This window comes from Hevea brasiliensis, chromosome 6 (assembly GCF_030052815.1).
Source record: "Hevea brasiliensis isolate MT/VB/25A 57/8 chromosome 6, ASM3005281v1, whole genome shotgun sequence".
NCBI lineage: Eukaryota > Viridiplantae > Streptophyta > Magnoliopsida > Malpighiales > Euphorbiaceae > Hevea > Hevea brasiliensis.
Genome location: NC_079498.1, coordinates 72,568,068 through 72,640,156, shown reverse-complemented (window position 1 = coordinate 72,640,156; position 72,089 = coordinate 72,568,068).

Here is a 72,089-nt window from a genome sequence, read left to right as displayed (position 1 = left end):
ATTTATGTACTGCCTTCAATATACAACCTGCGCAAAGCACATACACTTCCAATTTGATATTTCTTCTCCCCCTCATTACTTCAATATTCAATCAATAACACTTCCATATATATATTGTACACAATTCCAGCAACAATTTTGGGCAGAATATTCAAGTGCTCGATACACACAATTCACCATTAAGTTCAACATTCACATCCACCAAAATTCAACATATCTCAATGTCAATATTACACATACACTTCAACATAATCATACTTCAATATCACTTACACATACTGCCCACAATTTAATACTAGCATATTTCATTAATAAACTACATATTCACACACAAATTCATGATTTAATAGGCTGCCAAACATGGCAGTTTGCCAAAGCATCAAGATCCATATTCAAACCCTTAATTCAAGCACTAACATGCACATCATTGGATATTAACTTACTACCACTTCCATTTAAGTTAATCAACCTTAATTTCCATCCATTAGAGGCAAGAAAAACTCAACTACAATAAACTTTCATGGCTGTCCCAAATTAAATATATCAATAACTCATCGAATCGTTCAAATTTCTTCACCATCCAACTCATCTCAACCTTAATTCAAACTTTAATGAAGCAAGGGATGAAAAACTAGCACTAATCTTTTTTGAGCTTCACCAAAACTTCATCAAATCCTCTTCTTTTTGCTTCCAACATACTACCCAAGGTGTGTGTGAAAGCTTTGATGAAGAAACTATGGTGAAATGAGGGCTTGAATATGGTTGCATGGTGGTGGAGGGAGTTTGGCCATGGTGGACTTCCATGGAGGTTTTGGGAGGATCAATTCAGCTGGTCATTTGGGAGGAAGAAGATGGACTGAATTTCTATCCAAAATGACTTAATTGAGTGTCCCAAGACTTGAGTTAGTGGAGCACTCACTTTAACTTAATGTTTAATTATTCTAATTTTCCTAATTTGCACATTTATCTCATTTCCTTCACTATTTACATAATGTACCACCATTTAATTTTTCATGACATTTATAAAGTGTAATATCATTTAGTTTTAATGGACATTGAGGTCAAAAGACAACTTTAGGTGTCAAATGACCAAAATACCCCACTTCGGACTATATTCCCGATTTTTCGGTAACATCGATTTTTGTCTGTTTCACGATTTTTCATTTTTCTTTGTACTAATTTATTAATTTTTCTTTAATAATTATAGTGTCAATTATATTTCAATAGACCTTTACTTACGTCCTAGAATTCAATTTTGAGGGTTCCCCGTGGTCCTGGGGTCTGCAACGGCCTTCCCAGTGCGGTCACCCATCGCTGCGTTGTCGGCTCGTTTAACTTAGCTTCATTTTCTCTCTTTCATTTATCTTTTATTTTTCTTGCATTTTCTTCTTGTTTATTTCATCATTATATGTCTGTTCATTATCACCGAAGTATAGTTCCAGACATTCCGACTTTTCAGGGCAGACATTAGCCACCAGAACAGTAGAATGTACGGACTACGAAAATGAGGATGTTACAACTCTTCCCCTTTAAAAAGGAATTTTATCCTCGAAATTCATCTGATTCAAACAACCGAGCTTATCGTTGTCTCATAATTTTATTCACTTTTCCATCATTGTTTTCCTCTGCCTTTAGTATTCCTACTCATGAAATTCTATTATTCATTAGTTTCTTAATCTCTCATACAAGGATTCTTTACCAGTCCTTCTGTCTCTTTTACCAATTCCAACTCTGTTAAATTACCCTTTGTCTAGGTATTCTGCAGTTATCTCATACAAGACCTTATACCTTGGTATCTTTATGCTTATTTAATAAATATCACTAGACACAAACTCCATCAATGGAAGGTATCTATTCTGCTTCTGGAGAGAGCATCAATACAATTTCTAAATGTATTCTCAAATACCTACATCATTCCTTTCTGTCAAAAATATTAAAATATTGATAAGACTCCATATCTATGTCCAAATATCTTCATCCTCAAGGTGTTCTTTCTAATTTATAGCCATACTGAATTCTCATAGCTTATAGCAATTTTTGTGGTAATGGTAGTCCACATTAGTGTAACCAAGTCACTGACTCTAGCTACCTTAGAAGTGTAGTCTTTCGATAGGCTAGTTCTGAAGTTTTAAATTTCTGACTAGAATTTTCACATTTATTTCCCGTAATAATACTCTATTCGGGTGTAACTGTATCAAATTATAGATTACTTACAAATATTCTCAGTTTATTGTACCACGAGGAAGCATGTAGCTCTACACAATAATCTCATATTGGTACTATAATCTGCAGCTTACAATACAAACATCGAGAACATTACATAGTTATTACATTATAACCTCATGAACTAGGTTTTCTACTTCTTTTTCTAATGCCCTCTGTGGCTCTAAGTCCATATCTTAACCTTGAATAATCAAAAGCAAACAGATCTGCATAGTATCACCTCGACTCTTATGAATGCAATGCATGTATGCACACTAGTTCTTTCTACTTATCTGTGCCTAGGAATGCCTAAACCATGCTCTGATACCACTAACCGTAACACCCCTCACCCGTCTACAGTGTAGCTAAGCAAAGTGTGTTACACGGAGTGCCAGAGCACCTGATCTTATCTGATTTCATTACAGTTCTTGATTTATTTATTTAAAAACTTTATTTAAGGTTTAGGTTATTTTTACTTTTATCAAAATCTAACTAATTTGGAATTTCAAAAATTTTAACGATAATCCGACAAAGTGTTAGCTGTAATTTGGACTAACAGTTTTTCTAAACCTGCCAAAGACAATTCACAACATATTCAAATTCATAGCTCAATTTATCTCAATAATATCTCATCAGTTTCTTAAAATTTCTTAAACTCAATCTCATTCAGAATCATTATGATTAGACAATCAATTTAGACATAAGAATTCTTACATTTCATTAACTTATATAATTTTCCGATTAAGTACATAAATTTGTCAAGTACAGGATATACAAATGAAATTACAATATACTTAGAATGAACAAAATACATAACATGTATAATTATGAGCCCTATCTACATGCATTGCTGAGGAGGTGACAATCTTGAACTCTTCTGACACTTTTGCAGATCTGGACTCCAAAAATCTCAGTCGACAGTCTACTGGTTTTACCTTCAGTACCTGCGCGAGGAAGCAATTCCATCGTGCTAAGCATTTCTGCTTAGTGGTGCAATAGTATAACAAGAAATAATATATATAAATAAGGAAAGAAATAACGCAAAATTCGGATATCCACGAATCAATTATTCTAACTGTATTGTATTTTAAATCTCTAAGGTTCTGCAAACTGTATCTTTGTTATGTTTCTGTTGCTAATCTCTTTTACTCATTTCATTCAATGCATAATTGAATTGTACTGAAATTTTTGTATACTTAACTTAACTTAATTGCCTAAATTGAATAATGTTTTAATCGACTACCCATGTAGCCTATACACTGACCAGACTGGATAAATGAATATACTAGCACTAGGTAGCTAGTACCTCGGGCCGTCACACCATCGGTCACAAAGTATCTCTCAGTGTGCAAACAGTGTGGCCAAAAAGCCATATAATCAATCAGGCATTAAGCGGAGTATAATAATACAATCTGTATAGCCATAGGCTATTAAAATCATAGTATGGCATAATAAGCCATAAAACACAGTATGATGTAAAGTCATTTCTGAGCAATTTGTCGAGAATCCTATTGGCATGCCAACCTATCCAAACTAGTCAACTAGGCAAATTAGGGCATATTACAATGTTACATATTTAATACTTTATTCATAGGGTTTATACATCTTTATGCCTTTCACTGGTTAATAAAATTATTGACCTTTTTGTAAATCATGGATAGGTTGATTCTAGCATCAACATGTCACAATTTACAATTCAATATGTTGTCAATATAATGCAATTTACCCCTTTCACAAGTTGGCATTCATTGCCAAATCACTTCAAGCATCATTTTATGTAATTACCAATTTTCAATTTTAGTGTGCTAGATTGGTCTAGCTTAAAGTCCTATTTCCCTTGGTTTTTAGCTTCTGGTCAAAGAAGCAAAATTGTAGCTCTATGTCTTATTGCACGCAGGGCAAAATTTCAGGTCATTATGAGTTGTATAGACCAAGATATGGTCAATTTACTAAAGCTGGACAGATTGCACCCTTGGTGCAAAATTTAGTCAATTTCTCAATTTTTGTGTGCTAGATTTGTCTAGCTTAAAGTCCTATTTGTCTTGGTACTATTCCCTTTAATTCATTTCATTAGTCAACCTATAATATTGACCCTTGATGCACTCTATGTGAGTCAATTCTAATGTTACCAATATATCACATTTTATAGCCCTTTAGTGTTGGTATATGTTACCAATTTCATTTTCAAGTGCATTGCATTTTATTGCAATTTACTGGATTTCGGTGTACTATTTTAACCTAGCCGGACGACCTAGTTCCCTCGGATTTTGGGTTTTGGTCCAAACTACAAACTTGTAGGTCTATGTCTTTTTGCACGCGGGGCAAAATTTCAGGTCCTTCTGAGTTGTGTAGACCAAGATAAGGTCAATTTACCAATGTTGGACAGATTGTACCTTTAGTGCAAAATTTGGTCAATTTTAGGTCACTTTTGGTTCGGCAGTTTTTGTACCCGAATTTGTGCAAGCCATTTGACTTGGTTCTGGCCATTTTTGGGCTTTGGTGTCCGCATAAGAATTGTAGATCTACGTCTAAGCTAACCATGGTAAAAATTTCAGGTCAATTGGACCTGTTTTGAGTGAGTTATGGTCATCCCAAGGACTACTGTTCATATGGTGAAAAATCTGGGTTGCAAGGTTGCTATTCCGGATTTGGTCTTTTTTAAGGTCAGTTTCTAGGCAGAATTTTGGCAACATTTCTGCATGAAAGTTGGCCTATTTGGTGTCTAGTTTCACCCCCCATTGGCCTCATACCAATTGGGTTTACAGTTTGGCACTTATGGCCTAATTTAGGTACTGCCTACAATACACAACCTGCACAAAGCACATACACTTCCAATTTGATATTCCTTCTCCTCCTCAATACTTCAATATTCAATCAATAACACTTCCATATATATATATATTGTACACAATTCCAGCAACAATTTTGGGCAGAATATTCAAGTGCTCAATGCACACAATTCACCATTAAGTTCAACATTCACATCCACCAAAATTCAACATATCTCAAAGTCAGTATTACACATACACTTCAACATAATCATACTTCAATATCACTTACACATACTGCCCACAATTTAATACTAGCATATTTCATTAATAAACTACATATTCACACACAAATTCATGATTTAATAGGCTGCCAAACATGGCAGTTTGCCAAAGCATCAAGATCCATATTCAAACCCTTAATTCAAGAACTAACATGCACATCATTGGATATTAACTTACTACCACTTCCATTTAAGTTAATCAACCTTAATTTCCATCCATTAGAGGTAAGAAAAACTCAACTACAATAAACTTTCATGGCTATCCAAAATTAAATATATCAATAACTCATCGAATCGTTCAAATTTCTTCACCATCCAACTCATCTCAACCATAATACAAACTTTAATGAAGCAAGGGATGAAAAACTAGCACTAATCTTTTTTGAGCTTCACCAAAACTTCATCAAATCCTCTTCTTTTTTCTTCCAACATACTTCCCAAGGTGTGTGTGCAAGCTTTGATGAAGAAACTATGGTGAAATGAGGGCTTGAACATGGTTGCTTTGTGGTGGAGGGAGTTTGGCCATGGTGGACTTCCATGGAGGTTTTGGGAGGATCAATTCAGCTGGTCATTTGGGTGGAAGAAGATGGACTAAATTTCTGTCCAAAATGACTTAATTAAGTGTCCCAAGACTTGAGTTAGTGGAGCACTCACTTTAACTTAATGTTTAATTATTCCAATTTTCCTAATTTGCACATTTATCTCATTTCCTTCACTGTTTACATAATGTACCACCATTTAATTTTTCATGACATTTATAAAGTGTAATATAATTTATTTTTAATGGACATTGAGGTCAAAAGACAACTCTAGGTGTCAAATGACCAAAATACCCCACTTCGGGTTATATTCCCGATTTTTCGGTAACACCGATTTTTGTCTGTTTCACGATTTTTCATTTTTCTTTATACTAATTTATTAATTTTTTTATAATAATTATAGTGTCAATTATATTTCAATAGACCTTTACTTACGTCCCAAAATTAAATTCTGAGGGTTCCCCGCGGTCCTGGGGTCGGCAACGGCCTTCCAAGTGACCAGGGTTTATTGGTCCCGGTTAGTTATATTGCCATAACTCACCATACATAACTTTAAAATTGGGATACAACTTTGATTTAGAAACCTTACCCAAATTCTGAGAATAAGGACCTCAATAACTCACCATACATAACAATGACCTAAACTTGAAATCCTAATGCACAGGGTTTATTAGTCCAGGTTAGTTATATTGCCATAACTCACCATACATAACTTTAAAATTTATGATTTTGAACCTATGTGACCAGGACACATAGGGGAATAACTCATATGAAGAACATTAGGCCAAAATGTGATTGTAGCTGGTCCAATTGGCTGGATAAAGTGAGGTTCTAGAATCGGCCAAGTTCAAGATTAGTATTGGTCACTATACTAGTACTTGATTAATTGACTATAACTAGAGTTAGAAAACTCTAAATGGAGTGATTGAAATTGGAAAATAAAATTAAGATATAGAGGTATAATTTTCATGGAGAATACCTCATTAAATTATGACTAGAACTAAGTTGAAATTAGGTTCAAAAGTCAGGGCATAAATCTGTCTAGAACCTCAACTCTTCAAAATTGCTTAAGTAACTTAGGTATTCATTAGGCATTTAATTAATTGATTATTAGTGGTAGTTAAATTGAGTATTGAGACATCTATATTATATATTTTTAGTGGAAAACGAGCCTCCTAAGGAGAGGACAAATTGAACTAGGAAAGAGGAGTACAAAGAGGTTTTTGCACAACTACCCTTTTTTTTTTGTTTTCCAAATTACAATTGATTTAAAGAAGTTTGTATGAATGAGTTGTGACTATATTTCCTTGAGAACTATGACTTGTGGATATGGTGTGTTGTTAACCCTTTTTGGGTAGTTGTTTTGAATGAAACATAATTGAGAGTTGACAAATACCTTTGATAAATGGAAAATTGTTGAAATGGTTTGAAACCACAGTTAACATGACTATGTATTTTTTATTCCTCACTAGCTTGCCTAGTGGGATGAATTGGACTTATTTTTCCTCTATGACTGAAGTATTGAGGTGTGTGCTAGTTGAGGACGAATTGAATGAGTACTCATATATATATATGCTAGCTAGCCCTTGTATTCCCCATTAGCCTTTGGTTATTGGGATGATTTGGATAATTGTATCATATTCTAAATTGTGTGGCTTTTAGAAACTTTTGTTTTATGATGGTTGGAATAAAACTTACTTTTATTAAATGATTCACTTATTTTAGAAATATTGTAAGATTTTACATATGTTATACATTGTAATTGATTTAGTTTTGGTAAATTATGATTTATGTTGATGCTTTAAAATTTTTAAGTTGTGCACTACTGAGTGAAATACTTAGCGATAGCTTGTTTATGCTATCGTAGGTAATGAGATAGATAAAGCAGCAGAGTGAGCTGCTGGTGGCAGTAGTGAGAGCATTATTTTGGATCCATTTTCGGTTATATTGATTCTACCCTTTGTAAAACCTTCTTTTGATGTAAAGTGGTTTGTATGTATTATTATTATGTGAATGTTGAGCAGTTGTATAAAAAGCTTATAATGTTATTTTTGGTTAATGTAAATTTTTATAAAATAAACTTTGTTATTACAATAAATGTAAATATTTAAGTTTCTTTTTGAATTCTACAATTGATGAATTACTTTCCTTATGATGGAGAATATTGAGACTGAAATGTGATGATTTGGGTTGAATTGTGAATAATGTATTTCTATGAAGTGTTTTTAACAGATTTTGAAGAACTATTTTCTTAAATTCAAGCCGGCACTCTACTGAAATTTTTACAAAAAAAAAAGCTAAATTTTTCCTAAATAATTTTTCTAACATATAAACAACTGAAGGACATTTAATTAATTATTTTATCATCTTTTATACTCAAAAATAAAAGTGAAATTGTTTCAAAATCCCTTGTAGCATACTTAATGGGTTATCGGTAGGTGAAATTTGGTAATTCATTAAATATATTATGGGATCATGTTATGCCTTGCAGAGGGGTAAGGTGTGACATATCAGGTTTTTGTTCATCTTTTCTATAATACCCGATAAGCCCTTAGCATTTCTTTTTCACCTTAGGTTTTGATTTACTTATTTGTGCTTATTTCCTTTTCATTTCTTTGATTTATTAATTCCCAATAATTCCTCAATTAATCCTTAATTAAGGATTTTATAGGGGTTCCACATGAATTTGGAGTGGTAACTAAACTCACAGTTGCTTCCCGGATAGGTCACCCATTGCCGGGAACTTAAGCTCATTTAACTGATTTATGCTCTATTACTTTTATTTTTTCCTCACTCTTACTTGATATTTATTAAATTAAAACATGACTCCTCACTTTAGTTTAAGTGTAGTTTCAGACATTCTAGCTAACCAAACAGATATTAATCACTAGAACAATAGAATGTATGGAACAACCTAATGTGAGGATGTTACACACATGGTGAGTTTTACGATCAAGTTTATAAAAAGACAAAGAGAAGACATGAGAAGAAAATAGAGTGAAAGAACCCAAAAGGAGAGTTGTAGCCTTAGACTTTTGGAACTTCAGTTGAAAATTCCTTCTAGCAATCTTATAGGTATTATTTCTCCCTTACCTCCCTTAAAGTTGATGTGCCTCCTTAGATGTAAATTGGCTCTCCCTCTCAATTCTTGACTTGTTATATTTATATCTAGTGTAAAAACCCTAATTTCAGAGTCTTAAAAGTTTTAGGAGTTGATCCGGGTCAGGTTAGAAGCAAGAAAAGTCACATCAGAATTGCTATCAGGGTATTTTACATTGAGTGTGTAGTGTTACACGCCCCACCCCGTGTAACTTTTTGCCACTTCAGTTTTTTAGCGTTCTTTCATCCAGAAGGTTACACAGGGTGTAAGAAATTACACGAGCGTGTTTACATGGGCCGTGTAATGTTTTTGGCCTTATATTTTTTTACGTTTTGACCTCCAAATCTCTTTCAAACTTGTCTTTGATTCTAGAACCACATTAAAACACCTGATAAAATATAAAAATCAATGAATTGAGTTGGATTAACATGTTTTCTAAAATAATACCAAAAACACATAAAAATAAACAAGAAATGAGACTAAATGCCAACTAAATACAATGAATGTTAACCTTAAATGTCTATATAATTTGACTTTATCACTTAGTAAGGTAGAAGCTACCCTTAATTGGAAACCGTCGAAGAATGTTATAGAAGTTCATAGTTTCCTTGGTTTAGCTGGATATTATCACAGATTTGTGAAGGTATTTTCTACGGTGGCTTCTCCATTGACTAAGTTACTATGGAAAGATATAAAATTTCAATGGACTAACCAATGTCAGGAGAGCTTTTATAAGCTAAAAAGGTGTTTTACTGAAGCACCAATCTTGACTTTACCTATACCGAGTAAAGAGTATACTATCTACAGTGATGCTTCTCATAATGGATTAGGTTGTGGATTGATGCAAGATAGGAATGTCATTGCCTATGCTTTACGCCAGCTTAAGCCACATTAGAGGAATTATCCCACCCATGATTTGGAGCTTGCAGCAGTTGTCTTTGCTCTTAAGATTTGGAGACATTACTTGATGGGGAAAGATGTTACATTTATACATATCATAAAAGTTTGAAATATTTGGGCACACAGAAGGAACTAAATTTGAGGCAAAGGAGATGGCTGGAGTTAATAAAAGATTATGACTATTTGATTGATTATCAACCAAGGAAAGCTAATGTAGTGGCAGATGCCTAAAGTCGTAAGACCATAGCCAGCTTGAAAGTTTCACCCCTATCTGTGGTGCATGACTTAAGAGCATCACATGCAGAATTAGTGATAGATACTGATGGGCGGATTTTGGCTACTTTGCAAGTAAAGCCAATGTTAACTGAACAGATTAAAGCAACAGCTCAGAATGATGACAGTTACTTGAAGTTAATGGAAGAGGGTCAGAATGGTAATAAAACAAAATTTTCATTAAATGGTGAAAGCATGTTACTATATCAAGGTAGAATGCACATTCCTAATGATGTTGGATTGAAATAGATCATCTTACAGGAATCACACGATTCACTATTTGCCATGCATCCTAGTAGGACTAAAATATACAAAACTATAAAAGAGAATTACTGGTGGAGAGGGATGAAGAAAGACGTTACAGAATTTATAGCTAAATGGCTAACTTGTCAGCAAGTGAAGGTAGAACACCAGATGGCAGCAAGATTGTTATGGTCATTGCCTATTCCTAAATGGAAATGGAAAAGGATTATCATGGATTTCGTGATGGGCCTTCCTCGTACTCAAAAGAGTCATGATGTAATTTAGGTGATCGTAAATAGGTTGACTAAGTCTGCACACTTCTTACTAGTGAAGATGGATTGTAGCCTGGATAAGTTGGCTAAGCTATGTATTGATGAAGTGGTGAGATTGCATGGACTGTCAATATCTATTGTATTTGATAGAGATTTGAGATTTACTTCTAGATTCTGGGTAATCTTCCAAAAGCCCTAGGAACTAGATTGAATTTTAGCACAGCATTCCACCCATCGATAGATGGCCAATCTAAGCGAATCATCCAAATCATAGAGGATATGCTTCAAGCTTGTGTTATTGAATTTGAAGGAATTTGGGATATACACTTGCCTTTGATTGAATTTGCTTATAATAATAGCTACCAATCAACCATTGGAATGCCTCCTTATGAAGCATTGTATGGCAGAAAATGTAGAACTCTCTTATGTTAGGATGAAGTGGGTGAAAGAAAATTGATTGGCCTAGAGATTGTACAGTAGACTGAGGAGAAAATAAAAATAATTCGGGATAGACTAAAGGCAGCATATGATCAGCAGAAGTCCTATGTGAATTTAAAGAGACGAGACATTTAGTATAATATGGGTGATAAGGTGTTTTTGAAGATTTCCTTATGGAAAAAAATCATGAGATTTGGGAGAAAGGGAAAATTGAGTCCTCACTTCATAGGACCATATGAGATTCTAGAAAGAGTGGGTCCATTGGCATATAGACTCGCCTTACCTTTGGAGTTGGATAAGATCTATAATGTGTTCCAGGTATCCATGCTTCGAAGGTATAGGTCCGATCCTTCACACATATTACAAGTGGAGTCTGATTCGCCATTTGCAATGCATCCTGGTGGGATTAAAATGTATAGAACTATAATAGAGCATTATTGGTGAAGAAGGATGAAGAAAAACATTGCAGAATTTATAGCTAAACACCTAACTTATCAGCAAGTGAAGGCAGAACACCAGGTGCCAGCAGGATTGTTACAGTCATTGCCTATTTCCAAGTGGAAATGGGAAAGGATTACCATGGATTTTGTGACGGAACTTCCTCGTACTCAAAAGAATCATGATGTAGTTTGGGTGATTGTAGCCAGGTTGACTAAGTCTGCACACTTCCTACCAGTGAAGATGGATTATAGCTTGAATAGGTTAGCTAAGCTATATATTGATGAAGTGGTGAGATTACATGGATTGCCAATATCTATTGTATCTGATAGAGATCTGATATTTACTTCTAGATTCTAGGGTAATCTTCAAAAAGCCCTAGGACTTAGATGGAATTTCAGCACAGCATTCCACCCACAGAGAGAGGGCTAATCTGAGCTAATCATCGAAATCTTGGAGGATATACTTCGGGCTTGTGTTATTGAATTTGAAGGAAGTTGGGATATACACTTACCTTTGCTTATAATAATAGCTACCAATCAAGCATTGGCTCCTTATGAAGCACTGTATGACAGAAAATGTAGAACTCCCTTAGGTTAGGATGAAGTAGGCGAAAGAAAGTTGATTGGCCCAAAGAATGTATAGCAGACTGAGGAGAAAATTAAAATCATTTGGGATAGACTAAAGGCTGCATTTGACCGACAGAAGTCCTATGTGGATTTGAAGAAATAAGACATTGAGTATAATGTGAGTGATAAGGTGTTTTTGAAGGTTTTCCCATGAAAAAAAGATCATGAGATTTGGGAGAAAGGTAAAATTGAGTCCTCGCTTCATAGGACCATATGAGATTCTGGAAAGAGTGGGTTCATTGGCATATAGACTCGCCTTACCACCAGAGTTGGGTAAAATCCATAATGTGTTCCATGTATCCATGCTTCAAAGGTATAGGTCAGATCCTTCACACATATTACCAGTGAAGTCCATTGAAGTTAGCTCGAATCTTACTTTTGATGAGAAGCATGTGGCTATTTTAGCAAAGCAGACAAAGCAGTTGAGAAATAAGCAAATTAGTTTGGTGAAGGTATTATGGAGGAACCACTCCAAAGAAGAAGCCACATGAGAACACGAAGAGGATATGAGAAGACACCATCCACAGCTGTTCAGATTTTAATACTAGATAAATTTTGAGGATAAAATTTCTTTTTGGAGGGGAAGAGTTGTAATGTCCCGAGAATATTGAGCTCTGAATAGTATTATTTCTGGTCTGTGAATAGTATTAGTTAAAGCCAAGTCGATGACTAAAATTGAGATAAAAATTAATTAAGATAAGCAGAATAAAAATTGAAGTAACTATCGGGTTATGAACTTAATCGGTATTATTGAAAAAGATAGACTATAACCTGGTGAAGGACACTTTGGTCAATTCACTTGAAGAGCTGACTTTTAACCGAAATGTCAACTAAAATGAGTGAGATTATTGTATTAGAATGGGACTAAATTAACCAAAAAGAAGTATAAAAAGTTAAAAGGGATATAGGAGGAATTATTGGAATTGTAATAAATATAAATAAAATTATAATTATAATTAATTTGGGATATTTCATAAATAAGACAAAATTCATTAATAACGTCACAATCACTACCATCATCTTCAACTTCTTCTTTTCTTCCTTCATCTGCCGTCCAACACTCCCTCGCCATCCTCGATTGATGCTTCAATCAACGCTTTAAAACTCCTAATTTCTTCCATAATTTCCATAGCAAATCAAGAAAAATCTTTGAATTAAATCCTAAATTGAAGAAAGCAAGCAAGGAATCAAAGGAATTTGGAAGAATTGTGAAGAAGGAAAGTTAGCCAATTGAGGTAAGTTGTGATTTGAGTTTACCTAGTTATGAATTTATGGATTTCTAAGTTTATTTGTGGAAATTACTATAGAAATTATTTGAAATCATATATGTTATGAAGAATGGAAATTCGGTCAAGATGAAGCAGTAGGGAGTTTTGATGCAATTAACTTGAATTCTAGGCTTGAATGAAGTTGTAAAATAGTTTATGAACTTGGAATTGATTGAATTTGGAATATAGGGATTAGAATTTTTATGCAATTAGGGTTTTTATGGTATGAAGCTTACTTAATGCTATTATGGTTATAATATGATTATTGGATGTGCATTTATTGAGAAACAATAATGATTTGGTGAAGAAATTAAAGGAATTGATGTTGTGCATTAAGAGTTGAATTTGGACAGCTTGAGTCCAGTGAGGTTAAATGCTTATAACTTGAGCTACATAACTCCAAATGATGTGAAACTAATGAGAAATGAAAGTTAAGACAATATGCTAAAACTTTCATGAAGGACACTTGCCATGAAAATGACCGAAAGATACTAAATTAGGGCAAGAATCTGGCAATGCAAAATTGGAACCTGGAAAACTGACCAAATGAATGGTACGTACTAAATTAAGTATAACTCACTCCACAAAACTCCAAATTTAAATCTGTGTAATCCTGAGACACAGGAAAATAATTCATATGAAGATCATGATGCTAAATTATGATTGTAACCTACGCAAATTTGCTTGATAAAGTGAGTCCAGAATTCTGCCTGGATTCTGGAATTGACCTGAGAACTGAAAATTAGTCACCTGAATAGTTTTGGTAAAATGACAATAACTCAAGTTACACAAATGTAAATTAAATGATTGTAAAGCCAAAATAAACATAAGACATAGACCTACAATTTCTAAGTTTCGACCCAGACCTAATTCTTAGGGAAAAGTGATTGGAATTTTAGAGCAAATCAGAATTTCAAAACTGAAATTTCCTGCAACTCAGCAATTTTGCCCTGTGACCTCTGTGTAGTAATCAAGGCATATCTTCCTTTGTACATCTCCATTTGAGGTGCTACAAGATGATTTGGAAACTTAAGATAAAGGCCTAAAACTTTGGTTTAGAGGCCTGGTATAAATTCTGGGAATAAAGTACTTGAATAGTGAGTGCTAATTCAGGTAAAAATCTAGAAAACTTGAAAATTGCAGGATAAGGCACCTCGGAACAGTACTTGGTATTTTGGCCATCACTAATGACCTAGACTTCAAATTGAGTGATTCAAAATGATAATTAAAGATAAGACATAAAGGAACAACTTTCATGGAGACCAATTTTATAAATTATGACTAGAATTAGACTGAAATTGAGTTCTAAAGATATGTTCAAATTCTGCCCTGTATCTAGAATAGTTAGAATGTGTAGTATCTTAGGAATTTCACTAGGAATTTAATTGGTTAGCTATTTGTGGAAGTTAGAATAAGTATTGAAACTTTTTGAAATTGTGTATTTTATTAGATAAGAGGACTTGAAAGTAAAGGGAGAATTAAGTCAAAGAAAGGAGACTAAAATAAGGTTTGTGCACAACTCAAATTTTTTTGCATTTTAAATTTACAAATGACAAAGAAAGATTTTCTACTAGCCAAATGTGAATTTCCTTTGTATTTGAAAATTGTTTATATTGTTTTGAGAATATTTTTAATATTGAAAAGAATTTGTAATTGTGTTGAAAAGGCAAATGTTTAGCCATTGATTTTATTATAGCAAGGGGGTGGCCGGATGTATGTGATTTATAAGTGTTTGTGAAATTGATGTGTTGCTGACCACATATGATGATTTGTAATGATTTAAAATGTCTATTGTTTGAATTGAAATTGTTTTAGAATTATTTTAAAACCACAGTTGACATGATAGACTTTAATTGCTTCCCTTATTAGTAACGGCTAGTAGGGTTGAGATTGATTATGTTATCTTCCCTCTCTGGTTTGCCAGTTGAGGTTGAGATCGAATGGGTGCACTCATATTTGCTAGCTAGCTTTACTTCCCTTATTAGTAATGGCTAGTGGAGTTAAGATAGCTTTGTCATAGTATACAACATGATGAAGGTGCTCAGATTTGGAAAGAAGGGTAAGTTGAGCCCTAGGTTTATCGTTCCAGGCGAGATCATCGAATGTGTGAGTCTGGTAGTCTATAGGCTAGCATTACCACCAAAGCTGGATAATATTCACAATGTATTTCATGTCTCGATACTAAGGAGATACAGATCAGATCCCACACATGTCTTATCAACGAAGACCAGTGATGTACAATCTGATTTAACATATGAAGAGGAATCAGTAAAGATCTTAGCAAGAGAAATCAAGGAACTGAGGAATAAAAGAATTCCATTGGTGAAAGTGCTTTAAAGATACCACAAAGTGGAGGAAGCTAAGTGGGAGAGCGAAGAGATTATGAGACAATAACATCCATAGTTATTTGAACCAGGTAAATTTTGAGGATGAATTTATATTAAGAGGGGAAGAATTATAACGCCCTCATTTTTTGTAGTTCCGTACATTCTACTGTTCCGGCGACTAACATCTGTTCAGATGGTTGAATGTCTGGAACCACCCTTAAATTAAAATAAGGAGTCATAATTTAATTTAATAAAGATCAAGTATGGTTGAAGGAAAATAAAAGAAATGGATTAGAAATCAGTTAAATGTACACAAGTCCCAGCGATGAGTAACTCCCCTAGGAAATGGCTAAAAATTAGTATTTTGGGTCTGTTTATTACTTCAATTCATATAGGACCTTGTAAAACTCTTAATTAAGACTTAATTAAGGTATAATTAAAAATTAATAAGTCAAGGAAATGAAAAAAAAAATAAAAGTATTCACATAAATAGCAAACTAAGTAGGTGTGCACTTGCTTCCTTTTGTACCTAGGAAGTTGGCCACTAAGAGTTAGAGGATTAAAGTGAATTAATCAATACGTTAAGAGGTAAATAAAAGGTTGGAGGACTACTTTGAGTAGATTATAAAGGTTTTCAAAAAAATTTAGAAATAATAGAAAACACCTTATGGAGCAATGGGTAAAGGGATGAAGGACCAATGGGTAAAAGCAAATAAAAATCAACCTTATCCCTTCCCCAATCAGCCGGTAATGTAACACCCCTATATTCGGTAGTGCGTTCTACTGTTCTGGTGACCAGTGTCTATCCGGACAGCTAGGATGCTTAGAATTATACTTAAATGTTTGTGAGGAGACATAAAATAATGAAATACAATAGAGAAAAATACAAGAAAAATAAAAGAAAAAAAAAAGAGCAATGAAATGTGATTAAGTTAAACAAGCCAAAAACCGTGGCGATGGGTGACCGCACCAGGAAGTTGCGGTGAGGACCGTTGACTAGCCCTGGACTGCGGAGAACCCAAGAAAATATTTTTGGGACCTAATTAAACATCTATTGAGGTATGAATGACATTAGAAATGTGAAAGAAAAATTAATAAATTAGTACAAAGAAAAACGAAAAATCAAGAAACAAATAAAAATCGGGAATACAAATCGAATAGGGGCATTTTGGTCAATTAACACCTTGAGTTGCCTTTTGACCTCAATATCCATTAAAAATGAGTGATAGCACACTTTAAAAATGTCATGAAAATTAAAAATGTGGTACATAAAATAAATGATAGAAGTTTGGGGCATAATTACAATTAAGGAAAAATTTGGATTATTAAACATTTAAATTGCCTTAGTGGAGCACTATGGATTTGTATATTGATTAAGTGGACAACATATCCCACTTCAGCCACTTCTTCTTCTTTATTTCATCTTCAAGCAAAATCCAATCCTCCCAAAACTCCAGGATGGCTAAAGCTTCAAGCTCTCATCCACCAAGATCAAGCCATGAAATCTTCAAGGTTCTTTCATTAAACTTTATCCTCATACCTTGGGCAGCATATTGGGAGCAAAAAGAAGGAGTTTTGTTAAGGTTTGACCAAGCTCCAAAAAGAGGTAAGGGTCCAATTCACTTCCTTTCTTAAGTAAAGTTTATGTTTAGCTTGAGATGAGTTGATTAGTGATGAAAATTGAAGGAATTATTGAGTTATTGGACTGCCCAATTTTAGGCAGCCATGGGAGCCTATATTACTTGAGTATTTTGCCCAATTTACTTTGCTGGAATTGTGTTGAATAAATATAGAAGTGCCAAGAATGAATATTGAAGTATTGGGAGGAGGAGGATTGCCAAATTGGGAGTGTAAATTCTCTTATGCAGGTTGTGATTGTTGGCAGTTTATAAATTAGGTTATAAGTGTAAAGTTGTGACTCCAATTGGTATGAGGCTAATTGGAGGTGAAACTAGACATAAAATAGGCTAACTTTTATGTAGAAGTGTTGTCCATATTCTGCCTAGAAGTGACCTAAAAGAATGACCAAATCTGGAATTGCATGACATGAAAATCCAGAATTTTGACTATATGAACAGTAATCAGTATTTTGGCCATAACTCACTCAAAACAGGTCCAAATGACCTGAAATTTATACCATGGAAAGCTTAGACATAGAGCTACAACTCCTATGAGGACAAAAAAGCCCAGAAATGAACAGAACCAAGTCAAAATGCTTGCACAATTTGGGTTACAAAAACTGGCCGAATTGACTTTGACCTAAAAAGGACCTAAACTTTGCAATATAAATGCAACTTGACCAGCAATAGTAAAATGACCATAACTTGGTCCATATAACTCCAAATGCCCTGAAACTAGTGCCAAATTTTTACTAAGAGATAGGCCTACAATAATGTTATTTTGACCAAAACCCAAAAAACTAGGTCAATTAACTTGATTAAGTTGGCATACCAAATCTAGAAATGGTTCAAATGACCATCAACTCTAGCAAAGTGTTTTAAGTATAACACCCACTAGAAGTCTTCAAACAAAATGAGCCATACCATTCTGGAAAGCTAAGAAATAGACCTTGAACTTTGTTTTAGACCTCTCCCTCACTTTATGAATGTAAGAAGCTCAAATATTGGGTCAAATCTACTACCCTAGTTGAACATCCTGTCACTACAAGACCATTGAGTCTAGTCCAATAACTTGACCATAAGTAACTCTACAAGACTTGAAAAATTACAATAAAAAATTCTTAGGGACCATAAGACATGGGGTAACATATCCAATGGAGAGTAATAGACCTAAATATGGCAGCAACCTACTCAAATAAAATTGGAAAAGTGTAATAATAAAACTGCCTAGTAATGGAACCAAAATTCAGAATTGACCTAGCTATGGTCAATTGACCATAACTTGAGTTATACAAATCCAAATGACATGATTCAAGAAGGAAATTAAAGAAGACACAATAAGAAAAATTTTAATGAAGAGAAATATGTTAAATTTACACTGTAGCTTGGTCCAATAGACAGTAAACATTGGCCATAAAATCTGAATAATTACAATAAAATGCAATAAGCTTTAAAATGAAATTAGTAACATATACTAACTCTTAGAGACTATAAAATGTGACAAATTGGGAACATTAAAATTGACTCACTTAGAGTGCATCAAAGGTCAACATTATAGGTTGACTAATAAAATGAATTGAAGGGAATATTACCAAGAAAATTTAGATATTGAATTTTATTATTAAAAACGATTTAATTGAGTACTGAAACACTTTAAATTGTGTATTTCAGTTAAAAGGATATTGAAAAGCATAAGGAACATTGAGTCAAGGCTAAGAGGTGACTCATCAGAGGTTTGTGCACAACTAGTTTTTAATTGATTTTGTTCTGAATATTTCATATGATTAAATGATGTTATTTTCCTTATGTATTATGTTTATCAAGTATTGGATTTAATTCAATGATTAATGAACTTGTTATAGTATGTATGAATTTAGCTTTGTGAAATAGTATTTCAACAAGTATTAAGCATTGCTGTGGATTGAATAAATTATGTTTTAAAAAATTGTGATAGAATATGTTTTGAATTGTGATGGGCACTTTGCATGGAAAAATACAAATTTATGTTTTGAATTGTGATGAGCATAAAAAATTATTGGATATTGGATTTGACTTTGAATCGAATTGTGTTGTGATTTATGCTCCGAAAAAGGACAAAGAGATTGATGATATTGTTTTGTATCTCACTATAGATGCTTGACTAGGTTTTACCCGTCTCTCTCATTTGTTGAGGAGACAATGGAGTTATCTTTGTTTTGATTACCATGGTACGTGCACAGGCTTAGATTCTCCTCTTATTAGAGGTTAGATCTAAGTTTTTATGTTATGGCCCTTTCAAAAGTTTCGTTTTTGAGATGTGTACTGTGCACGATGATTCGACCTCCCCGACCATAGGGAGTTAGAATCACCCTGAAGATGGCCCTTGCAAATTAGTCTCGCATAGTTAGTGAGATAAATAATGGTTTTTGAATAGAAAAGAATTTCGATTTCAAATGGGATTTATGCATAATTGATTTTGTTGGAATTAATCTTTATTTCCATGATTGCTGGAATTACTTTAAATGTCAAGTTGTGATTTGATAAATTGAATTTCTTACTCAAAGTCATTTTGACTAATGATTTATATTATTGGCAACAAAGATTTTGAATTTTGGAATTTTATTGAATTTCGAGACTTTCAAATTAATTGTTATAATTTTGTCAATGTATATTGTACTATATTTTAAATTATAGTTGTGCACCACTGAGTTCACCACTCAGTGATAGCTTTGTATGTTGTTGCAGGTGAAAAGAGCATAAAGCAGTTGAGTAAGCTTCTTTGAAGACACATTCAGATCAGCTCCAAGTATATCATAGTTATACCCATGTACATAGGTTTTGATGTATGCATGTGAAAATATATATGTAAATTATTTGAGCAGTTGTATAAAAACTCTTATAAAATATTTTGGTATGTAATTAAATATAAATTATTATAAATGTAAATTTGAGATTTCATTTACCTGAATAGTTTTGTAATATTAATTTTTAAGTCTTGTAATCAATGAAATGTTTCTTTTTATGATGAGGTTGGTTTGAAAATGAAATGATTTGATTATTGAGATTGAATTGTGAGATGAAATGAAGTTTATTGAAGTTGTATTTGAGAAAACATATTGGGAGTGTTTTTTTTTTTCAGGTTTGAAGAACCGTTTTCTCAAAATACAGCAGACACTCTGCCAAAATTTTGAAAAATTTTTGTAACACCAAATTTTAATCGATGATTTAAATTTTACGAAAGTTGATTTAAAATCCCTTGTAGTATATTTAATGGGTTACCAGTAGGTGAAGAACTTTAATTCATTAGGTGTACTACAGGATCATGTTACATCTTACAGAGGAGTAGGGTGTGACATGTTTAGTGGTATCAGAGCAATGGTTTTAAAGTAAATTTTGAACTATGAATTTTAAATATTTTGGTCGGTAAATACAACTGCTCAAATGTTTGATACATATAGTACATTTACATCATAAATATGAACTAATGGAGAGAAATCTCCTTGTGTTAGTTGTATAGGAAATAAAAAATCCTGTGAAAAGATATGGAAGAGAAGGATGAGACAATAGAACAGTCTGTAATAGCAGAAGTACAAGGTGAGGCCCCAGGCCCTTAGAGAGTCGGAAGCTTAACTTCCCACCTGTACAAATTACTGCATAAATGGCCCAGCAAATGGCCACTTTCTTTTAACAAATGGCTGATAATCTGTCAACCCAAGCCCAAGTACAAACCCAACACCCTCAAGGGCAATATGAAATAGAGAAGAATGAAAGACCTGGTGATCAAAGTTCAAATAGTAAATTGGGAAAAAGGAAGAGCGCTGGAGAGCCTAGTGGTTATGGATCTGAAGGCAGATCTTCGGGGCAGAAGCCACTAAGGTCCAGTCGTCGAATAACTAGAAGTTCCTATTATGCCCGTATCTGCCATGTTTATGGCAAACTACATGGGGGTATTTATCGTAAGGCCACTGGAGCCTGCTACAATTATGGAAAGCTTGAACACTTTGTTAGAGATTGTACTAGAGCACCTCGATCTACTCTCCGGAGTTCATAGACAGTCGGTCATAGTCGAGATAAAAATAGAGTTGGTACTTCTTACAACCATAACACAGTGAATCAACCCGAATATAGTAGTGCACCAGTCAGAGCATCCACTATGTGCCAAAGAGAAAGAATAGAAACTTTGGATGTAGCTGCTGGTAAGTTCTTAATTTTTGAAAGAAACAATTAGTTATTATTTGATCCCAGCACTACTTAGTTGTGTGTTAGTGTTAGAACTATATGTTCTGTTGTTATTCCTTTACATGGGAATAAATTTTGATATATTAGTGACTAGTCCTTTAGGATAAAAACTATAATAACAAGTATGATTGACATTAATTTTGGAAGAATTATTAGCTAAAAGTATTTTCTAACACACCATAAATTATAAAGCTAATTGGCAAGCCTACTTAATGTAAGGCAAGAGGACCTAAAAGTAAGTTGCAGTAATAGACTTGCTCTAGACGAGGGTAAAGATGTTACAGTTAGTAATTATTAATGGATATTGTAATCAGAATAAGTTTAGGATATAAGTGAACTCAAGAAGGATAAGATATAAGAAAATTTGATCTATTGGAATGTATCGTAGTAACTATGCAATGTTCTTGATGTTTGTATTGTAAGCTGCAGATTACAGTATTGACTTGAGATTATTGTGTAGAGCTACGAACTACTCGATAGTACACCAAGATGAGAATAGTTACCAACGACATCTGTTTTGGTATAGTTATGCCAGGACAGATTTTTATTATTGGAAATTAGTTTGGAAATCCTACTTAGGGATTTAAAACTCAAAAGTTAAGATATCGAAAGGTTATAGTTCAATACAAAAGGAAGTAATTTATAGAATATTGGTAGATAAACGAGTTGTGGAAGTGAAAATTTGAATAGTTGATTTAAATGAAACAAGGAATGTTACGAATATGAGTAAGATTGTTGACTAGAATGGTCAGAAGACCAATGATTAGATAAATAATTCTAACATGACCACAATGGTCATTCGATAAGGAAACATGAATTGAAATATTAGACAGAACGATAGTAAGAGAACATTAGTGTTATACGAACAAATTAAATGTTGTATTAGATTGTTAAAAGTCTTACACAAACTTAAAGAAAAGAAGATTATATGATTGTATAGAATAGAGAAAAACTAAGTTCTCACTCCATAGAACCACACAAGGTCCTAGAAAGAGTGGATTTGTTAGCACACAAAATTGCTTACCTCTAAAATGGTGAAATGAATTTAAATTCAACATATGATGGGAAAACTCATAAAGATCTTAGTACACGAGGTGAAGTAGCTGAGAAATAAATGTATACATTTGGTTAAGGTGTTATGGACCATCATTTAGGCCAGGAAGTTACTTACAAATGAGAGGAGGATATGAGTGAAGGAGCGAAAGCATGAAAAACACAAGTTTATACCATTGAATTCAAAAATTTTCACATAGGGTCACATGCATCATGCAAGATTTATTTTTATCTATTTGATTTCAATGATAAACAACATATTAAAACTCTTTTAATATGTTTTTGGATCTGTATTTGCCATTTAAGATTTTAAAATTAATCACATTAATTTTAGAACCCTAGATTAGATCAAGAACAAATATACTAACCTTTTGATACATTGCAGTGTATTTGTGCCTTTCGGATGCGTCTTCAGGACACCAGATGTTGTCCCTCCAGCTTGTCCACATTAAGAACACCTATGGCAGCCCTTGAACATCTTCTAAAGCTTTTTCTATTAATTAGAAAATCAAGTTTTGCCTTTTAAGAAATTAAAGATGTAAACAGGATACTAGAAACGATTTCTAGTATTTTTAATTCAAGAGATTGTTTGCTAATCTCTTAGAATAGATGAGAGAAGAAGAAGAAGATGAAGAGAAGGGGAACCTCTTGGATGGTGGCACCAAAGAGAATAGCTGCTGGTTATGTTGTTTTCTTTTCATAATAACACTTATATAGGTAGGTCAACACATAAAACCCTTGCCACATGTCACCCTCTGATTGGTTCTAGGTTTAATTGACCCAATCACATTGTGCCAAGTGTCAAACCTATATTTAATCTTAATTTTAATCATCTTACATGATTAAAAAAATATACTTGGCAAGCTTATATATAATGCCATGTGTCACCATCTCATGGTGCCACATGTCATCCTGTGAAATGACCAAAATGCCCCTGCGTCTTAATTTTGAGTTCTCAACCCAAAATAATTATTTCTCTTCTTCTAATCAATTTATATCAAATATAAAACAATTAATTAATCGTTATTAATTAATTTCTCATTAATTAAATTCATATTTCAACATTTAAAATATAAATTTAACTTATATTATACATCTAATAATCTAGATTTGGTTTCAAGTCATGCTAGGGACTTTGCAATCTAATTGCAAACCAAACCTATTTAATTAATCAATTAAACTCTTTAATTAATTAATTAAATCATATTTAATTAGGTGATAACTTGTGTATGTGTGTGACTTACTAGGCTCATCACTAACTGACAATGAGATATGATATCTACTCTTAATATCATTAGAACTCTTTCTTACCATAAATGATTTCTCTAAACCATTTTATGCACCTCATAGAACATGGTTAACACCTAGCATAGCATGCCATGGCCACCCAATTAGTAATAAGGTTTACCTTAAATGAACCTATAATCATATGTTACCATGCACTAGAATCTCTCTGTTACAAAATCCCAACTCAAGCTGGAGTCATGGTTTATGTCAAATTTCATTTGCTATGAATATTATGTTCTCTTTAATTTCCAGTTCTTGATTAAAAGATTTTCTCATCAGAAACTCTTTTCTGATTAAATTTATCTGTTTTGGCTAGGAACTTAAAACATCAAGAATAATTAAATGAACATAGGATTTTATCTCTATTTACTTAGAGGAATAGATTCCGTCTTGATCAACACCTACCTCCATATATAAGTGGTAAGAGCCAACACATGCCCCTATACCCATACACAGTACAAGTATGAAAGCAGTATCAAACTCAAACCACCTATATACAAGATAACTATGCTATCTTAAGTCTACAATTATATGCACTGATATGATTTTTGACAATGCATTGATAAGAGTAAACTCCACGTGCTTGTCATAAGTGTCACTGGTTCGGTCTACTTATCAAGTATAAGTGCCTATCATGTTTGTTATATGGCATGAGACTCACCATTCCATCTTATTTATATCTCATATAAATAACTTGGGAACAAACATAAATACAATCTTTCTGGATAAGTCATGTCCTTATTATATAGGATACTTTGTACTAGAAATACTGTCACTCATATTCTTAACAACTTAAGAATAGAATTTCTAACAAAATATCAATGGACATTTTCTATTACACGTAAATATATTATGTAAACGAAAAAGTGGAAATGCCTTTTATTAATAAAAACATGTACAAGAAACATACTAAATGATATGCTCTAAGGCATACTACTAATAATCTCCCACTAGCACTAGAGTCATTCATTACAATATCTTAGACCCATTTTCTCATGATGTCGGTCTAGCTGAGTATGTGACATAGGCTTAGTGAATGGATCAGCTGGATTTTCAGCTGATGCTATTTTCTGAATGGCTACATCGCCTCGCCCAACTATTTCTCTTATAATGTGGTAGCGCTTTTCTATGTGTTTGGATTTCTGGTGAGACCATGGTTCCCTAGCCTGTAAGACTGCTCCATTGTTGTCACAGTGTAGTGGGACTGCTGACTCGATGGAAGGAACTACTGCGAGTTCTGTCATGAACTTCTTTATCCAAACAGCTTCTTTTGCAGCATCTGATGCAGCAATATACTCAGCCTCTATAGTGGAATTTACAGTCGTGCTCTGTTTGGAACTCTTCCAGTTGACTGCACCTCCATTACAAATGAACACATGCCCAGATGTAGACTCTCTATCATCAATATCTAATTGGAAATCAGAATCAGTATAACCATCCAATTGCAAGTCTCCACCTTTATAGATCAAGAACAAATCCTTAGTTCTTCTTAAGTACTTAAGGATATTCTTGACAGCTATCTAATGTTCCAAACTTGGATTGGATTGATACCTGCTAGTTAAACTAACAGCATATGCGATATTCGGCCTAGTACACAACATTGCATACATTAAACTTCCAATAGCTGAAGCATATGGAATCCTGGCCATCTTATCTCTTTCTTTAGGTGTCTTTGGAGACATCTCTTTAGAAAGGTGGATACCATGTCTCACTGGTAACAATCCTCTCTTGGAATTAAGCATGTTAAACCTCTTTAACACCTTTTCCAAGTATAGACTTTGGGATAAATCAATTATTCTTTTCGCTCTATCTCTATAAATGCAAATCTCAAGAATATAGGTTGCCTCCCCTAAGTCTTTCATAGAGAATGTATTTGACAACTATACCTTTATAATTGTCAACATACCTGTGTCATTACCCATCAACAGTATATCATCCACATATAAGACAAGGAAAGTGATAGCACTGTCACTAACCTTCTTATATACACATGGCTCATCCTCATTTTTGATAAAACCAAATGATTTAATAGCTTCATCAAAACGGATGTTCTAACTCCTCGAAGCTTGCTTTAACCCATAAATGGATCGCTTTAGCTTGTATACCTTGGAAACATCTTGGGATTCAAAACCTCTAGGTTTTTCCATGAAAATGTTTTCTTTAATTTATCCATTGAGAAAAGCTGTTTTGACATCCATCTGCCAAATCTCATAATCATAGTATGCAGCTATTGCTAATAGAATCCTATTGATTTAAGCATGGCAACAGGTAAGAAATTCTCCTCATAGTCGATTCCTTGCCTTTGGTAAAACCCTTTCGCTACTAGCCTTGCCTTATAGATTTTCACCTTTCTACCAGAACCAATTTTCTTCTTGAAAAGCCATTTGTTCCCTATAGGTACAATACCTTCAGGTGGGTCAACAAGATCCCAAACTTGATTCTTATACATGGAATCAATTTCGGATTTCATAGCATCAATCCATTTTAAAGAGTTATAACTAATATAGCTTCTTCATAGGTAAGTGGATCATCTCCATGATCTACTTCTTCATGAGTAGACAACTCTTATTCTTCTTCATGAAGGAAACCATATCTCACTGGTGGGTGAGATACCCTAGTTGTTCTGCGAGGAATAGTTATAGATGTTTCATTAATGGGGATAGGTTGACTAGATGGATCTATATCTATCTTATCTATTGGTTGGTCAAAATTCTCCAATTCTAACTCTATTTGCCTTCCTTTGCCTCCTTCGTGAACAAACTGTTGTTCAAGAAATGTGGCATCTCTACTTATTACAATCTTTTATGAAGTAGGCAAATAAAAATAATATCCAAAACTATCTTTTGGATATCCAACAAATCGACCCTTTTCTGATCTGGTTTCCAATTTATCAGTGTTCAGCTTTTTGATATAAGATGGACAACCCCAAATCTTAACATGCTTAAGACTTGGTTTTCTTCCATGCCATATCTCATAAGGTGTGGAAGAAACTGATTTTGATGTAATCCTATTCAGAATATACAAAGCTGATTCCAATACAAATCCCTAAAAGGAGATTGGCATATCAGTATAGCTCATCATACTACGTACCATATCCAATAGGGTACGATTTCTCCTTTCAGATACACCATTCAGCTGTGGCGCTCCTGGAGGAGTCAGCTGGGAAACAATGCCGTGCTCTCTCAAGTATTTATCAAATTCAGTACTCAAATATTCACCTCCATGATCTAATCGAAGAGCTTTAATACTCTTTCTTATTTGATTTTCTACTTCATATTTAAATTCTTTAAACTTTTCAAAGGATTCATGTTTGTATTTCATCAAATACAAATACCCAAATCTTGATTTATCATCAGTAAAGGTAATAAAGTAATGAAAACTGCCTCTAGCCATTTCCTTAAATGGACCACATACATCACTATGTATTAGCTCCAAAATATTTTCAGCCCTTAGCCCTTGTCCAACAAAGGGTGATCTAGTCATTTTGCCCTGAAGGCAAGATTCACAAGTTGGAGTAGGCTCAGAGCCCAATGAGGATAGAATCCCCATTTTCTCCAATTTTGCAATCCTATCTTCTGCAACATGACATAACCTTATGTGCCAAATATATTTTGAACTTGAGTTGGTTTTCACTATGGCATTGCATTCATTTAGATCACTTGCATTCATTTTGTGTTTGTCATTATTATCCAAATAATAAAGACCATCATTCATATAACCCAAACCAACATATTTATTTCCAAAATAAATATTGCAAACATCATCTGTGAACTGAAATTCATAGCCATTTCTAGTCAAACTAGATATAGAAATGATGTTCTTAAAAGCATCAGGTACATATAAAATATTATCCAAATACAAAACATGTCCAGACATGTAAAAAGATTTAGATCCTATGGCTAAAGCTTCAACAGTTAAGCCATTGCCAATCCGGACTCTAACATCTTGAGAACGCAAACTGCTACTATTTGCTAGTTCCTGCATATCAATAGAAATGTGAAAACTGGCACCAGTATCTAAAACCCAAGCTATAGATAAACTATGAGTATCATCAGAATCTAAATAACAAGATATGGACATACCTTCCGAAGGTTTATCCTTCTTGTCCTTCAGAGAAGCAAGACACTCTGGGCAGTTCCTTTTCCAGTGCCCATCCTTCTAGCAGTGGAAACACTTTTCTTTGCCTCCATCAACTTTAGTCTTCCCTTTCTGTTTAGCTATTTTCTTAGAATGACTAGGAATCTAAAATTTCTTTTTCTTATTGCCCTTCTTCTTGTTGGACTTTCCAGCAGAAGAAGATGCAATCAAAGCTACCTCTTTTCCTTTATTGCCCGACATATTTTTTTGGGCAATAACTAGCATGTTGAGTAAACCAGCTAAGGTGCATTCCTGTTTAGTCATATGGAAATTTGTCATAAAATTCCCAAAAGACTCAGGAAGGGACTGAAGGATCAAATCCGTCTGTAGTTGGAAATCCATATTGAAGTCAAGATGTTCCAACTGCTCAATCAGCCGAATCATCTTGTGGACATGATCCCCAACATTTTATCCCTCATACATCCTCATGCGAAATAGCTGCCTAGATATCTCATACCTAGCATTCTTGCTGTGCTCACCATACTACTCTTGTAGGTGAAGGAGGATCTTACTCGCACTCTGCATGTTCTTATGCTACTTTTGTAACTCATTACTCATGGAAGCAAGCATGTAACACTTAGCTCTCATATCATGCTCCTTCCACTTGTCCAAAGTTTCATGTTCCTCTTGAGTGGCCTCTGGAGGTAAGGGACCAAGAACATTTGAATCTAGAACATATCCTATATGTTTAAGATTCAGGACAAGTTTCAAATTTCTTAGCCAATCAGACAGATTAGGTCCTGTCAACGTATTGCAATCAAGTATGCTTGTAAGGATATTGGATAGTGGTGGTTGTTCTGTGCTCATTATTATCAGAAAATTAACTGTAGAAAATAAAAAGATTAACTAGTAAATGTATCATGTAATTATCTAAAATGATTATGGTCTTTTAATCAAATTGGTCTTCCCACTAACTTAGCGAATCCTACACTTCCAAAGTAGAAAACGGAAATCCTAGATAGATGGATTTCTAGTGGGTGATTGAATTCTTATAATTCTATTGATCATCCTCAGGTACATCCATTATTGGAATTACAGTAAACTATAAGTGAGCAACTCCTTGCTCATCATATCTCATGTGGGGTTCAATCCTTTACCTAGCCCCTAATGCTCAAAATCTCAAGTACATCCATTATTGACTTATCTTGCATTAGTTAAGTTGATCCCATTGAGCCAGTAATTATGCAAATAATTTTAATGTCCTCAGGTACATCCAATATTGGGCACCAAACAATTTACATATTTACAACATCTCATGCTTAACAATTATTCTTAAGAAAATCTCTTAAATTAATTGCATCTTATGCAACTATTTAAAATTTCTTAAAATAATTGCCCCAATGGAGGGCCCATATTATAATTACTTTAATTATAGCATTTCCAACTTAATCATTTGTTTGGAAGATTTTATAGTCATCCTAATTACTATTAAGGTCTCACTTTGCACATTATCCATTTAGCATGCATATATCATATAATTGTATACATTCCCATACATCTCATGCATTCATAGATAAGTAGTAAATATGGTATGATCATGGACTTTCTAAGGGATTCAATTCTGAGCCACCAAGAATTGAATCAGGGCATTCCTAGGTGCTTTTCATTCATTCATTTTATAAGAGTTGCTGAAGGAGTACATAATCAACACTTGATCTTGAATTCCTCCCACTGGTCCCACCAATGCTTTTGACCTCCTTGAACTTCTTGCAATCCAATATTACATAGTAATCTTTGGCATACCAAGGGAAATTTAGAATAACTTAAATAAATGAAATTATAATCCAAAAATTATTACAAACTTAATAATACATGCCCAAAATAAATTAAAATAAATTAATTAATTTACAATCCCAAAGAAACATAAAAGAAATAAATCCAATCACATTGGTCTTTTATAGTCCATGATCATCCATTATGCATATCACTATTTAACAATTAAATAAAACATGCATATTTAAATTAAATTGAATATCTCATATTCAACTTAAAAATTCAAATTTAAATCTCATTCAAACAAATTTAAAAATTCAAATTTGAATCACATTCAAACAACCTTAAAAATTCAGATTTGAATCACATTTAAACAATTTTTTAAAAAATCAGATTTGAATCACATTCAAAAAATTTTTAAAAATTTAGATTTGAATATTATTCAAACAACTTTAAAAAATCAGATTTAAATATGATTCAAACAACTTTAAAAATTCAGATTTGAATCACATTCAAATAACTTTTAAAATTCAGATTTGAATCACATTCAAAAAATTTTTAAAATTCTGATTTGAATCAAAATTTAATTGTGTGATTAAAATTATAATTAAACAATTTAATTAGACATAGGATGAGCTTTTAGATCATACAATAATTGCAAATTAAAAAGCCAAACCTTGAGCCACCCATGGAAGCCAAAATTGGCTCACCAAAGATGGTGTTCTTCAAGCATGCCGCCACACATCCATTGCAACCAGCAATGGATAAATCATCTCATAATCAAAACACATAATTAAATCATATAATCAACAATCTAAATGACAAATATAGTGGCTCTGATACCAATTGAAGAAGCGAAAGCGTGAAAAATACAAGTTTATACCATTGAATTCAAAAATTTTCAACTAGGGTCACATGCATCATGCAAGATTTATTTTTATCTATTTGATTTCAATGATAAACAACATATTAAAATTCTTTTAATATGTTTTTGGATCTGTATTTATCATTTAAGATTTTAAAATTAATCAGATTAATTTTAGAATCCTATATTAGATCAAGAACAAATACATTAACTTTTTGATGCATTGCAGTGTATTTGTGCCTTTCGGATGCGTCTTCAGGACACCAGATGTTGTCCCTCTAGCTTGTCCACACCAAGAACACCTATGGCAGCCTTCGAACTGCTTTTGAAGCTTTTTCTATTAATTAGAAAATCAAGTTTTTCCTTTTAAGAGATTAAAGATGTAAATAGGACACTAGAAATGATTTCTAGTATTTTTAATTCAAGAGATTGTTTGCTAATCTCTTAGAATAGATGAGAGAAGAAGATGAAGAGAAGGGGAACCTCTTGGGTGGTGGCACCACAGAGAATAGCTGCTTATTATGTTGTTTTCTTTTCATATCAACACTTATATAGGTAGGTCAACACATAAAACCCTTGTCACATGTCACCCTCTGATTAGTTCTAGGTTTAATTGACCCAATTATATTGTGCCAAGTGTCAAACCTATATTTAATCTTAATTTTAATCATCTTACATGATTAAAAAAAAAATTTGCAAGCTTATGCATAATGCCATGTGTCACCATCTCATGGTGCCACATGTCACCCTGTGAAATGACCAAAATGCCCCTGTGTCTTAATTTTGAGTTCTCAACCCAAAATAATTATTTCTCTTCTTCTAATCAATTTATATCAAATATAAAACAATTAATTAATATTTATTAATTAATTTCTCATTTATTAAATTCATATTTAAACACTTTAAATATAAATTTAACTTATACTATACATCTAATAATCTAGATTTGGTTTCAAGTCGTACTAGGGACTTTGCAATCTAATTGTAAACCAAACCTATTTAATTAATCAATTAAACTCTTTAATTAATTAATTAAATCATATTTAATTAGGTGATAACTTGTGTATGTGTGTGACTTACTAGGCTCATCACTAATTGGCAAAGAGATATGATATCAACTCTTAATATTATTAGAACTCTTTCTTACCATAAATGATTTCTCTAAACCATTTTATGCACCTCATAGACCATGGTTAACACCTAGCATAGCATGTCATTGCCACCCAATTAGTAATAAGGTTTAGCTTAAATGAACCTATAATCATATGTTACTATGCACTAGAATCTCTCTGTTACAAAATCCTAACTCAAGCTAGAGTCATGGCTTCTGTCAAATTTCATTTGCTATGAATATTATGTTCTCTTTTAATTCTAGTTCTTGGTTAAAAGATTTTCTCATTAAAAACTCTTTTCTAATTAAATCTATTTGTCCTGGCTAGGAATTTAAAACATCAAGAACAATTAAATGAACATAGGATTTTATCTCGATTTACTTAGAGGAACAGATTCCATCTTGATCGACACCTACCTCCATATATAACTAGTAGGAGCCAACACATGCCCATATACCCATGCATAGTACAAGTATGAAAGCAGTATCAAACTCAAACCACCTATATGCAAGATAACTGTGCTATCTCTGGTCTAAAGATTATATTCACTGATATGATTTATGACAATGCATTGACAAGAGTAAACTCCATGTGCTTGTCAAAAGTGCCACTGGTTCAGCTTACTTATCAAGTATAAGCGCCTATCATGTTTGTTATATGGCATGAGACTCACCATTCCATCTTATTTATATCTCATATAAATAACTTGGGAACAAACATGAATACAATCTTTCTAGATAAGTCATGTCCTTATTATGAAGTATCCTCGATTGTGAACCTATTTATGATACTTTGTACTAGAAATACTGTCACTCATATTCTTAACAACTTAAGAATAGAATTTCTAATAAAATATCAATGGACCTTTTCAATTACACATAAATATATTATGTAAACGGAAAAATGAAAATGCCTTTTATTAATAAAAATATGTACAAGATACATACTAAATGATATGCTCTAGGGCATATTACTAACAATGAGGAGGCAGCATCCACAGTTGTTCAGAGACTAAAATCAGGTAAAATTTCGAGACAAAATTTATTTTAAGGGGGGGGGGGGGGAGAATTATAACACCTCTATATTTGGTAGTGCATTCTACTGTTTCGGTGACCAGTGTCTGTCCGGACAGCTAGGATACTTAGAATTATACTTAAATGCTAGTGAGGAGACATAAAATAATGAAATACAATAGAGGAAAATACAAGAAAAATAAAGAAAAAAATAAGAGCAATGAAATGTGATTAAGTTAAACAAGCTAAAAACTATAGCGATGGGTGACCACACCGGAAAGTTGCGGCAAGGACCGTTGACTAGCCTTGGACCGCGGGGAATCCTAAAAAATATTTTTGGGACCTAATTAAACATCTATTGAGGTATAAATGACAATAGAAATGTCAAAGAAACATTAATAAATTAGTACAAAGACAAACGAAAAATCAAGAAACAAATAAAAATCAGTGTTATTGAAAAATCAAGAATACAAACCGAATAGGGTTATTTTGGTCAATTGACACCTAGAGTTTCCTTTTTACCTTAATGTCCATACTTTAAAAATTTCATGAAAATTAAAAATGTGGTACATAAAATAAGTGATGGAAGTTTGGGGCATAATTACAATTAAGGAAAATTTTGGATTATTAAACATTTAATCCACCTTAGTGGAGTACTATGGATTTGTATATTAATTAAGTGGACAGCATATCCCACTTCAGCCACTTCTTCTTCTTTATTTTATCTTTAAGCAGAATCCAATCCTTCCAAAAACTCCATGGATGGCCAAAGCTTCAAGCTCTCATCCACCAAGATCTAGCCATGAAATCTTCAAGGTTCTTTCATTAAACTTTATCCTCATACCTTGGGCAGCATATTGGGAGCAAAAAGAAGATGTTTTGTTAAGGTTTGACCAAGCTCCAAAAAGAGGTAAGGGTCCAATTCACTTCCTTTCTTAAGTAAAGTTTATGTTTAGCTTGAGATGAGTTGACTAGTGAAGAAAATTGATGGAATTGTTGAGTTTTTAGACTGCCCAATTTTAGGCAGCCATGGGAACCTATATTACTTGAGTATTCTGCCCAATTTACTTTGCTGGAATTTTGTTGAATAAATATAGAAGTGCCAAGAATGAATATTGAAGTATTGGGAGGAGGATTATTGCCAAATTGGGTGTAAATTCTCTTATGCAGGTTGTGATTATTGGCAGTGTATAAATTAGGTTATAAGTGTAAAGTTGTGACTCCAATTAGTATGAGGCCAATTGGAGGTGAAATTAGACATTAAATAGGCCAACTTTCATGTAAAAGTGTTATCCAAATTCTGCCTAGAAGTGACCTAAAAGAATGACCAAATCTGGAATTGCATGACATGAAAACCCAGAATTTTGACCATATGAACAGTAGTCAGTATTTTGGCCATAACTCACTCAAAACAGATCCAAATGACCTGAAATTTAGACCATGGAAAGCTTAGACATAGAGCTACAACTCTTATGAAGACACTAAAGCTCAAAAATGACCAAAACCAAGTCAAAATGCTTGCACAATTTGGGTTACAAAAACTGGCTGATTTGACTTTGACCTAAAAATGACCTAAACTTTGCAATATAAGTGCAACTGGACCAGCAATAGTAAAATGACCATAACTTAGTCCATATAACTCCAAATGCCCAGAAACCATTGCCAAATTTTCACTAAGAAATGACCAGCGATAATATTTTAACCAAAACTCGAAAACTTAGGGAACTAGGTCAATTAACTTGATTAATTTGGCATACCAAGTCTAGAAATGGTTCAAATAACCATTAACTCCAGCAAAGTGTTTTAAATATAACACCCACTAGAAGTCTTTAAACAAAATGAGCCATACCATTCTGGAAATCTAAGAAATAGACCTTCAACTTTGTTTTAGACCTCTCCCCTACCTTATGAATGTAAGAAGCTCAAATGTTAGGTCAAAGCTACTACCCTAGTTGAACATCCTATCACTACAAGACCATTGAGTCCAGTCTAATAACTTGACCATAAGTAACTCTACAAGACTTGAAAAATTACAATAAAAAATTCTTAGTGACCATAAGACATAGGGTAACATATCCTATGAGGAGTAATGGACCTAAATATGGTAGCAACCTACTCAAATAAAATTGGCAAAGTGTAATACTAAAACTGCCTAGTAAGAGAACCAAAATTCAGAATTGACCTAGTTTTGGTCAATTGACCATAACTTGAGTTATACAAATCCAAATGACATGATTCAAAAAGGACATTAAAGAAGACACAATGAGAAACAATTTAATGAAGAGAAATCTGTTAAATTTACACTGTAGCTTGGTCCAATAGACAGTAAACATTGGCCATGAAATCTGAATAATTACAATAAAATGCAATAAGCTTTAAAATGAAATTGGTAACATATACCAACACTTAGAGACTATAAAATGTGACAAATTGGGAACATTAAAATTGACTCACTTAGAGTGCATCAAAGGTCAACGTTATAGGTTGACTAATGAAATGAATTAAAGGGAATACTACCAAGAAAATTTAGATATTGGATTTTATTGTCAAAATCGATTTAATTGAGTGTTAAAACACTTTAAATTGTGTGTTTCAGTTGAAAAAGATATTGAAAAGCATAAGGAACATTGAGTCAAGGCCAAAAGACGACTCATCAGAGGTTTGTGCACAACTAGTTTTTAATTGATTTTATTTTGAATATTTCATATGATTAAATGATGTTATTTTCCTTATGTGTTGTGTTTATCAAGTATTGAATTTAATTCAATGATTATTGAAATTGTTATAGTATGTATAAATTTAGCGTTGTGAAATGGCATTTCAACAAGTATTAAGCATTATTGTGGATTGAATAAATTATGTTTTGGAAAATTGTGATAGAATATGTTTTGAATTGTAATGGGCACTTTGCATGGAAAAATACAAATTTATGTTTTAAATTGTGATGGGCATAAAAAATTATTGGATATTGGAATTGACTTTGAATCGAATTGTGTTGTGATTTATGCTCAGAAAAAGGAAAAAGAGATTGATGATATTGTTTTGTATCTCACTATAGATGCTTGACTAGGTTATTACCCGTCTCTCTCATTTGTTGAGGAGACAATGGAGTTAGCTTTGTTTTGATTACCATGGTACGCGCACAAGCTTAGATTCTCCTCTTATTAGATGTTATATTTAAGTTTTTATCTTATGGCCCTTTTGGAAGTTTCATTATTGTGATGTGTACTGTGCACAATGATTCGACTTCTTGACCATAGGGAGTTAGAATCCGATTCGACCTCCCCGACCATAGGGAGTTAAAATCACCCCAAAGATGGCCCTTGCAGATTAGTCTTGCATAGTTAGTGAGATAAAGAATGGTTTTTGAATAGTAAAAAATTTCGATTTCAAATGGGATTTATGCATAATTGATTTTGTTTGAATTAATCTTTATTTCCATGATTGTTGGAATTACTTTAAATGTTCAGTTGTGATTTGATAAATTGAATTTCTTGCTCAAAGTCATCTTAACTAATGATTTATATTATTGGCAATGAAGATTTTGACTTTTGGAATTTTATTGAATTTCGAGACTTTCAAATTAATTGTTATAATTTTGTCAATGTATATTGTACTATGTTTTAAATTATAGTTATGCACCACTGAGTTCACCACTCAGTGATAGCTCTGTATACTATCACAGGTGAAAAGAGCATAGAGCAGTTGAGTAAGCTTCTTTGAAGACACATTCAGATCAGCTCTAGGTATATCATAAGTATACCCATGTACATAGGTTTTGATGTATGCATGTAATAATATGTATGTAAATTATTTAAGTAGTTGTATAAAAACTCTTGTAAAATATTTTGGTATGCAATTAAATGTAAATTATTGTAAATGTAAATTTGAGATTTTATTTACCTGAATAGTTTTCTAATATTAATTTTTGAGTCTTGTAATCAATGAAATGTTTCTTTTTTGATGAGGTTGGTTTGAAAATGAAATGATTTGATTATTGAGATTGAATTGTAAGATGAAATAAAGTTTATTAGAGTTGTATTTGAGAAAACATATTGGGAGTGTTTTCTTTTTCAGGTTTGAAGAGCTGTTTTCTCAAAATACAGTCGGCACTCTGTCGAAATTTTGAAAAATTTTTATAACACCAGATTTTAATCGATGATTTAAATTTCACGAAAATTAATTTAAAATCCCTTGTTGTATTTTTAATGGGTTACCGATAGTTGAAGTACGGTAATTCAATTGGTATACTACGAGATCATGTTACATCTTACGGAGGAGTAGGGTGTGGCAGGTAACCCATTTCATCCTTCTCCTCTTTATTTGTATCTTCTTCTAGCAGCCAATTCTCTCAAAATTTGAAAAGAAAATCTCAAATTCAAACCCCAGATCATACCATTTTTTGAAGGCATAAGCAAGGTGTTAGTAGTATGCTCTAGAGCATATCGTTTTATATGTATCTTATACATATTTTTATTAATAACAGGCAATTTCACTTTTCTGTTTACATAATCCATTTATGTGTAATTGAAAGGGCCCACTGATATTTTGTTAGAAATTCTATTCTTAAGTTATTAAGAATTTGAGTGACAGTATTTCTAGTACAAAGTATCATAAATTAGTTCACAATCGAGGATACTTCACAAAGGATATGACTTATCCAGAAAGATTGTAATCATGTTTGTTCTCAAAGTATTAGTATGAGAAATAAATAAGTTGGAGTGGTGAGTGTCATGCCACATAACAAACATTATAGGCACTTATACATGATAAATAGGCCGAACCAGTGACGCTTATGACAAGCACATAGAGTTTACTCTTGTCAATGCATTGTCATATATCATATCAGTGCATATAATCTTTAGACCTGAGATAACATAGTTATCTTGTATATAGATGAAAGAACGGAAGAGTGAAAAACACAAGTTTATACCATTGAATTCAAAAATTTTCACCTAGGGTCACATGCATCATGCAAGATTTATTTTTATCTATTTGATTTTAATGATAAACAACTTATTAAAACTCTTTTAATATGTTTTTGGATCTGTATTTTCCATTTAAGATTTTAAAATTAATCAGATTAATTTTAGAACCCTAGATTAAATAAAAAACGATTACATTAACCTCTTGATGCACTACAGCGTGTCTGCGCCTTTGAGATTTGTCTTCAGGACACCAGATGTTGTCCCTCTAGTTTATCCACACCAAGAACACCTATGGCAGCCCTTGAACAGCTTCTAAAGCTTTTTCTATTAATTAGAAATTTAAGTTCTGCCTTTTAAGAGATTAGAGATGTAAACAGGACACTAGAAACAATTTCTAGTGTTCTTAATTCAAGAGATTGATGGCTAATCTCTTTGAATTGATGAGAGATGAAAAAAAAATAGATGGAGAGCCTCAAAATGGCGTGACAAAGGAGAGGAGTGGCTGCTGGTTGTTTTTCTTTTTCATAACAACACTTATATAGCTATGTTAACACATTAAACCCTTGTCACTTGTCACCCTTTGATTAGCTCTACGTTTAAGTGACCCAATCACATTGTGCCAAGTGTCAAACCTATATTTAATCTTGATTTTAATCATCTTACATGATTAAAAAACATTTGGCAAGCTTATGTGTAATCCCATGTGTTACCATCTCATGGTGCCACGTGTCACACTGTGAAATGACCAAAATGCCCATGTGTCTTAATTTTGAGTTCTTAACCCAAAATAATTATTTTTCTTCTTCTAATTTATATCAAATATAAATTAATTGATTAATCTCTATTAATTAATTTCTCATTAATTAAATTCATATTTAAACACTTTAAATATAAATTTAACTTTTACTATACATCCAATAATCGAGATTTGGTTTCAAGTCATGCTAGGGACTTTGCAATTTAATTGCAAACCAAACCTATTTAATTAATCAATTAAACTCTTTAATTAATTAATTAAATCATATTTAAATAGGTGATAACTTGTGTATGTGTGTGACTTACTAGGCTCATCACTAATTGGCAATGAGACATGATATCAACTCTTAATATCATCAGAACTCTTTCTTACCATAAATGATTTCACTAAATCATTTTATGAACCTCATAGACCATAGTTAACACCTAGCATAGCATACCATGGCCACCCAATTAGTAATAAGGTTTACCTTAATGAACCTATAATCATATGTTACCATGTACTTAGAATCTCTCTGTTACAAAATCCCAACTCAAGCTGGAGTCATGGTTTATGTCAAACTCTATTTGCTATGAATATTATGATCTCTTTTAATTCCAGTTCTTGATTAAAAAGATTTTCTCATCAGAAACTCTTTTCTGAATAAATCTATCTGTCCTGGCCAGGAACTTAAAACATCAAGAATAATTAAATGAATATATGATTTTATCTCTATTTACTTAGAGGAATAGATTCCATCTTGATCAACACCTACCTCCATATATAACTAGTAGGAGCCAACAGATGCCCCTATACCCATACACAGTACAAGTATGAAAGTAGTATGAAACTCAAACTACCTATATACAGATAACTATGCTATCTCAGGTCTAAAGATTATATGCACTGATATGATTTATGACAAAACATTAACAAGAATAAACTCCATGTGCTTGTCATAAGTGTCACTGGTTCGGCCTACTTATCATTTATAAGTGCCTATCATGTTTGTCATATGGCATGAGACTCACCATTCTATCTTATTTATATCTCATATAAATAACTTGGTAACAAACATGAATACAATCTTTCTGGATAAGTCATGTCCTTATTATGAAGTATCCTCGATTGTGAACCTATTTATGATACTTTGTGCTAGAAATATTGTCACTCATATTCTTAACAACTTAAGAATAATATTTCTAACAAAATATCAATGGACCTTTTCTATTACACATAAATATATTATGTAAACAGAAAAGTGGAAATGCCTTTTATTAATAAAAATATGTACAAGATAAATACTAAATGATATGCTCTAGGGCATACTATTAACAATCTCCCACTAGCACTATATCCATTCATTACAATATCTTAGACCTATTTTCTCAAGATGCTGGTCTAACTGAGTCTGTGACATAGGCTTAGTGAATGGATCAGCTGGATTTTCAGCTGATGCTATTTTCTGCATGGCTATATCGCCTCGCCTAACTATTTCTCTAATAATGTGGTAGCACCTTTCTGTGTTTGGATTTCTGGTGAGGCCTTGGTTCCTTAGCCTGTATGACTGCTCCATTATTGTCACAATGTAGTGGAACTGCTAACTCAATGGAAGGAATTACTGTAAGTTCTATCGCGAACTTCTTTATCCAAACAGCTTCCTTTGCAGCATCTGATGCAGTAATATACTCAGCCTCTGTAGCGGAATCTGCAGTCATGCTCTATTTGGAACTCTTCCAACTGACTGCACCTCCATTACAAATAAACACATATCCAGAGGTAGACTTTCTATCATCGATATCTGATTGGAAATCAGAATCAGTATAACCATCCAATTGCAAGTCTCCACCTCCATTAATCAAGAATAAATCCTTAGTTCTTCTCAAGTACTTAAGGATATTCTTGACAGCTATCCAGTGTTCCAAACCTGGATTGGATTGATACCTGCTAGTTAAACTAAAAGCATATGCGATATCCAGCCTAGTACACAACATTGCATACATTAAACTTCCAATAGCCGAAGCATATGGAATCCTGGCCATCTTATCTCTTTCTTTAGGTGTCTTTGGAGACAACTCTTTAGAAAGGTGGATACCATGTCCCACTGGTAACAATTCTCTCTTGGAATCAAGCATGTTAAACCTCTTTAACACCTTTTCTAAGTATAGACTTTGGGATAAACCAATTATTCTTTTCACTCTATCTCTATAGATGTGAATCCCAAGAATATAGGTTGCCTCCCCTAAGTCTTTCATGGAGAATGTATTTGACAACCATACCTTTACATTTGTCAATATACTTGTGTCATTACCCATCAACAGTATGTCATCCATATATAAGACAAGGAAAGTGATAGCACTGTCACTAACCTTCTTATATACACATGGCTCATCCTCATTTTTTTATAAAACCAAAGGATTTAATGGCTTCATCAAAACGAATGTTCCACCTCTTCGAAGCTTGTTTTAACCCATAAATGGATCGCTTTAGCTTGCATACCTTGGATCCATCTTGGGATTCAAAACCCCTAGGTTGTAGCATGAAAATGTTTTCTTCAATGTATCCATTGAGAAAAGCTATTTTGACATATATTTTCCAAATCTCATAATCATAGTATGCAGCTATTGCCAATAGAATCCTATTTGATTTAAGCATGGCAATAGGCGAGAAAGTCTTCTCATAGTCGATTCCTTGCCTTTGGCGAAACCCTTTCACTACTAGCCTTGCCTTATAGGTCTCTACCTTTCCATCAGAACCAATTTTCTTCTTGAAAACCCATTTTTTCCCTGTAGGTACAATACCTTCAGGTGGGTCAACAAGATCCCAAACTTGATTCTTATACATGGAATCAATCTCGGATTTCATAGCATCGATCCATTTTAAAGAGTTTATATCTGATATAGCTTTTTCATAGCTAAGTGGATCATCTCCATAAACTACTTCTTCATGAGAAGACAACTCTTGTTCTTCTTTATGAAGGAAACCATATCTCACTGGTGGGTGAGATACTCTGGTTGTTCTACGAGGAACAGCTGTAGATGTTTCATCAACGGGTATAGGTTGACTAGATGGATCTATATCCATCTGATATATTGGTTGGTCAGAATTCTCTAATTCTAACTCTATTTGTCTTCCTTTGCCTCCTTCTTGAACAAACTGTTGTTCAAGAAATGTGGCATCTCTACTTATCACAACCTTTTGTGAAGTAGGCAAATAAAAATAATATCTAAAACTATCTTTTGGATATCCAACAAATCGACCTTTTTCTGATCTGGTTTCCAATTTATTAGTGTTCAGCTTTTTGATATAAGCTGGATAACCCCAAATCTTAACATGCTTAAGACTTGGTTTTCTTCCATGCCATATCTCATAAAGTGTGGAAGAAACTGATTTTGATGGAATCCTATTCAGAATATACAAAGCTGATTCTAATGCAAATCCCCAAAAAGAGATTGGCATATCAGTATAGCTCATCATACTACGTACCATATCCAATAGGGTATGATTTCTCCTTTCAGATATACCATTCAGCTGTGGCGTTCCTGGAGGAATCAGCTAGGAAACAATGCCATGCTCTCTCAAGTATTCATCAAATTCAGTATTCAAATATTCACCTCCACGATCTGATCGAAGAGCTTTAATACTCTTTTCTGTTTGATTTTCTACTTCATATTTAAATTCTTTAAACTTTTTAAACTATTCATGTTTGTATTTCATCAAATACAAATACCCAAATCTTGATTTATCATCAGTAAAGGTAATAAAATAATGAAAGCCCTCTCTAACCATTTCTTTAAATGGACCACATACATCACTATGTATTAGCTCCAAAAGATTTTCAGCTCTTAGCCCTTGTCCAACAAAGGGTGATCTAGTCATTTTGCTTTGAAGGCAAGATTCACAAGTTGGAGTAGGCTCAGAGCCCAATGAGGATAAAATCCCCATTTTCTCCAATTTTGTAATCCTATCTTCTGCAACATGACATAACCTTAAGTGCCAAATATATTTTGAACTTGAGTTGGTTTTCACCATGGCATTGCATTCATTTAGATTGCTATACTTTGGCCAGTGGAAACACTTTGTTACTGGCAATGGAAACACTTTCCTGTTGGCAGTGGAAACACTTTCCTTTGCCTTAGTCAGCTTTGGTATTCCTTTTCTGTTTAGCTATTTTCTTAGAAGGACCAGGAATTTAAGATTTCTTTTCTTATTGCCCTTCTTCTTATTGGACTTTCCTGCAAAAGAAGATGCAATCAAAGCTACCTCTTTTCCTTTATTGCCTGGCATATTCTTTTGCGCAATAACCAGCATGTTGAGTAAACCAACTAAGGTGCATTCCTGTTTAGTCATATGCAAATTTGTCACAAAATTCCCAAAAGACTCAGGAAGGAGACATTCTATCCCTCAGACATCCTCATGCGGAACAGCTGCCTAGATATCTCATACCTAGCGTTCCTACTATTCTCACTATACAACTCTTGTAGGTGAAGGAGGATCTCACTCACACTCTGCATGTTCTCATGCTGCTTATGTAACTCATTACTCGTGGAAGCAAGCATGTAACACTTAGCTCTCATATCATGCTCCTTCCACTTGTCCAAAGTTTCATATTCCTCTTGAGTGGCCTCTGGAGGTAAGGGACTAGGAACATTTGAGTCTAGAACATATCCTATATGTTCAAGGTTCAGGACAAATTTCAAATTTCTTAGCCAATCAGAGAGATTAGGTCCTGTCAACCTATTGTGATCAAGTATGCTTGCAATGATATTGGATGGTGGTGGTTGTTCTGTGCTCATTATTATCAGAAAATTAATTGCAGAAATAACCAGATTAATTAGTAAATGTATCATGTAATTAACCAAAATGATTATGGTCTTTTAATCAAATTGGTCCTCCCACTAACTTAGCAAATCCTACACTTTGAAAGTAGAAAACGGAAATCCTAGTTGGATAGATTTTTAGTGGGTGACTGAATTCTTATAATTCTATTGATAATCCTCAGGTACATCCATTATTGGAATTACAATGAACTATAAGTGAGCAACTCCTTGCCCATCACATCTCATGTGAGGTTCAATCCTTTACCTAGCCCCTAATGCTCAAAATCTCAAGTACATCCATTATTGACTTATCTTACATTAGTTAAGTTGATCCCATTGAGCCAGTAATTATGCAAATAATTTTAATGTCCTCAAGTACATCCAATATTGGCCACCAAACCATTTACATATTTACAACATCTCATGCTTAACAATTATATAAATTCCCATACATCTCATGCATTCATGGATAAGCAGTAAATATGGTATGATCATGGACTTTCTAAGGGATTCAATTCTGAGCCACCAAGAATTGAATCAGGGCATTCCTAGGTGCATTTCATTCATTCATTTTACAAGAGTTGCTGAAGGAGTACATAATCAACACTTGATCTTGAATTCCTCTCACTGGTCCCACCAATGCTCTTGACCTCCTTGAACTTCTTGCAATCCAATATTACATAGTAATCCTTGGCATACCAAAGCGAATTTACAAGAACTTAAATAAATGAAATTACAACCCAAAAATTATTACAAACTTAATAATACATGCCCAAATTAAATTAAAATAAATTAATTAATTTACAATCCCAAAGAAACATAAAAGAAATAAATCCAATCACATTGGTCTTTTATAGTCCATGATCATCCATCATGCATATCACTATTTAACAATTAAATAAAACATACATACTTAAATTAAATTGAATATTTCATATTCAACTTAAAAATCCATATTTGAATATGATTCAAATAAATTTAAAAATTCAGATTTGAATCTCATTCAAACAAATTTAAAAATTCAGATTTGAATCACATTCAAACAACTTTAAAAATTCAGATTTGAATCACATTCAAATATTTTTTAAAAAATCAGATTTGAATCACATTCAAACATTTTTAAAAAAATCAGATATGAATTTTATTCAATCAATTTTAAAAAATCAGATTTAAATATGATTCAAACAACTTTAAAAATTCAGATTTGAATCACATTCAAACAACTTTTAAAATTCAGATTTGAATCACATTCAAACAATTTTTAAAATTCTGATTTGAATCATAATTTATTTGTGTGATAAAAATTCTAATTAAAAAATTTAATTAGACATAAAATGGATCTTAGATCATACAACAATTGCACATTTACCATCCATTTACCTTTGCACACCATGGTGGTGAATCAACCATGCGCACCATGGTGTTCATAATTTGTGCCGCCACCTTGGCTTTGCAACCAGCAATGAACTTTTGATCTCATGATCAAACACACAATTAAATCATATAAACATCAATCTAAATGACAAATATAGTGGCTCTGATACCAATTGAAAGAACGGAAGTGTGAAAAACACAAGTTTATACCATTGAATTCAAAAATTTTCACCTAGCGTCACATGCATCATGCAAGATTTATTTTTATCTATTTGATTTCAATGATAAAAAACATATTAAAACTCTTTTAATATGTTTTTTGGATCTGTATTTACCATTTTAGATTTTAAAATTAATCAGATTAATTTTAGAACCCTAGATTAAATCAAGAACGATTACACTAACCTCTTGATGCACTGCAGCGTGTCTGCACCTTTGAGATTTGTCTTCAGGACACCAGATGTTGTCCCTCTAGTTTGTCCACACCAAGAACACTTGAACAGCTTCTAAAGCTTTTTCTATTAATTAGAAAATCAAGTTCTGCCTTTTAAGAGATTAGAGATGTAAACAGGACACTAGAAACAATTTCTAGTGTTTTTAATTCAAGAGATTGATGGCTAATCTCTTTGAATTGAAGAGAGATGAAAAAAAAAATAGATGGAGAGCCTCAAAATGGCGTGACAAAGGAGAGGAGTGGCTGCTGGTTGTTTTTCTTTTTCATAACAACACTTATATAGCTAGGTTAACACATTAAACCCTTGCCACATGTCACCCTTTGATTAGCTCTAGGTTTAAGTGACCCAATCACAATGTGCCAAGTGTCAAACATATATTTAATCTTGATTTTAATCATCTTACATGATTGAAAAACATTTGGCAAGATTATATGTAATCCCATGTGTCACCATCTCATGGTGCCACGTGTCACACTGTGAAATGACCAAAATGCCCCTGTGTCTTAATTTTGAGTTCTTAATCCAAAATAATTATTTTTCTTCTTCTAATTTATATCAAATATAAATTAATTAATAAAAATCTATTAATTAATTTCTCATTAATTAAATTCATATTTAAACACTTTAAATATAAATTTAACTTATACTATACATCCAATAATCTAGATTTGGTTTCAAGTCATGCTAGGGACTTTGCAATTTAATTACAAACCAAACCTATTTAATTAATCAATTAATCTCTTTAATTAATTAATTAAATCATATTTAAATAGGTGATAACTTGTGTATGTGTGTGACTTACTAGGCTCATCACTAATTGGTAATGAGACATGATATCAACTCTTAATATCATCAGAACTCTTTCTTACCATAAATGATTTCTCTAAATCATTTTATGAACCTCATGGATCATGGTTAACACCTAGCATAGCATGCCATGGCCACCCAATTAGTAATAAGGTTTACCGTAAATGAACCTATAATCATATGTTACCATGCACTATAATCTCTCTGTTACAAAATCCCAACTCAAGCTGGAGTCAGAGTTTATGTCAAACTGCATTTGCTATGAATATTATGTTCTTTTTTAATTCCAGTTCTTGATTAAAAAGATTTTCTCATCAGAAACTCTTTTCTGAATAAATCTATCTGTCCTGGCCAGGAAGTTAAAACATCAAGAATAATTAAGTGAACATAGGATTTTATCTCTATTTACTTAGAGGAATAGATTCCATATTGATCAAAACCTACCTCCATATATAACTAGTAGGAGCCAACAGATGCCCATATACCCATACACAGTACAAGTATGAAAGCAGCATCAAACTCAAACTGCCTACATATAAGATAACTATGCTATCTCAGGTCTAAAGATTATATGCACTGATATGATTTATGACAAAACATTGACAAGAGTAAACTCCATGTGCTTGTCATAAGTGTCACTGGTTTGGCCTACTTATCATTTATAAGTGCTTATCATTTTTGTCATATGGCATAAGACTCACCATTCCATGTTATTTATATCTCATATAAATAACTTGGTAACAAATATGAATACAATCTTTCTGGATAAGTCATGTCCTTATTATGAAGTATCCTCGATTGTGAACCTATTTATGATACTTTGCGCTAGAAATATTGTCACTCATATTCTTAACAACTTAAGAATAATATTTCTAACAAAATATCAATGGACCTTTTCTATTACACAAAAATATATTATATAAACGGAAAAGTGGAAATGCCTTTTATTAATAAAAATATGTACAAGATACATACTAAATGATATGCTCTAGGGCATATTACTAACAATAGGTGGTTTGAGTTTGATACGGCCTTCATACACTTACTGTGTATGGGTATATGGGCATGTGTTAGCTCCTACTAGTTATATATAGAGATAGGAGTTGATCAAGATGGAATCCATCACCCTAAGTAAATAGGGATAAAATGCTATGTTCATTTAATTGTTCTTGACGATTTAAGTTCCTAACCAGGACAAATAGATTTAATCAGAAAAGAGTTTCTCACAGGAAAATCTAATTAATCAAGAATTGGAATTAAAAGAGAACATAATGTTCATAGCGAAAAGAGTTTGACATTAACCATGACTCCAGCTGGAATTGGGATTTTGTAACAGAGAGATTTTAGTGCATGGTAACACATGATTAAAGGTCCATTTAAAGTATTCCTTATTACTCATTAGGCGACCATGGCATGCTATGCTAGGTGTCAACCATGATTTTTGAGAAGCCTGAAATGATTTAGAGAAATCATAAAGATTAATTAATCAATTAATTTATATTTGATATAAATTAATATGAAGAGGAGAAATTATAATTTTTGGTTGAGAACTCAAATTAAAAGTAAGGGTAAATTGGTCTTTTCACATGGTGACATGTGGCACCATGAGGTGGTGACACATGGCACCATACAAGCTTGCCACTTGTCTTGCCATGATGGAAGATCACCTTTTTGTGATTTAATTGGAGATTGACACTTGGCTTGATGAGATTAAGTCAAACAAAAGTAAGATTGGATGTTGTGGTGACATGTGGCAAGGGAGTAACTAAATGTTGACTTCTGTATATAAGGGAAAAGGAAGAAAGAGAAACCATTTTTCTTCCTCCTCTCCATTTGGACAGCAACATTGCTCCCATCTCTTCTTCATTTTCTTTTCATCAATTCAAAAGGAAATTGTTGATTTCCTTTGAATTAAAAGTGTTAGAAAGTGTTTCTGGCTCACCAAACATCCATTAACCATTACTACAGCTTCAAACCCCAATTACAAATGGTTGGCAAGGCTTGGGAAGTCAAGATTGGGGCTGCCATTGATACAAGTTGGTGTGCTTGTGGTGGACAAGCTAGAGAGACTACAATTGGAGTCCTAAAGAGCATCCTAAGGAAGAAAGAGTCATTGATTGTGCATCTTGAAGGTTAGTAATCAAGACCACACTTTTAGTTAGGGTTTAATGAATTAAATTCCTAAAGTTCAATTCTTGATGGCAAATGAATATTTAGTGCATGCTAAAATGTGTTTTGGTATGTCTTTAGGCATTGGAAATTGATTAGGCACATAAGTCATCAAGCATGATAAATGTAACCCTAGATTGAATTTTAAATTTCAATATTCTAATGCCCTAAATTCCATGCTTCCTATTTAATCGGTATCAGAACCACTATATTTGCCATTAGGATTGACTTTGAGGCTTAATTGTGTGATTCGATGAAGTTTGATTTGATTTGAAGTTGGTTCGGATAAAAAATGTCAAACTGCCACAAGAAACATGGCCTGGACCGTGTTTTAGGTTTTTACAAGGCCTAGGGTGTGTTTCCAGCATACACAGGCATGTTAACGTGCACCCAGGAGCATGTCGTTCAGTGACACAGCCCGTGCCCCTCGCACCCCTCAGCCCATGTCGAAGACAGTGACTACACGGGCTACCCCGTGTTTTGGCGTGCCTCAGGCCATGTAAAGGTTACACGAGCCATGTTTTCTCCTTAGGGGCATGTTGGGCTAGGCTTTTGGGCCTTTTATGCAATTTTTGTATAATTTAAAGCCCATAATTAAGCCTTGTAATGATCAAGCTCCAACCACTAGAGGAATTGTCCACTTTGGCCATAAGACTCATGGTTTTATCCCATAGGTGGAATGGAGAACTTCCCAGGAGGTCACCCATCATAGGATTTCTCTCAAGCGAGCACGCTTAACCCTAGAGTTCTTCTAACTCTCCAAGCCATTCCACCAAAAGGTGCCTCTAGTGATTAGTTCCCCCATTTTATATATCATTACTTTTTGAACCCAAGACCATCTTCATGCTTTGCCGATGTGGGATTTGCCTAAGGGACCTTTCTCCCCGGTGGAATGGCCTGGAGAGTTGGAAGAACTCCAGGGTTAAGCGTGCTCACTTGAGAGAAATCCTAGGATGGGTGACCTCCTGGGAAGTTCTCCATTCCACCTATGGGACAAAACCGTGAGGCTTATGGCCAAAGCGGACAATTCTTCTAGTGGTTGGAGCCTGACCGTTACAATTGGTATCAAAGCTGCTTGCGTGTCCTCTTGGAAGATGGTGGGGCAAACCTCAGCAAGGACGCTGAGTCCCGAAAGAGGGGAGAAAAGTCTCTTAGGCAAATTCCACATCGCCAAAGCACGGATATGGTCTTGGGTTCAAAAAGTAATGATATATAAAATGGAGGAACTAATCACTACAGGCGCCTTTTGGTGGAATAGCCTGGAGAGTTGGAAGAACTCCAGGGTTAAGCGTGCTCGCTCGAGAGAAATCCTAGGATGGGTGACCTCCTGGGAAGTTCTCCATTCCACCTATGGGACAAAACTGTGAGTCTTATGGCCAAAACGGACAATTCCTCTAATAGTTGAAGCCTGATCGTCACAAGCCCAAACCTAATTAAATGATTTAATTGGGAATTCCAATCGCATAAATAATTATAAAAATTGTTTTTCATAGAATTAAATTTGAAAAAAGTTTTTAAATTTAAAATTATTTGAAGGAGATTCAAATTTAACTTTAGTTGAATATGTGATATTCAATTTAATTTTTAAATATGTATATTTTATTTGATTATTAAATTTTAATATGCATGATGGATGATCATGGATAATAAAAGACCAATGTGATTGGATTTATTTCTTTTATTTTTCTTTGGGATGTAAAATAATTAATTTCATTTTAGTGGCATGTGTCATAAATGTTATGATAACTTAAGATGTAACTTCATTTATTTAAGGACTTTAAAAGTCCATATTCTTGTATATTCACCTTAGTATGCCAAGAGTTATAATGTAATAGGATTGCAAGAAGAATAAGGAGGTCAAAAGCATTGGTGGGACCAGTGGGAGGAGAACAATATCAAGGGTTGATTATGTACTCCCTCAGCAATTCTTGTAAAATGAATGAATGAAATACACCTAGAAATGCCCTGATTCAATTCATGGTGGCTCAGAATTGAATCCCTTAGAAGTCCATGATCATACCGTTTTATTTGTTTATCCATGTATGCATGAGATGTTTATGAATGTATGCAAGTATGTGATATATGCATGCCAATTGGATAATCTGCAAAGTGAGACCATAATAGTAATTAAGCCGACCATAAAATCTTCCAATTAAATGATTAAGTTGGTAATGGTATAATTATGGTAATTATATCATGGCCCTCTATTGAGGCAGTTATTTTAAGAAATTTTAAATACTTGCATCATTAGCTATATGAGCTTGTGAATGATGCATTTGATTAAGAGATTTTTTTATGAATAATTGTTAAGCATAAGATGTTGTAAGTATGTAAATGGTTGGTGGCCAATAATAGATATGCCCGAGGTCATTAAAATTATTTGTATGCCTACTAGCTCAATGGGATCAACTTAACTAATGCAAGATAAATCAATAATGGATGTGCCAGAGATTTTGAGCTTTAAGGGCTAAATAAATGATTGAACCTCACATGAGATGTGATGGGCAAGGAGTTGCTCACTTATAGTTTATCATGATTCCAATAATGGATGTGCCTGAGGATAATCAATAAGACTATAAGAATTCAATCACCTACTAGAAATCCATCCAACTAGGATTTTTGTTTCCTATTTTGGAAGTGTAGGATTCGCCAAGTTAGTGGGAGGACCAATTTAATTAAAAGACCATAATCATTTTGGTTAATTACTTGATACATTTACTAATTAATCTTGTTATTTCTGTAATTTATTTTCTGATAATAATGAGCACACAGCAACCACCACCATCCAATATCCTTGCGAGTATACTTGATCATAATAGGTTGGCAGGACCTAATCTTTCTGATTGACTCAGAAATTTAAAACTTATCTTGAACCTAGAACATATTGGATATGTTCTAGATTCAAAGATTCCTGGTCCCTTACCTCCAAAGGCCACTTCAGAGGAATAAGAGACTTTGGACAAGTGGAAGGAGCATGATATGATAGCCCGATGTTACATGCTTGCTTCTATGACTAATAAGTTACAAAAGCAGCATGAAAACATGCAAAGTGCAAATGAGATCCTTCTTCACCTACAAGAGTTGTATGGTGAACACAACAGGAATGCTAGATATGAGATATCTAGACAGCTATTCTGTATAAGGATGTCAGAGGGACAGAATGTAGGAGATTATGTCCACAAGATGATTCAGCTTATTGAGCAGCTAGAACATCTTGATTTTTGCATGGATGTCCAACTGCAGACAGATTTGATCCTTCAGTCCCTACCAGAGTCATTTGGAAATTTTGTGACAAATTTCCATATGACTAAGTAAGAATGCACTCTGGCTGACTTACTTAACATGCTGGTTATTGCCCAAAAGAATATGTCGGGAAATAAAGGAAAGGAGGTGGCTTTGGTTGCATCTTCTTCTTCTGCTGGAAAGTCCAAGAGGAAGAAGGGTAATAAGAAAAAGAAACCTCAAGTTCCTGGACCTTCCAAGATGATAGCCAAACAGAAGGGTATGACTGAAGCTAACAAAAACAAAGGAAAGTGTTTCCGCTACCAGAAGGATGGGCACTGGAAGAGGAACTGCCCAGAGTATCTTACTTCTCTAAAGGACAAGAAAGATAAACCTTCAAAAGGTATGTCTATATCTTGTTATTTAGATTTTAATGATACTCATAGTTCATCTATAGCTTGGGTTTTAGATACTGGTGCTAGTTCTCACATTACTTTTGATATGCAGGAACTAGCAAGTAGTAGCAGCTTGTAATCACAAGTTGTTAGACTCTGGATTGGCAATGGCTCAACTGTTGAAGCTTTAGCCATAGGATCTAAATCTTTATACATGTATGGACATGTTTTATATTTAAATAATATTTTGTATATACCTGATGCTTTTAAGAACATCATTTCTGTATATAGTTTGACTAGAAATGGTTATGAATTTCAGTTCACCAATGATGTTTGTAATATTTATTTTGGAAATGAATATGTTGGCTCGGGTTATATGCATGATGGACTTTATTATTTGGATAATAATGTTAAATACAAATTTAATGCAAGCAATCTAAATGAATGCAATGCCATAATGGAAATAAACTACACTTCAAAACGTCTTTAGCACTTAAGATTAGGTCATATTACAGAAGATAGGATTACAAAGCTGAAGAAAATGGGGATTTTATCCTCATTGGGTTCTGAACCTACTCCAACTTGTGAATCCTGCCTTCAAGGAAAAATGACTAGATCACCTTTTATTGGACAAGGGTTAAGAGCTAAAAATATTTTGGAACTAATACATAGTGATGTATGTGGTCCATTTAAGGAAATGGCTAGAGGCAGTTTTCATTACTTTATTACCTTTACTGATAATAAATCAAGGTTTGGGTATTTGTATTTGATGAAATATAAACATGAATCCTTTGAAAAGTTTAAAAAATTTAAATCTGAAGTAGAAAATCAAACAGGAAAAAGTATTAAAACTCTTTGATCAGATAGTGGAGGTGAATACTTAAGTACTGAATTTGATGAATACTTAAAAGAGCATGGCATTATCTCCTAGCTAACTCCTCTAGAAATGCCATAATTAAATGGTGTATCTGAAAGGAGGAATCGTACCCTATTAGATATGGTACTTAGTATGATGAGCTCTACTGAAATGCCAATCTCCCTTTGGGGATTTGTGAAGGAACGGAAGCGTGAAAAACACAAGTTTATACAATTGAATTCAAAAATTTTCATCTAGGGTCACATGCATCATGCAAGATTTATTTTTATCTATTTGATTTCAATGATAAACAACATATTAAAACTCTTTTAATATGTTTTTGGATCTGTATTTGCCATTTAAGATTTTAAAATTAATCAGATTAATTTTAGAACCCTAGATTAAATCAAGAACGATTACACTAACCTCTTGATGCAATCGCAATGTCTGCGCTTTGAGATTTGTCTTCGTGACACCAGATGTTGTCCTCAAGCTTGTCCACACCAAGAATACCTATGGCAGCCCTTGAATAGCTTCTAAAGCTTTTTCTATTAATTAGAAAATCAAGTTACGCTTTTAAGAGATTAAAGATGTAAACAGGACACTAGAAACAATTTTTAGTGTTCTTAATTCAAGAGATTGATGGCTAATCTCTTTGAATTGATAAGAGATGAAGAAGAAGAGATAAAAACCCTCAAAGTGGCATGACAAAGGAGTGTGGCTGCTGGTTGTGTTTTATTTTCTCATAACAACACTTAAATAGCTAGGTTAACACATTAAACCCTTGCCACATGTCACCCTTTGATTAGCTCTAGGTTTAAGTGACCCAATCACATTGTGCCAAGTGTCAAACCTATATTTAATCTTGATTTTAATCATCTTACATGATTAAAAAACATTTGGCAAGCTTATGTGTTATTCCATGTGTCACCATCTCATGGTGCCACGTGTCACACTGCAAAATGACCAAAATGCCCCTGTGTCTTAATTTTGAGTTCTTAACCCAAAATAATTATTTTCTTCTTCTAATTAATTTATATCAAATATAAATTAATTAATTAATCTCTATTAATTAATTTCTCATTAATTAAATTCATATTTAAACACTTTAAATATAAATTTAACTTATATTATACATCCAATAATCTAGATTTGGTTTCAAGTCATGCTAGGGACTTTGCAATCTAATTGCAAACCAAACCTATTTAATTAATCAATTAAACTCTTTAATTAATTAATTAAATCATATTTAAATAGGTGATAACTTGTGTATGTGTGTGACTTACTAGGCTCATCACTAATTGGCAATGAGACATGATATCAACTCTTAATATCATTAGAACTCTTTCTTACTATAAATGATTTCTCTAAATCATTTTATGAACCTCATAGACCATGGTTAACACCTAGCATAGCATGCCATGGCCACCCAATTAGTAATAAGGTTTACCTTAAATGAACCTATAATCATATGTTACCATGCACTAGAATCTCTCTGTTACAAAATCCCAACTCAAGCTGGAGTCATGGTTTATGTCAAACTCCATTTGCTATGAATATTATGTTCTCTTTTAATTCCAGTTCTTGATTAAAAGATTTTCTCATCGAAACTCTTTTACAATAAATCTATCTATCACGGCCAGAACTTGAAACATCAAGAACAATTAAATGAACATAGGATTTTATCTCTATTTACTTAGAGGAACAGATTCCATCTTGATCAACACCTACCTCCATATATAACTAGTAGGAGCCAACACATGCCCATATACCCATACACAGTACAAGTATGAAAGTAGTATCAAACTCAAACTACCTATATACAAGATAACTGTGCTATCTCAGGTCTAAAGATTATATGCACTGATATGATTTATGACAAAACATTGACAAGAGTAAACTCCATGTGCTTGTCATAAGTGTCACTGGTTCTGCCTAATTATCATGTATAAGTGCCTATCATGTTTGTTATATGGCATGAGACTCACCATTCCATCTTATTTATAACTCATATAAATAACTTGGGAACAAACATGAATACAATCTTTCTGGATGAGTCATGTCCTTATTATGAAGTATCCTTGATTGTGAACCTATTTATGATACTTTGTGCTAGAAATATTGTCACTCATATTCTTAACAACTTAAGAATAATATTTCTAACAAAATATCAATGGACCTTTTCTATTACACATAAATATATTATGTAAACGGAAAAGTGGAAATGCCTTTTATTAATAAAATATGTACAAGATACATACTAAATGATATGCTCTAGGGCTTACTACTAACAATCTCCCACTAGCACTAGAGCCATTCATTACAATACCTTAGACCAATCTTCTCAAGATGTCAGTCTAACTGAGCTTGTGACAATGGCTTAGTGAATGGATCAGCTGAATTTTTCAGCTGATGTTATTTTTCTGCATGACTATATCGCCTTGCCCAACTATATCTCTGATAATGTGATAGTGCCTTTCTATGTGTTTGGATTTTGGGTGAGACCTTAGTTCCTTAGCCTGCATGACTGCTCCATTATTGTCACAGTGTAATGGAACTGCTGACTCAATGGAAGGAACTACTGTAAGTTCTGTCACGAACTTTTTTATCCAAACAGCTTCCTTTGCAAAGATCTCGATGCAAAGAATATACTCACCTCGTAGTGGAATCTGCAATGCGTGCTCGCTTGGAACTCTTCCAACCGATCGCACCTCCATTACAAATGAACACATATCCAGAGGTAGACTTTCTATCATCGATATCGGATTGGAAATCAGAATCAGTATAACCATCCAATTGCAAGTCTTCCACCTCCATAAATCAAGAATAAATCCTTAGTTCTTCTCAAGTACTTAAGGATATTCTTGACATCTATCCAGTCTTCCAAACCTGGATTGGATTGATACCTGCTAGTCAAACTAACAGCATATGCGATATCCGGCCTAGTACACAACATTGCATACATTAAACTTCCAATAGCCGAAGCATATGGAATCCTGGCCATCTTATCTCTTTCTTCAGGTGTCTTTGGAGACATCTCTTTAGAAAGGTGGATACCATGTCTCACTGGTAACAATCCTCTCTTGGAATCAAGCATGTTAAACATCTTTAACACCTTTTCCAAGTATAGACTTTGGGATAAACCAATTATTCTTTTTGCTCTATCTCTATAGATGCGAATCCCAAGAATATAGGTTGCCTCCCCTAAATCTTTCATGGAGAATGTATTTGACAACCATACCTTTATAGTCGTCAACATATCTGTGTCATTACCCATCAATAGTATGTCATCCACATATAAGACAAGGAAAGTGATAGCACTGTCACTAACCTTCTTATATACACATGGCTCATCCTCATTTTTGATAAAACCAAAGGATTTAATGGCTTCATCAAAACGGATGTTCCAACTCCTCGAAGCTTGTTTCAACCCATAAATGGATCGCTTTAGCTTGCATACCTTGGAACCATTTTGGGATTCAAAACCCTTAGGTTGTTCCATGAAAATGTTTTCTTTAATGTATCCATTGAGAAAAGCTGTTTTGACATCCATCTGCCAAATCTCATAATCATAGTACGCAGCTATTGCTAATAAAATCCTAATTGATTTAAGCATGGCAACAGGCGAGAAAGTCTCCTCATAATCGATTCCTTGCCTTTGGCGAAACCCTTTCGCTACTAGCCTTGCTTTATAGGTCTCTACCTTTCCATCAGAACCAATTTTCTTCTTGAAAACCCATTTATTCCCTATAGGTACAATACCTTTAGGTGGGTCAACAAGATCCCAAACTTGATTCTTATACATGGAATCAATCTCGGATTTCATAGCATCAATCCATTTTGAAGAGTCTATATCTGATATAGCTTCTTCATAGGTAAGTGGATCATCTCCATGATCTACTTCTTCATGAGTAGACAACTCTTATTCTTCTTCATGAAGAAAACCATATCTCACTGGTGGGTGAGATACCCTGGTTGTTCTACGAGGAACAACTGTAGATGTTTCATCAACGGGTATAGGTTGACTAGATGGATCTATATCCATATGATCTGTTGGTTGGTCAGAATTCTCCAATTCTAACTCTATTCGCCTTCCTTTGCCTCCTTCTTGAACAAACTGTTGTTCAAGAAATATGGCATCTCTACTTATCACAACCTTTTGTGAAGTAGGCAAATAAAAATAATATCCAAAACTATCTTTTGGATATCCAACAAATCGACCTTTTTCTGATCTGGTCTCCAATTTATCAGTGTTGACTTTTGATATAAGCTGGACAACCCCAAATCTTAACATGCTTAAAACTTGGTTTTCTTCCATGCCATATCTCATAAGGTGTGGAAGAAACTGATTTTGATGGAATCCTATTCAGAATATACAAAGCTGATTCTAATGCAAATCCCCAAAAGGAGATTGGCATATCAGTATAGCTCATCATACTACGTACCATATCCAATAGGGTACGATTTCTCTTTTTAGGTACACCATTCAGCTGTGGCGTTCCTGGAGGAGTCAGCTGAGAAACAATGCCATGCTCTCTCAAGTATTCATCAAATTCAGTACTCAAATATTCATCTCCACGATCTGATCGAAGAGCTTTAATATTCTTTCCTGTTTGATTTTCTACTTCAGATTTAAATTCTTTGAACTTTTCAAAGGATTCTTGTTTGTATTTCATCAAATACAAATACCCAAATCTTGATTTATCATCAGTAAAGGCAATAAAATAATGAAAGCCCCCTCTAGCCATTTCTTTAAATGGACCACATACATCACTATGTATTAGCTCCAAAATATTTTCAGCTCTTAGCCCCTGTCCAACAAAGGGTGATCTAGTCATTTTGCCCTGAAGGCAAGATTCACAAGTTGGAGTAGGCTCAGAGCCCAATGAGGATAGAATCCCCATTTTCTCTAATTTTGTAATCCTATCTTCTGCAACATGACATAACCTTAAGTGCCAAATATATTTTGAACTTGAGTTGGTTTTCACCACGGCATTACATTCTTTTAGATTGCTATACTCTGGCCAGTGGAAACATTTTCTTACTGGCAATGGAAACACTTTCCTGTTGGTAATGGAAACACTTTCCTGTTGGCAGTGGAAACACTTTCCTTTGCCTTTATCAGCTTTAGTCTTCCTTTTCTGTTTAGCTATTTTCTTGGAAGGACCAGGAATCTGAGGTTTCTTTTTCTTATTGCCCTTCTTCTTGTTGGACTTTCCAGCAAAAGAAGATGCAACCAAAGCTACCTCTTTTCCTTTATTGCCTGGCATATTCTTTTGGGCAATAACTAGCATGTTGAGTAAACTAGCTAAGGTGCATTTCTGTTTAGTCATATGGAAATTTGTCACAAAATTCCCAAAAGACTCAGGAAGGGACTGAAGGATCAAATCCGTCTGTAGTTGGAAATCCATGTTGAAGTCAAGATGTTCCAACTGCTCAATCAGCCGAATCATCTTGTGGACATGATCCCCAACATTCTGTCTCTCAGACATCCTCATACGGAATAACTGTCTATATATCTCATACCTAGCATTCCTGCTGTGCTCACCATACAACTCTTGTAGGTGAAGGAGGATCTCACTCGCACTCTGCATGTTCTCATGTTGCTTCCGTAACTTATTACTCATGGAAGCAAGTATGTAACACTTAGCTCTCATATCATGCTCCTTCCACTTGTCCAAAGTTTCATGTTCCTCTTGTGTGGCCTCTGGAGGTAAGGGACCAGGAACATTTGAATCTAGAACATATCCTATTTGTTCAAGGTTCAGGACAAGTTTCAAATTTCTTAGCCAATCAGATAGATTAGGTCCTGTCAACCTATTGTGATTAAGTATGCTTGCAAGGATATTGGATGGTGGTGGTTGTTTTGTGCTCATTTTTATCGTAAAATTAATCAGAAAATAACCAGATTAATTAGTAAATGTATCATGTAATTAACCAAAATGATTATGGTCTTTTAATCAAATTGGTCCTCCCACTAACTTAGCGAATCCTACACTTCCAAAGTAGAAAACGGAAATCCTAGTTGGATGAATTTCTAGTAGGTGATTGAATTCTTATAATTTTATTAATCATCCTCAGGTACATTCATTATTGGAATTACAATAAACTATAAGTGAGCAACTCTTTGCCCATCACATCTCATGTGAGGTTCAATCCTTTACCTAGCCCCTAATGCTCAAAATCTCAGGTACATCCATTATTGACTTATCTTGCATTAGTTAAGTTGATCCCATTGAGCCAGTAATTATGCAAATAATTTTAATGTCCTCAGGTACATCCAATATTGGCCACTAAACCATTTACATATTTACAACATCTCATGCTTAACAATTATTCTTAAGAAAATCTCTTAAATAAATTGCATCTTATGCAACTATTTAAAATTTCTTAAAATAATTGCCCCAATGGAGGGCCTATGTTATAATTACTTTAATTATAGCATTTCCAACTTAATCATTTGTTTGGAAGATTTTATGGTCATTCTATTTACTATTAAGGTCTCACTTTGCACATTATCCATTTAGCATACATATATCATATAATTGCATACATTCCCATACATCTCATGCATTCATGGATAAGCAGTAAATATGGTATGATCATGGACTTTCTAAGGGATTCAATTCTGAGCCACCAAGAATTGAATCAGGGCATTCCTAGGTGCATTTCATTCATTCATTTTACAAGAGTTGCTGAAGGAGTACATAATCAACACTTGATCTTGAATTCCTCCCACTGGTCCCACCAATGCTCTTGACCTCCTTGAACTTCTTGCAATCCAATATTACATAGTAATCCTTGGCATACCAAGGCAAATTTACAAGAACTTAAATAAATGAAATTACAACCCAAAAATTATTACAAACTTAATAATACATGCCCAAAAAAAAAATTAAAATAAATTAATTAATTTACAATCCCAAAGAAACATAAAAGAAATAAATCCAATCACATTGGTCTTTTATAGTCCATGATCATCCATCATGCATATCACTATTTAACAATTAAATAAAACATACATACTTAAATTAAATTGAATATCTCATATTCAACTTAAAAATCCAGATTTGAATATGATTCAAATAAATTTAAAAATTCAGATTTGAATCTCATTCAAACAAATTTAAAAATTCAGATTTGAATCACATTCAAACAACTTCAAAAATTCAGATTTGAATCACATTCAAACATTTTTTAAAAAATCAGATTTGAATCACATTCAAACATTTTTTAAAAAATCAGATCTGAATTTTATTCAATCAATTTTAAAAAATCAGATTTAAATATGATTCAAACAACTTTAAAAATTCAGATTTGAATCACATTCAAACAATTTTTAAAATTCTGATTTGAATCATAATTTAATTGTGTGATAAAAACTACTAATTAAACACTTTAATTAGTCCAAGAATAGGCCTTAGATCATACAACAATTGTAGAATTAAAAGCCAAACCATAAACCACCCATGAAAGCCAAACCATGCGCACCATTGATGGTATTTTTTCAAGCATGCTGCCACACCTCCATTGCAACCAGCAATGGATAAATCATCTCATGATCAAAACACACAATTAAATATATAATCAACAATCTAAATGGCAAATATAGTGGCTCTGATACCAATTGAAGGAACGGAAGCGTGAAAAACACAAGTTTATACAATTGAATTCAAAAATTTTCATCTAGGGTCACATGCATCATGCAAGATTTATTTTTATCTATTTGATTTCAATGATAAACAACATATTAAAACTCTTTTAATATGTTTTTGGATCTGTATTTGCCATTTAAGATTTTAAAATTAATCAGATTAATTTTAGAACCCTAGATTAAATCAAGAACGATTACACTAACCTCTTGATGCACTGCAGCGTGTCTGCGCCTTTGAGATTCGTCTTCAGGACACCAGATGTTGTCCCTCAAGCTTGTCCACACCAAGAATACCTATGGCAGCCCTTGAATAGCTTCTAAAGCTTTTTCTATTAATTAGAAAATCAAGTTCTGCCTTTTAAGAGATTAAAGATGTAAACAGGACACTAGAAACAATTTTTAGTGTTCTTAATTCAAGAGATTGATGGCTAATCTCTTTGAATTGATAAGAGATGAAGAAGAAGAGATAAAAACCCTCAAAGTGGCGTGACAAAGGAGTGTGGCTGCTGGTTGTGTTTTATTTTCTCATAACAACACTTAAATAGCTAGGTTAACACATTAAACCCTTACCACATGTCACCCTTTGATTAGCTCTAGGTTTAAGTGACCCAATCACATTGTGCCAAGTGTCAAACCTATATTTAATATTGATTTTAATCATCTTACATGATTAAAAAAACATTTGGCAAGCTTATGTGTTATTCCATGCGTCACCATCTCATGGTGACACGTGTCACACTGCAAAATGACCAAAATGCCCCTGTGTCTTAATTTTGAGTTCTTAACCCAAAATAATTATTTTCTTCTTCTAATTAATTTATATCAAATATAAATTAATTAATTAATCTCTATTCATTAATTTCTCATTAATTAAATTCATATTTAAACACTTTAAATATAAATTTAACTTATATTATACATCCAATAATCTAGATTTGGTTTCAAGTCATGCTAGGGACTTTGCAATCTAATTGCAAACCAAACCTATTTAATTAATCAATTAAACTCTTTAATTAATTAATTAAATCATATTTAAATAGGTGATAACTTGTGTATGTGTGTGACTTACTAGGCTCATCACTAATTGGCAATGAGACATGATATCAACTCTTAATATCATTAGAACTCTTTCTTACCATAAATGATTTCTCTAAATCATTTTATGAACCTCATAGACCATGGTTAACACCTAGCATAGCATGCCATGGCCACCCAATTAGTAATAAGGTTTACCTTAAATGAACCTATAATCATATGTTACCATGCACTAGAATCTCTCTGTTACAAAATCCCAACTCAAGCTGGAGTCATGGTTTATTTCAAACTCCATTTGCTATGAATATTATGTTCTCTTTTAATTCCAGTTCTTGATTAAAAGATTTTCTCATCGTAAACTCTTTTACGAATAAATCTATCTATCTGGCCATGAACTTGAAACATCAAGAACAATTAAATGAACATAGGATTTTATCTCTATTTACTTAGAGGAACAGATTCCATCTTGATCAACACCTACCTCCATATATAACTAGTAGGAGCCAACACATGCCCATATACCCATACAAAGTACAAGTATGAAAGCAGTATCAAACTCAAACTACCTATATACAAGATAACTGTGCTATCTCAGGTCTAAAGATTATATGCACTAATATGATTTATGACAAAACATTGACAAGAGTAAACTCCATGTGCTTGTCATAAGTGTCACTGGTTCGGCCTATTTATCATGTATAAGTGCCTATCATGTTTGTTATATGGCATGAGACTCACCATTCCATCTTATTTATATCTCATATAAATAACTTGGGAACAAACATGAATACAATCTTTCTGGATAAGTCATGTCCTTATTATGAAGTATCCTTGATTGTGAACCTATTTATGATACTTTGTGCTAGAAATATTGTCACTCATATTCTTAACAACTTAAGAATAATATTTCTAACAAAATATCAATGGACCTTTTCTATTACACATAAATATATTATGTAAACGGAAAAGTGGAAATGCCTTTTATTAATAAAATATGTACAAGATACATACTAAATGATATGCTCTAGGGCATACTACTAACAATTTGCATTAGAATCAGCTTTGCATATTCTAAATAGGATTCCATCAAAGTCGGTCTCTTTCACATCTTATGATATATGGCATGGAAAAAAACTAAGTCTTAAACATGTTAAGATTTGGGGTTGTCCAGCTTACATTAAAAAGCTGAAGACTGATAAATTGGAAACCAAAATAGAAAGGGGTCGATTGTTAGATATCCAAAAGAAAGTTTTGGATATTATTTTTATTTGCCTACATCACAAAAAGGTTATGGTAAGTAGAGATGCCATATTTCTTGAACAACAGTTTATTCAAAAAGGTGGCAAAGGAAGGAAAATAGAGTTAGAATTAGAGAATTCTAACCAACCAATAAATCAGATGGATATAGGTCCATTTAGTTAACCTATGCCCATTGATGAAACATCTATAATAATTCCTCGCGGATTAACCAGGATATCTCATCCACCAGAGAGATATAGTTTTCTTTATGCAGATGAACAAGAGTTGTTTGCTCATGAAGAAATAGATCATGGAGATGATCCTTTTACCTATGAAGAAGCTATGTCATATATAAACTCTTTTAAATGGATTGAAGCTATGAAATCCAAAATTGATTCCATGCATAAGAACCAAGTTTGGGATCTTGTTGACCCACCTAAAGGTATTATACCTATAGGAAATAAATGGGTTTTCAAGAAGAAAATTGGTTCTGATGGAAAGGTAAAGACCTGTAAGGCAAGGCTAGTTGCGAAAGGGTTTCGCCAAAGGCAAGGAATCGACTATGAGGAGACTTTCTTGCCTGTTGCCATGCTTAAATCTATTAGGATTTTATTAGCAATAGCTGCATACTATGATTATGAGATTTGGCAGATGGATGTTAAAACAGCTTTTCTCAATGGAAACATTGATGAAAGCATTTTTATGGAACAACCTAGGGGCTTTGAATCCCAAGATAGTTCTAGGGTGTGCAAACTAAAATGATCCATTTATGGATTGAAACAAGCTTCGAGGGGTTGGAACATCCGTTTTGATGAAGCCATTAAATTATTTGATTTTATCGAAAATGTGGATGAGCCATGTGTATATAAGAAGGTTAGTGAGAGTGCTGTCACTTTCCTTGTCTTATATGTAGATGACATTTTGTTGATAGGCAATGACATAGGTTTATTGACAACTGTCAAGTTATGGTTGTCAAATACGTTCTCCATGAAAGACTTAGGGGAAGCAACCTATATTCTTGAAATTCGCATCTATAGAGATAGAGCGAAAAGAATAATTGGTTTATCTCAAAGTCTATACTTGGAAGAGGTGTTAAAGAGGTTTAACATGCTTGATTCCAAGAGAGGATTGTTACCAGTAAGACATAGTATCCATCTTTCTAAAGAGATGTCTCCAAAGACACCTGAAGAAAGAGACAAGATGGCCAAGATTCCATATGCCTCAGCTATTGGAAGTTTGATGTATGCAATGTTGTGTACTAGGCTAGATATCGCATATGCTGTTAGTTTGACTAGCAAGTTTCAATCCAATCCAGGTTTGGAATATTGGATAGCTGTTAAGAATATCCTTAAGTACTTGAGAAGAACTAAGGATTTATTCTTAATTTATGGAGGTGGCGACCTAAAATTGGATGGTTATACTGATTCTGATTTTCAATCAGATATCGATGATAGAAAGTCTACCTCTAGTTTTGTGTTCATTTGTAATGGAGGTGCAGTTAGTTGAAAGAGTTCTAAACAAAGTACGACTCCTGATTCCATTACAGAGGCCGAGTACATTACTGCATCAGATCCTATAAAAGAGGTTGTTTAGATGAAAAAGTTTTTGATAGAACTTACAGTAGTTCCTTCCACTGAGTCAGCAATTCCTCTCTACTGTGACAATAATGGAGCGGTCATACAGGCTAAGGAACCTTGGTCTCACCAGAAATCTAAACACATAGAAAGGCACTACCACATTATCAGAGAGATAGTTGGGTGAGGCAATGTGGCCATGCAGAAAATTACATCAATCGAAAATCTAGCTGATCCATTCATAAAGCCTATGTCACAAACTCAGTTAGAGCAATATCTTGAGAAGATGGGTCTAAGATATTGTAATGAATGACTCTAGTGCTAGTGGGAGATTGTTAGTAGCATGCCCTAGAGCATATCATTTTGTATATATCTTATACATATTTTTATTAATAAAAGGCAATTTCACTTTTCTATTTACATAATCCATTTATGTGTAATTGAAAGGGTCCATTGATATTTTGTTAGAAATTCTATTCTTAAGTTGTTAAGAATATGAGTGATAGTATTTCTAGTACATAGTATCATAAATTGGTTCACAATCGAGGAATAGTATCATAAATTAATTCACAATTGAGAATACTTCACAAAGGACATGACTTATCTAGAAAGATTGTAATCATATTTGTTTCCAAAATATTAATATGAGATATAAATAAGTTAGAGTGGTGAGTTTCATGCCACATAACAAACATGATAGGCACTTATACATGACAAGTAGGTCGAACCAGTGACGCTTATGACAAGCACATGGAGTTTACTCTTGTTAATGCATTATCACATATCATACCTGTGCATATAATCTTAGACCTGAGATAATATAGTTATCTTGTATATAGGTAGTTTGAGTTTGATACTGCTTTCATACTCGCATTGTGTATGGGTATATGGGCATGTGTTGGCTCCTACTAGTTATATATGAAGATAGGTGTTGATCAAGATGGAATCCGTTACCCTAAGTTGTAACACCCCTCACCCGTTTACAGTGTAGCCGAGCAAGGCGTGTCACACGGAGTGCCGGAGCACCTGATCTTATCTGATTCCATTATAGTTCTTGATTTATTTATTCAAAAACTTTATTTAAGGTTTAGGCTATTTTTACTTTTATCAAAATCTAACTAATTTGGAAATTTTAAAAATTTTAACGATAATCTGACAAAGTGTTGACTGTAATTTGGACTAACAGTTCTTCTGAACCTGCCAAAGATAATTCACAACATATTCAAATTCATAGCTCAATTTATCTCAATAATATCTCATCAGTTTCTCAAAATTTCATAAACTCAATCTCATTCAGAATCATTATGATTAGACAATCAATTCAGATATCAGAATTCTTACATTTCATTAACTTATATAATTTTCCAATTAAGTACATAAATTTGTCAAGTACAGGATATACAAATGAAATTACAATATGCTTAGAATGAACAAAATACATAACATGTATAATTATGAGCCCTATCTACATGCATTGCTGAGGAGGTGACAATGTTGAACTCTTTTGACACTTTTCCAGATCTGGACTCCAAAAATCTCAGTCGACAGTCTACTGGTTTTACCTTCAGTACCTTCGTGAGGAAGCAATTCCGTCGCGCTAAGCATTTCTGCTTAGTGGTGCAATAGTATAACAAGAAATAATGTATACAAATAAAGAAAGAAATAACTCATAATTCGGATATCCAGGAATCAATTATTCTAACTGTATTGTATTTTAAGTCTCTAAGGTTCTGCAAATTGTATCTTTGTTATGTTTCTGTTGCTAATCTCTTCATTTCATTCAATGCTTAATTTAATTGTACTGAAATTTTCATATACTTAACTTAACTTAACTTAACTGCCTAAATTGAATAATGTTTTAATTGACTGCCCATGTAGCCTATACACTGATCAGACTGGATAAACGGATATACTAGCACTGGGTACCTGGTACCTCGGGCCGTCACACCATCGGTCACAAAGTATCTCACAGTGTGCAAACAGTGTGGCTAAAAAGCCATATAATCAATCGGGCATTAAGCCGAGTATAATAACACAATCTGTATAGCCATAGGCTATTAAAATCATAGTATGGTATAATAAGCCATAAAACACAGTATAATGTAAAGTCATTTATAGAACAGCTGTCAGAATCCTATTGGCATGCCAACCGATCCAAACTAGTCAACTAGGCAAATTAAGGCATATTACAATGTTATATATTTAATTCTTTATTCATAGGGTTTATACATCTTTATGTCTTTCACTGGTCAATAAAATTATTGACCTTTTTATGCATCATGGATAGGTTGATTCTAGCATTAACATATCACAATTTTCAATTCAATATGTTGTCAATATAATGCAATTTACCCTTTTCACAAGTTGGCATTCATTGCCAAATCACTTCAAGCATCATTTTATGTAATTACCAATTTGCAATTTTAGTGTGCTAGATTGGTCTAGCTTAAAGTCCTATTTCCCTTGGTTTTTAGCTTCTGGTCAAAGAAGCAAAATTGTAGCTCTATGTCTTATTGCACACAAGGCAAAATTTCAGGTCATTTTGAGTTGTATAGACCACGATATGGTCAATTTACTAAAGCTGCACAGATTGCACCTTTGGTGCAAAATTTAGTCAATTTCTCAATTTTTGTGTGCTAGATTTGTCTAGCTTAAAGTCCTATTTTTCTTGGTACTATTCCCTTCAATTCATTTTATTAGTCATCCTATAATGTTGACCCTTGATGCACTCTACGTGAGTCAATTCTAATGTTACCAATATGTCACATTTTATAGCCCTTTAGTGTTGGTATATGTTACTAATTTCATTTCCAAGTGTATTGCATTTTATTGCAATTTACCAGATTTCGGTGTACTATTTTGACCTAGCCGGACGACCTAGTTCCCTCGGTTTTCGAATTTCGATCCAAACTATAAACTTGTAGGTCTATGTCTCATTGAACGCGGGGCAAAATTTCAGGTCATTCTGAGTTGTGTAGACCAAGATATGGTCAATTTACCAATGCTGGACAGATTGCACCTTTAGTGTAAAATTTGGTCAATTTTAGGTCACTTTTGGTTCGGCAGTTTTTGTACCCGAATTTGTGCAAGCCATTTGACTTGGTTCTGGCCATTTATGGGCTTTGGTGTCTTCATAAGAATTGTAGATCTATGTCTAAAATAACCATGGTAAAAATTTCAGGTCAATTGGACTTGTTTTGAGTGAGTTATGGTCATCCCAAGGACTACTATTCATATGGTCAAAAATCTAGGTTGCAAGGTTGCTATTCCTGATTTGGTCATTTTTAAGGTCAGTTTCTAGGCAGAATTTTGGCAACATTTCTACATGAAAGTTGGCCTATTTGGTGTCTAGTTTCACCCCCCATTGGCCTCATACCAATTGGGTTCAGAGTTTGGCACTTATGACCTAATTTAGGTACTGCCTTCAATACACAACCTGAACAAAGCACATACACTTCCAATTTGATATTCCTTCTCCTCCTCATTACTTCAATATTCAATCAATAACACTTCCATATATATATATTGTACACAATTCCAACAACAATTTTGGACAGAACATTCAAGTGTTCAATGCACACAATTCACCATTAAGTTCAACATTCACTTCCACCAAAATTCATTATATCTCAATGTCAATATTATACATACACTTCAACATAATCATACTTCAATATCACTTACACATACTACCCACAATTAATACTAGCATACTTCATCAAATAAACTACATATTCACACACAAATTCATGATTTAATAGGCTGCCAAACATGGCAGTTTGCCAAAGCATCAAGACCCATATTCAAACCCTTAATTAAAGCACTAACATGCACATCATTGGATATTATCTTACTACCACTTCCATTTAAGTTAATCAACCTTAATTTCCATCCATTAGAGGTAAGAAAAACTCAACTACAATAAAATTTCATGGCTGTCCAAAATTAAATATATCAATAACTCATCGAATCCTTCAAATTGCTTCACCATCCAACTCATCTCAACCTTAATACAAACTTTAATGAAGCAAGGGATGAAAAACTAGCACTAACCTTTTTTGAGCTTCACCAAAATTTCATCAAATCCTCTTCTTTTTGTTTCCAACATACTGCCTAAGGTGTGTGTGCAAGCTTTGATGAAGAAACTATGGTGAAATGAGGGCTTGAACATGGTTGCATGGTGATGGAGGGAGTTTGGCCATGGTGGACTTCCATGGAGGTTTTGGGAGGATCAATTCGGCTGGTCATTTGGGAGGAAGATGATGGACTAAATTTCAGTCCAAAATGACTTAATTAAGTGTCCCAAGACTTGAGTTAGTGGAGCACTCACTTTAACTTAATGTTTAATTATTCCAATTTTCCTAATTTGCACATTTATCTCATTTCCTTCACTATTTACATAATGTACCACCATTTAATTTTTCATGACATTTATAAAGTGTAATATCATTTATTTTTAATGGACATTGAGGTCAAAAGACAACTCTAGGTGTCAAATGACCAAAATACCCCACTTCGGGCTATATTCCCGATTTTTCTATAACACCGATTTTTGTCTGTTTGTCGATTTTTTGTTTTTCTTTGTACTAATTTATTAATGTTTCTTTAATAATTCTAGTCTCAATTATATTTCAATAGACCTTTACTTACGTCCCGGAATTAAATTCTGAGGGTTCCCCAAGGTCTGAGGGTGTGCACGGCCTTCCAAAGTCTGATCACCATCATTGCGGTGTCGGCTCATTTAACTTAGCTTCATTTTCTCTCTTTCACTTATCTTTGATTTTTCTTGCATTTTCTTCTTATTTATTTCATCATTATATGTCTGTTCATTATCACCGAAGTGTAGTTCCAGATATTCCGACTTTCCAGGGCAGACATTAGCCGTCGGAACAGTAGAATGTACGGACTACAAAAATGAGGATGTTACAAAAGTAAATAGAGATAAAATCCTATGTTCATTTAATTGTTCTTAATGATTTAAGTTCCTAGTCAGGACAGATATATTTAGTCAGAAAAGACTTTCTGATGGGAAAATCTAATTAATCAAGAATTAGAATTAAAAGAGAACATAATGTTCATAGCAAAAGGAGTTTGACGTTAACCATGACTCCAACTGGAATTGGGATTTTGTAACGGAGAGATTCTAGTGCATGGTAACATATGATTAAAGGTTCATTTAAGGTATTCCTTATCACTCATTGGGTGGCCATGGCATGCTATGCTAGGTGTCAACCATGGTTTATGAGATGCCTGAAATGATTTAGAGAAATCATTTACGATAAGAAAGAGTTTTAATGATATTAAGAGATAATATAATTTCTTATTGCCAATAAGTTATGAGCCTAGTAAGTTACACATCTACACAAGTTAATCACCAAGTAAAATGTGATTTAATTGATTAATTAAAGAGTTTAATTAATTAATTAATTACATAGGTTTGGTTTGCAATAAGATTGCAAAATCCTTAGCATGACTTGAAACCAAATCTAGGTTATTGAATGTATAGCATAAATTAAATTTATATTTAAATTGTTTAAATATGAATTTAATTGTGAGAAATTAATTAATGAAGATTAATTAATCAATTAATTTATATTTGATATAAATTAATTTGAAGAGGAGAAATTATAATTTTGGGTTGAGAACTCAAATTAAAAGTAAGGGTAAATTGGTCTTTTTAAATGGTGACATATGGCACCATAAGATGGTGACACATGGCACCAAACAAGCTTGCCACTTGTCTTCCCATGATGGAAGACCACCTTTTTATGATTTAATTGGAGCTTAACACTTTGCTTGATGAGATTAAGTCAAACAAAAGTAAGATTGGATCTTTTAGTGACATGTGGCAAGGGAGTAAGTGAATGTTGACTTTTGTATATAAGGGAAAAGGAAGAAAGAGAAATCATTCTTCTTCCTCCTCTCCATTTGGATGGCAACATTGCTCCCATCTCTTCTTCATTTTCTTTTCATCAATTCAAAGGAAATCAATTCAAAAGGAAATTGTTGATTTCCTTTGAATTAAAAGTGTTAAAAAGTGTTTCAGGCTCACGAAACATCCATTAACCCTCACTAAAGCTTAAAACCTCAATTACAAGTGGTTGGCAAGGCTTAGGAAGTCAAGATTGGGGCTACCATTGATACAAGTTTATGTGCTTGTGGTGGACAAGCTAGAAGGACTATAATTAGAGTCCTAAAGAGCATCTTAAGGAATAGGGAGTCATTGATTGTGCACCTTGAAGGTTAGTAATCAAAACCTCTCTTTTAGTTAGGGTTTAATGAATTAAATTCTTAAAGTTCAATACTTGATGGCAAATGAATGTTTAGTGCATGCTAAAATGTGTTTTGGTATGCTTTTGGGCATTGGAAATGGATTAGGCACATAACTCATCAAGCATGATAAATGTAACCCTAGATTGAATTTTAAATTTCAATATTCTAATGCCCTAAATTCTATGCTTCCTAGCCTTCACAAGGGAGCAAGAAGAACAAGCAAATTAAGCTTGAAGAACCCTATTTCCATAAGTGGTTTAGAGGGGAATTTGATGAAAAGGGAGAGTAGCAACTGGTTTTCCCTTACGGTTAGTGCTATAACCTTTATTTTTTTATCAAGTTTTAGTAAGGATATCACTAGGGATAAGGGGAAAGTATAAGATACTGATAAAGATAGTTGGTAGAGGTGATGGAAACCTAGTTCTGCCAGTAGGCCTGCAGAACCAGTCAAATTTAAAAATTCATAACTTAAGTTAGGAAGGTTGAATTTCAATGATCTTTATGTTTATGAAAACCTTGATGAATGCTCTAAAACTTTGTAGTTTTGTGCTAGACCTAATTCCTTCTCTAAGATGGTGTTTGAGGGCAAAACTTTTTACTGCTCAAATCTGGAAAACTGACCTGATGATTTCTAGAAGCAAGACATTTGATTTTGAAAATTCATAGCTTGTGCTCCAAAACTTGAATTGTCACACCTTACCCCTCTGTAAGGCATAACATGATCCCGTAGTAGACTTAATGAATTATTGACTCCATCCACTAATAACCCATTAAATACACTACAAGGGATTTTAAAATAATTTTCTTTCTTTTTGAAAGTGGTGAGCTTTAATAGCAGGTATTAAAAACATTTACTTGAAGTTTAAATACTAGTTAAAATTTTTATCCATTTTTATTTTTACGCAAATTTTGGAAAATTTTTGGCAGACTGCCATTGTAACACCCCTATGTTCGGTAGTGCATTCTACTGTTCTGGTGACCAGTGTTGTCCGGATAGCTAGGATGCCTAGAACTACACTTAGATATGGATGAGGAGACATAAAATAATGAAATACAAGAAAAGAAAATACAAGAAAAATAAAGGAAAAATAATAGCAATGAAATGTAACCAAGTTAAACGAGCCGAAAACCCTAGCGATGGGTAACTGCACCGGGAAGTTGCGCCGAGGACTCTTGACTAGCCCTGGACTGCGGAGAGCCTTGAAAAATATTTTTAGGACTTAAATAAACGTCTATTGAAGTATAAATATCATTAGAAATATCAAAGAAAAATTAATTAATTAGTACAAAGAAAAGTAAGAAATCGAGAAAACGACAAAACTCGGTGTTATTAAAAAATCAGGAATGCAACCCGAACAGGGGTATTGTGGCCATTTGACACTCCGAGTTGTCTTTTGACCTAAATTTCCATTAAAAATAAATGATATTACACTTAGAAAATGTCATTAAAAATTTAATTGGTGGTACATAGTTTAAATGGCAAAAGATGGGAGTTAAGTATGGGAATGTGAATACTTTGATTAAACAAAAATTAAACTTTTATTAGTGGTCCACTAACTCCACTTAAGTGGACATGTAATCAACATATTGTGGATGGAAACTCATCTTCTTCAACATTGCAAAAACCAGCCGAAAATGGAAGAAAGGAATTCCTCCATGGTCGAATTGTCCCAAGCTTCATGCAAGCTTGTTTAAGCCATTTTTCCCCTCAGTTCCTTCATTAACCTTGCTCCCCACATCACAAGGAAGACTTAGATAGCAATTTTAAGAAGTTTAGTGAAGGTTTTGAAGAGTTTCAAATGTGGTAAGTATGTATTTCTAATTATTGTTTCATTAAACTTTGAATGGATGCTA